The sequence below is a fragment of the Lolium rigidum genome, chromosome 3, assembly GCF_022539505.1.
Source record: "Lolium rigidum isolate FL_2022 chromosome 3, APGP_CSIRO_Lrig_0.1, whole genome shotgun sequence".
NCBI classification, from domain to species: domain Eukaryota; kingdom Viridiplantae; phylum Streptophyta; class Magnoliopsida; order Poales; family Poaceae; genus Lolium; species Lolium rigidum.
The window spans coordinates 59,957,691-60,029,779 of record NC_061510.1 but is presented as its reverse complement, the minus strand read 5'-3'; the positions used below and the strand labels follow the sequence as shown (position 1 = coordinate 60,029,779).

At 44.5% G+C, this 72,089-nt stretch overlaps 1 non-coding gene across 1 annotated transcript; it reads left to right on the top strand.

Moving 5' to 3' along the window:
- Positions 1-28,752: 28,752 nt before the first annotated feature.
- On the top strand, positions 28,753-28,824 carry TRNAR-UCU. The gene has a single exon. It is a non-coding gene; the product is annotated as a tRNA-Arg (tRNA).
- Positions 28,825-72,089: the final 43,265 nt, after the last annotated feature.

The following is a 72,089-nucleotide window of genomic DNA, read 5'->3' as shown; positions in this document are numbered from 1 at the left end:
ATCCCGGTGCTTTTCCGGCAGCTATTTGGCTCTTGATCCCTTCAATACTAGCATTTCCTTTCTGAGCTTCCTTGATCTGGCTAATCAGGGTGGGTTGGAGTTCAATGCTGGCGAGATATCCTTCGCTAACCAGTTCCAATCTAAACTATTCAAACTCTTCAAACAGGCTGGGTTGCTCAATTGCTAACATGGAGTTTAACTGACACGGCAGTCTACTCAGAGCATCCGCTACCACATTGGCCTTGTCGGGGTGATAGTGGATTTCCATTTCGTAATCCTTGATTAACTCTATCCATCTGTGCTGCCTCATATTCAGCTCCTTCTGCGTGAAGATATACTTCAGGCTCTTGTGATCCGAGTAAATCTCGCATCGATTACCCATGAGGTAATGACGCCATACCTTCAGTGCTAAAACCACGGCTGCTAGCTCTAAGTCATGGGTTGGATAGTTCTGTTCATGCTGCTTCAGCTGTCTTGACAGGTAAGATATCACCTTGCCTTCTTGCATCAGCACACATCCAAGACCAATCTTGGAGGCGTCACAGTACACATCAAATGGCTTGGTAATGTCCGGCATAACCAGTATTGGGGCTGATGTCAATCTTAGCTTGAGCTGTTGAAAACTCTCTTCACACTTGTCGGTCCATTCGAACTTCCTATCCTTCTTCAACAATTGAGTCATCGGTCTTGCTATGCTCGAGAATCTTTCAACGAATCGGCGGTAATATCCCGCCAATCCGAGAAAAGCACGGACTTCCGTCTGAGTGGTTGGGGCCTTCCATTCTTCAACAGTCTTGATTTTTGCAGGGTGAACGGCAATTCCTCCGGCTGACAAGATATGACCCAAGAATCCTACTTCTTTCAACCGGAACTCACACTTGCTGAACTTGGCATACAACTGATGCTCCCGAAGGGTATCTAGAACCACTTCCAAATGTTGCTCATGTTCTTCTTCGGACTTGGAGTAGATGAGGATGTCATCGATGAATACAACGACAAACTTGTCCAGGAAGTTCATAAAGATCTTATTCATGAGATTCATGAAGTAAGCGGGGGCATTGGTCAATCCAAATGATATGACATTATACTCGTACAATCCATATCTGGTGGTAAAGGCCGTTTTGGGGATATCGGTGGCACGAATCTTCAGCTGATGGTATCCTGTCCGCAGATCAATCTTTGAGAACACCTGGGCTCCGGTCAGCTGGTCAAACAGATCTTCTATCTTGGGTAACGGGTACTTGTTCTTGATGGTGACATCGTTAAGCTTACGATAGTCCGTAACCAAACGAGTGGCACCGTCCTTCTTATCCACAAACAAAACTAGGGATCTCCATGGTGACGCACTTGGTTGAATCAGACCTTTGAATAGCATATCATCCAGTTGCTTCTTCAGTTCCACTAACTCTGCCGGGTTCATGCTATAGGCTCTCTGGGCTATAGGTCCGGTTCTAGGGATTAACTCTATGATAAACTCGATATCCCGATCTGGGGGCATAGCGGGTAGATCATCTGGAAACACATCAGGATATCGACAAACGACCCTGATCTGATCCAAGGTGGGTTTGGCTAGGCTTTGGTTGCAGGTAAACTTTCTGGGCATCTTTTCAGATATGTGTTCGACTATTATTCCGGTGCTACTAGTCATGGTGATGGCCTTCTTGGCACAATCAATCAGTCCATGATGTTTCGCCATCTAGTCCATTCCCAGGACTACTTCCAAATCTTTGGCTCCCAGAACAATCAAATTTGCATAAAATTCTATTTCATGAATTCTGATAGGCACATCTTTGCAAATTTTTCTAGCTTTAGTTGTTGACCCAGGTATTTGAACTATCATGACATGCTTCAAACTGATGGGTTGAATCTTACTAGTGCATGCAAAATCTTCGGTAACAAACGAATGCGATGCTCCAGAATCAAACAGCACTCTTGCAGGTATTGAGTTAACAGAGAACATACCCAGCACAACATCTGGGGCTTCCTGAGCTTCCTCTGCATTCATGTGGTAGAGGCGGCCATTGCGGTTGTTTGGGTTGTTGGGGGCGAACTTCTTGTTGTTGGTGACACGGCGTTGCTGCTGAGCAGGGCCTGAGGTGTTGGCGGCAGTCTTGGCGAGCTTCTTGGGGCACTCATAGGAGAAGTGCCCCGCCACTCCGCACTCGTAGCAGTTGTAGGTGGACTTGTCCTTGGGGGTGATGGGAACAACATTGCTCCCAGTCCTTGGAGCGGTGTTGGAGTTGTTGTTGGGGGCGCGGGGTGGAGCGCGGTTGAAGTTGTTGTTGTGGTTGTTGTTGTTGTTGTTGTTGTAGTTGTTGTGGCCTCCTGGCCTGGGGTTTCCTCCACTCCGGTTCTGATAACTCGGACGTGGATTCTGCATCGGGGGCTTGTTGTTTCTTGGGGCGAACCCTCCACTTGAGCTGGGGCGATACTTGTGGTTATTGTTGGGCCCACTCTGGTTCATCATGCGGCGCTTGCGGTTCTCATTGGCTTGGTGTATCTTCCCCTCCATTTGAATGGCGGAGTCAACGAGGGCTTCCAAGTCAGCAAAGGGGATATTGATCAGTACAGTCTGCATCTCATCATGCAGTCCATTCAGAAACCTCTCCTTCCTCTTCTCGACCGTGTCCGTCTCATCCGGGGCGTACCTTGACAAAGTGAGGAATTTGTCGCGGTATTCCACCACGGTCATCCGGCCTTGCTTCAGTTCCCTGAACTCATCCCTCATCTTCTTGATCAGACCTGGGGGCACATGATACTTGCTAAACTTGAGTTTGAAATCCTCCCAAGTCATCATTTGCCCCGCATTCAATGCGCGAGCACTCGTCCACCAGGCACGTGCAGGTCCAGCCAGATAGTGGGTGGCGAACAACACTTTCTCGTTATCCTCCACTCCGGCAACCTCGAGGTTGTTCTCCATGGTTTGGAGCCAATCATCAGCATCGAGGGGTTCCTCCGTCTTGCTGAACACCGGTGGGTTGGTGTTTTGGAAGTTCTTCAGCTTCGACCCTGGGTGGTCGTGGTTTCCGTGGCCTTGATTTCCCTGAGCTATCTGTTGAAGTGCAGCTAAGTTGGCTTGCCGGTCAGCTCTCTCGGCTTCTCTCTCTGTCATCATCTGTTGCAGCATTTGCAGCATTGCGGTTTCGCTGCGAGTTGGGGGTGCCATCTGAACAGGGATATGGATCATGAGATGAGAGGGAAATTTCTATGGCTCATTTTGGGATAAAAGTTCACACAATTTTAAAACCTGATTCATAAAATAATAATAATAATATTACACACACACAAACATAGTCATGGAGGTAGCAAATATTACAAGCCAATAGTTCCGGAGGGTTTGAAGAACCCTTTCAACAAACTACGATACATGGGGCGGGTACAAAGGACCGATACATAACACGGGACGCAAGTGCTCGGACGGGACTACTCGCCATCGACGTTGATAGGGTAGACATTGTCTACCCCGGCAGCAAGGTGCTCGTGGCCATCCTCGTAAGGGTGGAACTCCAGGTCGTCGTCTTCCTCCTCCTCGTAGTCATCGTCGTTGCTGACGTAGGAGTAGCCGTCCCCCTGGATGTTCTCCCCTTCTCCTTCGCCCTCCAGCTCCTGGATCTGTTCAGCTTGGGCGGCGATGGTCGCCTTCAGAGTGGCGATCCTGGCCTTGAGGCGGTTGATGGCGTAGTCCTTCTTCTGTTTAGCGCGGCGGAGAGCCCTGCGTTCTCCGGCGATGACCTTGATGGTCTCCGCCTGCTGGGCCAACTGAATGTGAGTGTGGTTGGCATACTCACGGGAGTTGTCCAGGTCGATGCGGGTCTCATTCAACATGAAGTCGAGATGATCCACATGGTGGCGAAGTTGCGGGTGCGACGGCAGGTTCATTGGCACCCCGAGGGAGTTGTGCCTAGCATAGTGCACAAAGCGACTATCCTCGAAGTCCAAGAAGTTTTGCCCGCACAGACGTGCGAGCCCCTCCTGAAGTCCCCGGGCGAGACCATCCGCCCAGTTGTTCTCCCGGAAGGAGAACTGGATCCTCGCGCTCATTGGGAGCGTGAACCTTCCACGGAGGTCCACCATGGTCACCCACTGGAGTTGACCACCGGGCTGGTCATTGATCATCCCACCAAAGACTTCCGGTGGTGGGCGCCCGAGGAATTCCGAGAGGGAGAAGAGGTCCCTCTCGAAAATGATCTCTCCACCATTCCCCAACTGATAGAACTCAGTCTGGAGGAAAGGCTGCGCATCGACGACGTGATCCATCTGTAGAGGGATTAGATGATTAAGTTAGAGAGGTGCAAGTGTTCCAAATTTTAATTCACTCATAAGAAAGAGCATGAATTTAAAGTTTTGCCAAAGACTCTTCAAGATGAGGGGGTGAAATAAAGTTTTCATAACTAGTCAATTCATGGAATTTGAAACTAAGTTTTTGAACGTCCATTCTAACTAGGGTCTCCTAAGGTCAAACAATGGCTCGATACCAACTTGTCAACACCCGGATTTTTAAGTCCGGATGCCTATTATGCCGTACATCGCAATCCCGGGAATAATGTTTTTGCGAGACATAATAGTAAGTAGCATAGAGTCATCATTTATTACAACACATATTGTCTTACAACCATAGATCACATGATCGAATATTACACGAATATATTGTTCAACATCACAAATAGTAGCGGAAGCGAAGTACTAGTGGACTATCTATTCCACAGGCAACGCTTGACGTTAGAAGACGGTCCTAGTTATCGTAGACGTCCTGTTGTCCGTCATCCTGATACTGGTGCTCTCCTTCATAGTCTGGCATTTGAATAGCCAGGGCAAAGCCATGAGTACTTTAAAGTACTCGCAAACTAACACTAGAGTAATTACTTATTAAGTGTAGTAAGGGGGTGCTAAGCTCTAGGTTTATTTGCATAAAGCCAAGTTTTAGTTTGATAAACATTTAGTAAAGCCTTATCATGTGCTAGACTAACTCAAGTGGGAACATTAGTTTCATTCCCACAACTCATTTTGATTCACCTTAATATCACCTTCCAATTCATCATTCCTTTTTAAGATCAAAAATTATGATAACGGAGATAGTATGGCCTTTCCAATCGTCCGTAACCGTGGACACTGCTATTCGAATAGGTTTAACACTCTGCAGAGGTTGTACTCTTGTGCCACAACTTTTGATTACATCCGTCGAGGATAACCCCGAATCATCGTAACACGATGACGCGGATCATCAACCATAACCTTTCACTTATATATGCTAGTATGAGCACCTCTCCCCATGAGCTTGGCCTCCCGGTGAAAACCGCAGCTAACCCGGGAACTGCACAGGGCTTGGGCCGTACATTCACCTCATTTTAACATCATTCCACACTTAACGGAGGCAGCCTCGGCGTAACCCCTATGATGCTTGTTTAGAGGGAACCCATACTAAAATACACAAGTTTCTAGTTAAGCCCTACCCATAATCAGGTATTGTGGGGGTACTTGTATAATTGGAAGGGTATCGCATTCAAACCCAATCATCAGTTTTATCAAAAATCACCATCTTCTCTTGTTCATATCCACCTCCACTTTACATTCTTTCAAAGTCATTTCACTTCACCATGTTCCCATCTAGAGTAGTCAATTTTAATTGATTAGCACTAGCAACTATATGAGGGGTGCTATCTAGCCTTGAGTTGTGCTAATCTAACTTCAAGTATTGTTCTACTCTAGACCAAGTGAATCATAAATCAAAAAGTACTTTGAAATAGATAAGCAAAAGTAAAGGTAAGTAAAAACATGGGATAGGTAATACATAAAGTAAAATGTGATGGTGCCTTTGCTCTTGTAGAGCTAAGCACTTGTGTTTAGCAAGGGTTAGCTTGCCTTGAGATGAGTAGTTATCGAAGTTCTCTTCTTCTTCTTGGGAGTAAGCTTCCTCCTCTTGATAGTCCTCGTTACTAGCGTCTATATACGAATACGAGGTATAAATACTAAACCAAGCTCACATACTAAACTAGAAACACTCAAAAGAATCCACACACTACTCCTATCATCAATCAAACATGACATGGTGGATTATTTGATTAATTCTTATTTAAGAAAAAAATAATTTCCTCTCATAATTCCTATTTCTTTAATTTGGTATTTAGATCCTTAGAGAAATTAATTTCTTCTCATTACATCTTATTAAGATTTAATCTCTTCATATAATAATCAGGTATGAAATATAGGTTGACCAAAGTCAACATTCCATATCTATTATATGTGAGTATAATTTAATTGAAGTGCTACACTTCACATAGTTTTAATACTAACATTTAAATGAATTAAAATCTCTAAGTAATAATTATCAGAGGTTCATTAGCCTAAGTCATTCCCTCAGGTTGTATTACTTAGGATCAAGATTTAAATGAGAGAGTAGCTCTCATACTATTTGTTGAATTTGAATTTCAAGTTTAATTGCTCTAGAATTGACTACATAGCCATTTAATTTGATCTAGTCCATGATCATACAAACAACTTGTCTATGTTATTGCGTAATCAATTAGAGGACATCATTTGTGATTTATTAGAGTTGGAATCAATTCAAAATCTATTATGGTTAAATTTTAAATAAAGTTTGAATGTACAAAAGTCCATGTCTTGTTATTTTTATCAGATTAATTCTACTTTGAATTTTGGGGTGGGACCAGTGTCATTTGTTAGATAATTTCATGGGCTTTCCAACAGTATAAAGTTTGCTAAATTTGGTTTGGCAGATTTCAAACTATTCACAATTTACTAAACCATCTGCAGAACAATTTGAAATATGAAGAAATCCATATTTGAATTCGTGGGCTTAGGCGGGAAGAGTTACTGGGCCGAAACGGAATTTAAATTCACTGCGCAGCCCAACAAGCCACGGGTGCGAGTGGGCTACCCTGACGAGGTGGGGGCCACCTGTCAGTGGCGTTTTAACCAGCGAAGCGGTACGCGCGAGAGGAGCCGTTGGATTAGAAAGGAAATCGACGGCGTGTGAGCGTCGTCGTCTCCGACGAGCGACGAGCTCCCTGGCGGCGAGCCTAGGGGGTGGGAGGGAGTACCAGGCCGTTGCAGGTGGTTGGCAAGGTGCTCGGGGAAGTGGTAGTCGATGAGGAAGCCCCTGGTGCTGCGGCGGAGCTCGGCGAGGCTCCAGGCGAAGCAGAGCTTCCGCGGGCTCCGGCGGACTTGAGCTCGCGATTCGAGCGACTCCGGCGATGAGTGGTGAAATTGACTGGGGGAGAATGCTCAGTGAGGAGAAGGGAGTGAGTTGTGTGAAGAGAGGAGGAGCCGATCGCCTCTATTTATAGTGGGCGGGAGGTGGCCGAGTGTGCTGTGGAGGAGCGGCCATGGCGTGGCTCTTGTGGCAATCCAAAGGGCAAGGCGAGGACGGCTAGGGCTAGCTGGTGTCCTGGCGATGCTCAACGTGTAGCTGGCGAGGCCAAAGCGTGAAGAGACGGCTCGAGCGCATCCAATGTCTGCGGCGCAGCATGCGGCAGAAAAGTGAGGAGGACGACGGCGACGGAGCAGGGGCAGGCCTGGGCGCTTGTCTAGCGTGTAGAGGGCGGGGAGGAGATGCTCGACGCAGTGGTAGGGATGCAGGGGGAGGACGACGTCGCTCGAGTGCGCGACGTACTGGCGCGGCCAGAGCGCTGTGAGCGCGCGTGCTGGCACGTCCTGGCATGCTTTGGGCACGCGCGTTCTGGCCAATGCCGTGGCTCGGCGTTGCTGGGGCGTGTACCATCATCGTCCTTGAGTTGTGTAGATGCTCCAGGACAAGGGGATGCGTCGAGATGGTGGCCAGAGAGAGGGATGCCAAAGGTGGCCGGGTGTGCTTGGCATGGAGACTTTCCTCTCACTTTTCCACTTTAACCAACCCAGGCAAGTACTTGGCTAGGGGCAGGGATCATAGAGAGGCACTTATCATCTCAGTAGCAAAGGGATTTAGGCCAAGAACCAATGGATAATAGCATGAAACACAATTTGGAAACAATGCCTGCCAAGTGTTTGATTAAATGGCCGCATGAACTTTTTGTTTAAATTTTGGTTTTCTTTTTGGTGGATCTCATTTATATAATTAATGTGTTGGATTGGTGGTGGTTTTGTTCAATTTCGAGTTGTTTTGCAAAATGGCAAAAGTGACATGATCTTCTCTTTATTTCAACATCACTACTTGTCACATACATACTGGTCAACCTAGTCAACTCTGGCCATGGTGGTCAACATCAAAGTTACTCACCTTGACATGGTCTTGGATGACATGGCTTTGGTTGACCAAGTTTAGTTTAGGAATAGAGAAAACCAGAGGGGTAAATTAGTGAAGAAAATATTTTGGTGACATATGACCATTATCATATGTGTGAAGAATTTGAGATTTCCTTTGGTTTGATTCTTTTTCCAATGATGCAATTGTGTTAGTTTATCATATTTAAGTATTCTACAAGCAAGAGAGCAAGCAATTATGGCCTAGGGTGAAGATTTGGAATTTGGCATAAGGTGTATGTGAGTGAGAAATAGGTTTTTCTCATTTTCTTCTTTTCTTCTCAATTTAGGGTTTGATGATCTTGGTTTAGGGTTCATTAGCAATTGTTCAACACACTAACACTCATCATGGCAATTGCACAAAAGAATTTCACTCAAATGCATGAAACTATATGTGGCACTATATGCATAGAAAAAGTTTTTGTTTGTTGCAAATTTTGAGTTTGGAAAATTTTCTTTCTTATTTAATATTGTTGAAAACTTGGGATGTTACAGTGTCGGTCTCAGTGAGGCATAGGAAAGCACGCTCGTCAACTTCCTCCGTGAGAATCGGAATATCTTCGCCTGGTCTACTGATGACTTGGTAGGTGTTCCGAGGGAGTTGGTTGAGCACTCTCTGAATGTCCGGAAGGATGCGAAGCCGGTAAGGCAGCCGCTGCGCCGTTTTGCTGAAGACAGGAGAAAGATTATCGGAGAAGAGGTGACAAAATTGTTGGTTGCTGGTTTCATCGTGGAAGTACTGCATACTGAGTGGCTAGCCAATCCAGTGCTGGTCGAGAAGAAAAACGAAGAGAACCTTGAGGCAAAAGCTCCAAAGGTGTGGCGCATGTGCATCGACTACACCAACTTGAACAAGGCTTGTCCAAAAGATCCTTTCCCTTTACCCCGGATCGATCAAGTGATTGATTCCACTGCTTGATGTGAACTGTTGTCGTTCCTGGATGCCTATTCCGGTTTCCACCAAATTCCCTTGAAAAAGTAAGATCAAATAAAAACTGCGTTTATCACCCTGCACGGGGCTTATTGCTATGTTACTATGCCTTTCGGTTTGCGCAATGCTGGTGCAACGTACCAGCGCTGCATGCAAAAGTGTTTGTTTGATCAAATTGGCAAGAATGTGCAAGTCTATGTCGATGACATTGTGATAAAAACTAAGGTCAAGGAAACCTTGATCGATGATTTGAGGCAAACGTTTGATAACCTAAGAAGGTTCCGGATGAAACTCAATCCGGCAAAATGCACCTTCGGTGTACCAGCCGGCAAGTTGCTTGGCTTTCTCGTGTCTAGCCGGGGCATTGAGGTTAATCCGGTAAAGATCCGGGCCATAGAAAGAATGGCAATACCGCAAGAGCTTAAAGATGTGCAAAAGTTTACCGGAAGCTTGGCATCGCTAAGCCGGTTCATAAGCAGGTTGGGGGAGAAGGCCCTGCCGCTCTATGCTTTGATGAAAAAATCCGATACCTTTGTCTGGACCCCTCAGGCAGACGCAGCATTCAAAGAGCTAAAAACAATGCTAGCCACTGCGCCTATATTGGCTTCGCCTCTAGAAAGAGAGCCCATGATGTTGTACATAGCAGCAACAAACCGAGTTATGAGTGTAGTAGTTGTGGTTGAAAGAGAAGAGGAAGGAAAAACCGTGTAGAGACCGGTATACTACCTGAGCGAGGTGCTCTCCCTCTCAAAGCCAAACTATTCTCACTTCCAGAAAATGACTTATGGCGTGTACATGGCCGCCACAAAGCTCAAGAACTACTTTGAAGAGCATCCCATGAAGGTAGTGAGCGAGGCACCAATCTCCGATATCATGGGCAACAAGGACGCTAGCGGCAGGATTGTCAAGTGGGCGATTCAGGTATCACCATATGTACCTGACTACGAAAGAAGGGACGCCATAAAATCACAAACTTTAGCTGATTTCTTGGTTGATTGGGCGGAAATGCAATACAAACCGCCAGAACACAAGGTAGAGTACTGGAAGATGCACTTTGACGGATCCAAGCTCAAGGAGGGTCTGGGCGCCGGTGTGGTGCTCACTTCGCCTAAGGGAGATCATCTCCGGTATGTTTTACAAGTGCACTTCCGAGCATCGAACAATGTTGCTGAGTACGAAGCTTTGATCCATGGGCTCAAGGTCGCAAAAGAAATCGGTGCGCACTGGATCATTTGCTATGGTGATTCAGATCTTGTGGTGCAGCAGTGTTCCGGAGATTGGGACGCAAAAGATGCCAACATGGCCTCATACCGGTTTCACGTGCAAAATATTGCCGGATTCTTCGAAGGTTGTGAGTTTCACCATGTGCCGCGTGATACGTCTCCGACGTATCGATAATTTCTTATGTTCCATGCCACATTATTGATGTTATCTACATGTTTTATGCACACTTTATGTCATATTCGTGCATTTTCTGGAACTAACCTATTAACAAGATGCCGAAGAGCCGATTGTCGTTTTCTCGCTGTTTTTGGTTTCAGAAATCCTAGTAACGAAATATTCTCGGAATTGGACGAAATCAACGCCCAGTGGTCCTATTTTGCCACGAAGCTTCCGAAGTCCGAAGGAGAGACGAAGAGGGGCCACGAGGGGGCCACACCCTAGGGCGGCGCGCCCCCTTGGCCGCGCGGCCCCGTGGTGTGGGGCCCTCGTGCCGCCTCTTGACCTGCCCTTCCGCCTACTTAAAGCCTCCGTGACGAAACCCCCAGCACCGAGAGCCACGATACGGAAAACCTTCCGCAGACGCCGCCAACGCCGATCCCATCTCGGGGATCCAGGAGATCGCCTCCGGCACCCTGCCGGAGAGGGGAATCATCTCCCGGAGGACTCTACGCCGCCATGGTCGCCTCCGGTGTGATGTGTGAGTAGTCTACCCCTGGACTATGGGTCCATAGCAGTAGCTAGATGGTTGTCTTCTCCCCATTGTGCTATCATTGTCGGATCTTGTGAGCTGCCTAACATGATCAAGATCATCTATATGTAATTCTATATGTTGCGTTTGTTGGGATTCGATGAATAGAGAATACTTGTTATGTTGATTATCAAAGTTATATCTATGTGTTATTTATGATCTTGCATGCTCTCCGTTACTAGTAGATGCTCTGGCCAAGTAGATGCTTGTAACTCCAAGAGGGAGTATTTATGCTCGATAGTGGGTTCATGCCTCGCATTGACACTCGGGACAATGGATAGAAAGTTCTAAGGTTGTGTTGTGCTGTTGCCACTAGGGATAAAACATTGATGCTATGTCTAAGGATGTAGTTGTTGATTACATTACGCACCATACTTAATGCAATTGTCTCGTTGCTTTGCAACTTAATACTGGAGGGGGTTCGGATGATAACCTCGAAGGTGGACTTTTTAGGCATAGATGCAGTTGGATGGCGGTCTATGTACTTTGTCGTAATGCCCAATTAAATCTCACTATACTCATCATGATATGTATGTGCATGGTCATGCTCTCTTTATTTGTCAATTGCCCAACTGTAATTTGTTCACCCAACATGCTGTTTATCTTATGGGAGAGACACCTCTAGTGAACTGTGGACCCCGGTCCAATTCTCTTACTGAAATACAATCTACTGCAATACTTGTTCTACTGTTTTCTGCAAACAATCATCTTCCACACAATACGGTTAATCCTTTGTTACAGCAAGCCGGTGAGATTGACAACCTCACTGTTTCGTTGGGGCAAAGTACTTTGGTTGTGTTGTGCAGGTTCCACGTTGGCGCCGGAATCCCCGGTGTTGCGCCGCACTACATCCCGCCACCATCAACCTTCAACGTGCTTCTTGGCTCCTCCTGGTTCGATAAACCTTGGTTTCTTTCTGAGGGAAAACTTGCTGCTGTGCGCATCATACCTTGCTCTTGGGGTTCCCAACGAACGTGTGAGTTACACGCCATCAAGCTCTTTTTCTGGCGCCGTTGCCGGGAGATCAAGACACGCTGCAAGGGGAGTCTCCACTTCTCAATCTCTTTACTTTGTTTTTGTCTTGCTTAGTTTTATTTACTACTTTGTTTGCTGCACTAAATCAAAATACAAAAAAAATAGTTGCTAGTTTTACTTTATTTGCTATCTTGTTTGCTATATCAAAAACACAAAAAAATTAGTTACTTGTATTTACTTTACTTATTTCATAATGTTTCCTCCTAAGTTTGTTCTTAAAGATGTACCGGTAGGACGTGGGTCTATAGTTGGGAGAAATAATATAGAAGAATTCTTCAATCATGTTAGTACCATTGAAAATTTTGAAGATAGACACCTGGTAGACCATGCGCCTACTTATGAAATTGCTGATGCGCATTTAGTTCGCCTGTTGGAAACTAAATTTGTTAATCTTAATCCTATGATCCAACACATGTTTCTCACACTTGGTGATATGGAAGAAGGGGAAAAGAAAGATTTTGTTTTAGAAACCCTTCTTAGAGAATTTGGTGGTCTAGCAAGAGAAGCTAGAAAGGTCTTTGCTAAATTTAATATGCTTGGTTCTCATACTAATTTTGTTAGTCTCCTTGAAAAGATGGACATGGATAGAATAAGATACACTAATAATATTGATGATGGTGGGGAGATCAAAGCACCAATACCATGTAAGCTCCTAGCTATGAATGATGCACTAGAAAATAACTATGCTTGGCTTATTCCTGAAAATCTATTTGATGAGAGTAGCACGCCTAAGACTAATGAAAAGGGAGATGCTAAAACTTATGTATCTAATATACTATGCCTGGTTGAGAAAACTCCGCACCCCGCTGAGAATGCACCACCCTTCGATAATACTTGATACACACTTTCCGCGCCTAGCTGAAAGGCGTTAAAGAAAAGCGCTTATGGGAGACAACCCATGTTTTTACCTACAGTACTTTGTTTTTATTTTGTGTCTTGGAAGTTGTTTACTACTGTAGCAACCTCTCCTTATCTTAGTTTTGTGTTTTGTTGTGCCAAGTTAAGCCGTTGATAGAAAAGTAAGTACTAGATTTGGATTACTGCGCAGTTCCAGATTTCTTTGCTGTCACGAATCTGGGTCCACCTCCCTGTAGGTAGCTCAGAAAATTAAGCCAATTTACGTGCATGATCCTCAGATATGTACGCAACTTTCATTCAATTTGAGCATTTTCATTTGAGCAAGTCTGGTGCCATTTTAAAATTCGTCAATACGAACTGTTCTGTTTTGACAGATTCTGCCTTTTATTTCGCATTGCCTCTTTTGCTATGTTGGATGAATTTCTTTGATCCACTAATGTCCAGTAGCATTATGCAATGTCCAGAAGTGTTAAGAATGATTGTGTTACCTCTGAATATGTTAATTTTTATTGTGCACTAACCCTCTAATGAGTTGTTTCGAGTTTGGTGTGGAGGAAGTTTTCAAGGATCAAGAGAGGAGTATGATGCAACATGATCAAGGAGAGTTAAAGCTCTAAGCTTGGGGATGCCCCGGTGGTTCACCCCTGCATATTCTAAGAAGACTCAAGCGTCTAAGCTTGGGGATGCCCAAGGCATCCCCTTCTTCATCGACAACATTATCAGGTTCCTCCCCTGAAACTATATTTTTATTCCATCACATCTTATGTGCTTTTTTTGGAGCGTCGGTTTGTTTTTGTTTTTTGTTTTGTTTGAATAAAATGGATCCTAGCATTCACTTTATGGGAGAGAGACACGCTCCGCTGTAGCATATGGACAAGTATGTCCTTAGTTTCCACTCATAGTATTCATGGCGAAGTTTCTCCTTCGTTAAATTGTTATATGGTTGGAATTGGAAAATGATACATGTAGTAATTGCTATAAATGTCTTGGGTAATGTGATACTTGGCAATTGTTGTGCTCATGATTAAGCTCTTGCATCATATGCTTTGCACCCATTAATGAAGAAATACATAGAGCATGCTAAAATTTGGTTTGCATATTTGGTTTCTCTAAGGTCTAGATAATTTCTAGTATTGAGTTTGAACAACAAGGAAGACGGTGTAGAGTCTTATAATGTTTTCAATATGTCTTTTATGTGAGTTTTGCTGCACCGGTTCATCCTTGTGTTTGTTTCAAATAAGCCTTGCTAGCCTAAACCTTGTATCGAGAGGGAATACTTCTCATGCATCCCAAATACTTGAGCCAACCACTATGCCATTTGTGTCCACCATACCTACCTACTACATGGTATTTTCCGCCATTCCAAAGTAAATTGCTTGAGTGCTACCTTTAAAATTCCATCATTCACCTTTACAATATATAGCTCATGGGACAAATAGCTTAAAAACTATTGTGGTATTGAATATGTAATTATGCACTTTATCTCTTATTAAGTTGCTTGTTGTGCGATAACCATGTTCACTGGGGACGCCATCAACTATTCATTGTTGAATTTCATGTGAGTTGCTATGCATGTTCGTCTTGTCCGAAGTAAGAGCGATCTACCACCTTATGGTTAAGCATGCATATTGTTAGAGAAGAACATTGGGCCGCTAACTAAAGCCATGATCCATGGTGGAAGTTTCAGTTTTGGACATATATCCTCAATCTCAAATGAGAAAATTATTAGTTGTTGTTACATGCTTATGCATAAAAGAGGAGTCCATTATCTGTTGTCTATGTTGTCCCGGTATGGATGTCTAAGTTGAAGAATAATCAATAGCGAGAAATCCAATGCGAGCTTTCTCCTTAGACCTTTGTACAGGCGGCATAGAGGTACCCCATTGTGACACTTGGTTAAAACATGTGCATTGTGATGATCCGGTAGTCCAAGCTAATTAGGACAAGGTGCGGACACTATTAGTATACTATGCATGAGGCTTGCAACTTATAAGATATAATTTACATGATACATATGCTTTATTACTACCGTTGACAAAATTGTTTCATGTTTTCAAAATCAAAGCTCTAGCACAAATATAGCAATCGATGCTTTTCCTCTATGGAGGACCATTCTTTTACTTTCAATGTTGAGTCAGTCCACCTATTTCTCTCCACCTCAAGAAGCAAACACTTGTGTGAACTGTGCATTGATTCCTACATACTTGCATATTGCACTTATTATATTACTCTATGTTGACAATATCCATGAGATATACATGTTATAAGTTGAAAGCAACCGCTGAAACTTAATCTTATTTTGTGTTGCTTCAATACCTTTACTTTGAATTATTGCTTTATGAGTTAACTCTTATGCAAGACTTATTAATGCTTGTCTTGAAGTGCTATTCATGAAAAGTCTTTGCTATATGATTCACTTGTTTACTCATGTCATATACATTGTTTTGATCGCTGCATTCACTACATATGCTTTACAAATAGTATGATCAAGATTATGATGGCATGTCACTCCAGAAATTATCTCGTGTTATCGTTTTACCCGCTCGGGACGAGCGGAACTAAGCTTGGGGATGCTGATACGTCTCCGACGTATCGATAATTTCTTATGTTCCATGCCACATTATTGATGTTATCTACATGTTTTATGCACACTTTATGTCATATTCGTGCATTTTCCGGAACTAACCTATTAACAAGATGCCGAAGAGCCGATTGTCTGTTTTCTGCTGTTTTTGGTTTCAGAAATCCTAGTAACGAAATATTCTCGGAATTGGACGAAATCAACGCCCGTGGTCCTATTTTGCCATGAAGCTTCCGGAAGTCCGAAGGAGAGACGAAGAGGGGCCACGAGGGGCCACACCCTAGGGCGGCGCGCCCCCCCTTGGCCGCGCGGCCCCGTGGTGTGGGGCCCTCGTGCCGCCTCTTGACCTGCCCTTCCGCCTACTTAAAGCCTCCGTGACGAAACCCCCGGTACCGAGAGCCACGATACGGAAAACCTTCCGGAGACGCCGCCAACGCCGATCCCATCTCGGGGATCCAGGAGATCGCCTCCGGCACCCTGCCGGAGAGGGGAATCATCTCCGGAGGACTCTACGCCGCCATGGTCGCCTCCGGTGTGATGTGTGAGTAGTCTACCCCTGGACTATGGGTCCATAGCAGTAGCTAGATGGTTGTCTTCTCCCCATTGTGCTATCATTGTCGGATCTTGTGAGCTGCCTAACATGATCAAGATCATCTATATGTAATTCTATATGTTGCGTTTGTTGGGATCCGATGAATAGAGAATACTTGTTATGTTGATTATCAAAGTTATATCTATGTGTTATTTATGATCTTGCATGCTCTCCGTTACTAGTAGATGCTCCGGCCAAGTAGATGCTTGTAACTCCAAGAGGGAGTATTTATGCTCGATAGTGGGTTCATGCCTCGCATTGACACTCGGGACATTGACGAGAAAGTTCTAAGGTTGTGTTGTGCTCGTTGCCACTAGGGATAAAACATTGATGCTATGTCTAAGGATGTAGTTGTTGATTACATTACGCACCATACTTAATGCAATTGTCTGTTGCTTTGCAACTTAATACTGGAGGGGGTTCGGATGATAACCTCAAGGTGGACTTTTTAGGCATAGATGCAGTTGGATGGCGGTCTATGTACTTTGTCGTAATGCCCAATTAAATCTCACTATACTCATCATGATATGTATGTGCATGGTCATGCTCTCTTTATTTGTCAATTGCCCAACTCGTAATTTGTTCACCCAACATGCTTGTTTATCTTATGGGAGAGACACCTCTAGTGAACCGTGGACCCCGGTCCAATTCTCTTACTGAAATACAATCTATCTGCAATACTTGTTCTACTGTTTTCTCGCAAACAATCATCTTCCACACAATACGGTTAATCCTTTGTTACGGCAAGCCGGTGAGATTGACAACCTCACTCGTTTCGTTGGGGCAAAGTACTTTGGTTGTGTTGTGCAGGTTCCACGTTGGCGCCGGAATCCCTGGTGTTGCGCCGCACTACATCCCGCCGCCATCAACCTTCAACGTGCTTCTTGGCTCCTCCTGGTTCGATAAACCTTGGTTTCTTTCTGAGGGAAAACTTGCTGCTGTGCGCATCATACCTTGCTCTTGGGGTTCCCAACGAACGTGTGAGTTACACGCCATCGCTCCCTTATTGTTAGTTGCGATGTTTTTGAGATTCTCTTGGTTGAAGTTCATACATATACCATAAGTGAAAATTTGGAGCCATAGGCTATATATGCTTTTAAGCAAACATCCTTTGGTATAATTTATGACTTCATCTTGGATATCGTGTTTTATTTATTTTATTAACCTCTTGTGTATGCATGTTTCTTTATGAATCATTTTGTCCACCTAGAAACTTATATACATGACAGCGTTAATCCATCATCTTGATATCCTTGTTCTTTGCCGACCATCTTCTTATTCTTTTGATTTTAGTGGTGTTGGTAAAGAAGATTTATGAGTGCTTTGTTTATTTTTATCTTCATGCACTCATATCTCATATTGTTGGACTCAGTTGTTCTTGATAAGCATATTCTCATTATCCTGTGTATGTTCGAAATGATATAGAGGGAGTGAGGATTCCATGTTGTGTATATTGTATTCAAATGCAAACATTCTAAATTATGCACGAACCTTGGGGAGCTTCCTTATTTCACTTAAAGCACTATATCTCTCTTATCATGACATCTTTGTTTGTCTGATTTGATCTTTGATTGCTTGATTTATTTGTTAAAGATTTCTTCACCATGTTATCCTTGTGCAATCTTTGATCCTCAATATAGTTTGACTTCCTTCAAGTATTCATCATTGGATATGTGCATTTGATTCCACTCAAATTATGAGAAGTGCACACCTTGGGGAGGAACTGACATTATATTGGCTTTCTAAAATTTTCACCCATTTTGGCACTTGATTCCAATGGGGGAGAAGTTTAGAGGGTGTAAGGGAATGGTTTTATACTTAATTTTGGTTTTTGCTTAAGTGTTTTGCCTCTCATGCATTCCATATTTATATGTCTTGCATGGCTGTATATATATAGTGGAAACTGTCCCGAAGGTTAATCTTGACAATGTACGCAATGAATTCATGCTCATCACACGTGCATACATTGTGGGGGAGTTTGTTATATATATATATATATATATATATATATATATATATATATATATATATATATATATATATATATATATATATGTTGGTTCTACTCATTCATCTCGTGCATTAGTTGTAGTTGTGTGAGTAGAGCTAGTTTTGATATGGACTAGTAGCTTCGTGTTACTTGACCATATCAAATACAACCTCTTGTATACAACTTATTCTCGGATAAGTTGCATACTTGTTTCTAATATTCATTATATAAACCCTCTTATTGTGGTTGTCATCAATTACCAAAATGGGGGAGATTGTAAGGGTATATTGCCCCTATGTGTGGTTTTGGTAATTAGTGAAAACCCCTCTGGACTAATGTTTTCATTGAGTTTATATGAAGGAATATTCCATAGGTACTACTTGAATTCCATGTGTTGGATTCAAGTATGGATGCCATGAAGATAAAGATATACCTTGTGTATTGGCATCAAGATCATCGATTTGAAGATATATATGTGATATGATCAAGAAGAAGAAATGAAGATGGAGTTCTTATGTGAAACTCAATATTAGCCATGCTCTAGCTTATGTGATAAGCAATGAATGATCAAGATCTTGAGTGTTTGATTCCAAGTGAAGAATTCAAGTTATGGCTCGGTGTCATGATAGTCTCATAAGTTGAGCTATGGTTGACTAAGATCTAGAGCATGCAAACAAATGAATAATTCTATATAGTATATACACCTCAAGAAGGTATGATAGAGCATGAGAAGATACAAACACTAAAAGAAAAGTTCAAATAGACAACGTCCCAAAATCGTCCACTAAGGGCCATTTTTTGTCGCCTATGGGCCTAACCCGACGATATGGGTTCTATGGTCGAAACTGCGTCAGGTAAAGTCCTACGACATTTTTTCGGTCCGTCGCGCTCGGGCGCCCTTCCGCCACGGAAAATCGGACCGTTAAGTATGTGGGGTCCACCATATAGCAAGTGGGCTGGCCCAACAAGATAGTGGGCCGACCCAATAAGCAGGTGGGGCCCGCTTTCATGTAACCGGGTCGGCCCAGTTAGTAAGTGGGGTCCACCATAAAGCAAGTGGGCTGGCCCAACAGGTTGGCGGGCCGGCCCAATAAACATGTGGGGCCCAATTTCCTGCTGACGGGCCGGCCCAGTTAGTAAGGGGGTCCACCACAAAAGCAATTGGGCTGGCCCAACACGTTAGTGGGCCAGCCCAATAAGCTTGTGGGGCCCAGTTTCCTGCTAACGGGCCGGCCCAGTTACCAAATGGGCTGGCCCAATAAGCACGTGGGACCACTTTTATGTTACAGGGCCAGCCCAGTTAGTGCGTGGGGTCCACCTTAAAGCAAGTGGGCTGGCCCAATTAGTGGGTGGGCCAGCCCGTTTAGTTGTTGTTTATATGCCGGCATAATAGGCGCTTTAAGATTTTGCGGGCCGACACATATGTGATTTCGCTTAATTGGGCCGTTTAAGGGATGGGAATTTGTGATTTAGATACTGAGAATATTTACGCAACACATGATTTCTGTCGGATAGCCTCACTTACCACAAGCACCATAGAAAAATGCACGAAAGAACTATAATAACTAACTAAATATTACATTAGCCGCAAGGCTTTGAAAAAATATTACAGAACCCAGAGAAATTGAATGGTAATTAAACCTCGCAATACAATGAAGCGATTCGGAAGTCTTTTAAGTTGTCCATGCAGCACCTATATCTGAAACAAAGACATTACAAGTTAAGACAAGTTAAGACAACAACAATGGAAAGGCAAAGACACTACAATATTGTTTGCCAAAGAATTTGGAACTCATCATTTCGTCGTTATAACAAGATCATTGTAATGCGCACAATAAGCAAACAAAGAGTGCATGTCGCATACCAACAACCAATATAACAGAACATGTTAGAATGAAACAACAGACTTAGTACTGTCGAGTCCCATGCAAACCAACATGTTCAGGGAGTACAAAATTGGCATGAACAACATAGTAGCAGGCTATAAATTTTGTAACAACGACTGAGCAAGATGAAGTTATGATGGCTACATCTACATAGCAGGGAATGTAAACCAAAAATAGAAGTTACGATGGCAAAATCTAAAGATGAGGGAATGAACCAACATGTGCCAAGTGCAATTACTTCAAATTGTTCGTGAACTAAATAATACTCCTGAACTTATAGTGAAGGGGATTCAAATCAAGATGTTTCGGGATATAAACTTGTAATGAGCAACACATAGAGGATAGTTAATGCTGGAGCTTAGGATGGACCAGATACAGAATATAGTGGGATCACCTATGAACTTGTATAAGAGGGAATGCAAACCAATATGTTCAGCATTCCATATGTGAGCGTCATGCCAAGTCAGAGAAACAAGCAACTTTTGAAGAACAAGATGGCACACAAAATTATTATCTAGTAGTATGACAAGTTTATTTGTACTACAAGGTAGATAGCAGAGTGATAGCATGCCAAACTAAGTCCTTACTTTGTTAGCTTACAATGAACTTGATACAAAACAATGGTATCACCTGTAGTACAGGGAATGCAAGCCAACATGTTCATGGAGTAAAAATTGGCACAAACAACATAGTAGCAGGCCATAATTTTTGTAACAACGACTGAGAAAGATAAAGTTATGATGGCTAGATCTACAGAGCAGGGAATGTAAACCAAATATAGAAGTTACGATGCCAAAACCTATAGAGCAGGGAATGCGAACCAACATGTGCAATTAATTAAAATTGGCCATGAACTAAATAATAGCAGGATGTTACTATAATAGCTAGGAGTTATAATGGCATCACTCATAAACTTGTAGATAAGGGAAACAAATCAATTTGTTTCGGGATATAAAGTTGTAATGAGCAACACATAGACGATAGTTAATGCTACAGCTTAGGATGGACCAGAAACGGAATATAGTGGGATCACCTGTGAACTTGTGGAAGAGGGAATGCACACCAATATGTTCACCATTCTATATGTGAGCGCCATGCCAATTAAGAGAAACAAGTTAATATTGCAGCTTTTGAAGAATCAGATGGCAGACAAAATTATGATTGAAGTAGCTGCTGTGACTAGTTCAAATAAATTTATACTCGCAGGATGGCGGAGCGATAGCATGCAGGAACTAATAGCGAGCGAGTTACTTTGTTAGCTTACGACGAAGTAGATAGAAATAACAATGGCATCACCTGTAGTACAAGGAATGCAAACCAACATGTTCGGGGAGAACAAGATTGGCATGAACAAAATAGTAGCAACCTATAATTTTTGTAACAACGATCGAGCAAGATAGAAGTTATGATGGCTACATCTACAGAGCAGGGAATGCAAACCAAAATGTTCAATCGCTTAAAGTTAGCAATGAACTAGAAAATAGCAAGGTGTTACGGTCATAGCTAGGAATGAACTAAAAGAGCTTCAGACAAACAAGCATCTAAACCCAGAACATGGCGCTAAAACAAGGGACTTACATTAGGAGAAGCACTCTATGGGAGTCACAGCAGATCTTCCTGGGGTTGATAGATCCGGTGATGAAGTACGCTACATGTGCTACTTGGGGTTGGAGAGACGGCCATTACACTTCATGGTTACTCATCTCATATGCAAAAACGCAACGGCGCGTCATTAGCACAAATAGGTCCTCTCAAGATTAAACAAGTACTTGCAGGCAAGCAATAGAAAAGCGACAGTAGAAGAATTTAGATCATGCACGGCGCCGGTAAAGCAGATCTGGTTCATGCACAGCGGTGTCGGTGAGCAAGATCCGATGTGATGGGCGACGGATCCGGCGGAGTGGCTCCGGTGGGGTGGACGATACCGCAGCTGAAGCGACTGCGGTAGACTGCTGGATGAGCATATGGTTTCGAGGTTCGGCGGGGATGATCCGGTCCGGTTGATGACGGCGTCGATGAAGCGGCTCCGGCAGGCAGCCGGATGACGAGGATCGCGAGGCCTCGGGTAGGCCAGGGAAATCCGGCGGGGATGTTCCGATGCGGTGGTCGTGGAGGTGGTAGAGAGAGGGACTTGAGAAGTTCCGATGGGTGGTCTCAGATGAGAGACTGAAGAAAATGTATTTTTTGGGAGGGTTTCCGGGCTAGGGAGGTGGTGATCGAAAAAATGACGGGCAAACCCCTCAGCAACCGACTTTGCTGTCATCTCCACAGGGGTAAAATGGGAATTTGGAAGCGTGTGAAATATTTGTATTTTGTGGGCGGGAAGTTTTGCCGCTATGAGATTTTAAATTTAGCTACGGTCCAAGTATAATGATAAAAAATTGTGACACCGTACTAGTACCTCTGTTCAAGGCCGAGTGCAAAATCAAATCATCATCACGTTGAATATAGGTCACTACCATGATCATGATCTATCTTCTTAATCCCATTCAAAAATGCGTTTGAAATATTTCAGGAATTGTGGGAGATTTTGCCGCCCGACTGAGATTAAATTAAACCACACGTTCGACAATTCAAACTTGAGACCTTGGCTATGATACCATTTAAGTTCGAACTGATTGAAAAAGGCTAGGCAATTAATTTATATAACATCCACATGAACAACTACCAAGTTGATCCCAACCGCAGATAAATGCATCCACCAACAAAAGTAGGAACGGTGCCTTAATCTAAGGAAACATTTCAGAAGACCAATGTACTCACTATGTTAGTGTTCATCTCCAATTATCTATGTCATTTTCTTAGTCTTTGGGAGATTATAACGAACTTGATTAGCCTCGTGCGGTAGGGCATCACATGCTTCTAATCTCGATCTCAACATGTCAACTTTTGTTCTTAGCATAGCTGTTGCAACTCGTTCTACTTGGAGTTGTTCCTCCAAAACTTGAGCAGAGAAAGACTTGGACTTGGACTTCAAAACCCAGCATTTCGCAGGAAAGAGTTTTTGGTGATATCTTTATCTTTCCCGGGTTCTGTCATCTCGAATTTCATATTAGCCTGACAAGTTTTGAGTTATGTAAAAAGAAAAGTTATTACAGAGAAAAATGCAGATGGTAGATTTAATGTGTACGAACTACTTTTAATCATACAAGTTGGCATGCCTGACTATAATAAGGACCATCTATCTTGTTAGCAGACATAATTATTAAGGTATTATTAATGGGCTACCATGTTCGTAGTCCTTCGAAGAAACAACCTTTATTGCATTACGAGCAGAAAACAGTTCACACGTGCGCTCAGATTCAAATTTTCAGCATGCATCCGATTTATGGTTTAATTGAAGTACGCATAAGGATATTATTTCACACAAAATATAGCAGCCACATGGAACATATCTAATTTTAGTACAACAACAAAAAAATCAATTATTACAGACCACGAAATTTTGAACGAAATTTTGAGTACTAATTAATTACAGCATTGGCATCAGCAGTCCACTTGACTGAACAACATAATCAAAGTTTATTTAGACACCTTCAATTTCCAGACACATCACAACTGGCTTACCATGACAAGTGCATAGGAGATTCTTTAGAACATTTTTTTGTCAAAGTTTCCCTATTTTTCAATTCATGTATCTCTTGGCGTGTGTTGGCAATTATTTCATCAGTATCTTTGTTTTCCCGCCCAAATATATCAACTGCCTCTTGGAGTGCATCCCCCATATCTCTTTGTGCCGGATTAAGTTGACCAATAGATACCATGGGCCTTTGCGAGCAATATGCACTCTCACTGCTGCTTTGTGAAACATCAATACTTGAGGCATTGGCCCTTGCTTCTGGCTTTGTAGCTTTATTTGAAGCCTGAAATTTAGATAAAACAAGTTACAACATCATATGATGCAATAAAAGACCTCCAATTTCAAGAGCATCATTGAGCTGATATAACATAGCAAGCAATCAAAAATAGAGCCTCGTACATCTATTTCTTCTGGAACGGTTGGTGTACTGGACTCAGTGGACCAATGAGAGCACGTGCCACTGTCACTGTTGCTCTGTGAAATGACCGCAACACTTGATAAATGGGTTGTCCCTGCTGAGATTACAGCTTTGTTTGCAGGCTAAAACTAAGACAAAATAAGTTTAAATGCAATACAATACAAGGAAAACAAACATCACTGTTGACATAATTTTGAAAGAACCATGGGCAGATATAACAAAGAAACCAGTTAAGCCACATGCCTATTAGAATAAACCAAACTAGATCATGGCGATGATGTATACAATGAACCGAGCAACTAGACATCATGTGCCCAATAACGTTTCCAGGTCACACAGAAGAAATCTAGCAACTAGCCAAATATATTCAAAAGATGTGCATGTTGGATTGGATACAATTAAGAAAATAATGTATGATTTATTTAAGCATGACACAGATAGTGCCTTCGACATCGTAGAAGGTCAATGCAACATTTAATTGTATGGCTTGTATGAAGTGCCATAACATTTAAATTAAGCATAACGAGGCATTGCTTAATCTGAGAACTGAGTGCTAGCTCAGTGGCAAGGCTTGCGAGTGCGCAGCCAGCCCACCCGTGTTCGAGTCCCAACGGGACCGGATTAAATGGGGTGTTATCTAGCGCGTATAAATTCACTGCTGGAGAGGTCTCATCATCTATCTCACAACGTATAGCCAAGGGAGGGAATCTTCCTACATTGTTCAACGTTTAGGCAATGCTTAATCTTGAATTCATGATCAAACTCAAACAAAAAAGGGCAAATAACCAGTAGCACCACGTGCATCATGTATAATCTCTACTACTATAATGCACCAGTTTTGAAATTTGATTTTCATTCTCACTCCAAACTCCCGCCAGGCAAAGCAGAGTCCTTTTTAACCGTCCACTTCACCTCATCGGACGGTTGTCAGCGGATGGATTCGCTCCTGCTTACTTCCCGCTCAGTCTCCCGCGCATGTATTTCGGCAGCTTCTCGATCGTTCCCGACAACTCCACGAGCTGTAATGCTTATGATGTTTTTAATTTCAAAATAGGGCTTGTTGCCGGTGGCCTGTGCTCCGCACACAATGCCCCTATCCAGTTGTAAACTTGCAATCCTATCACCTGCATCTCTCTCGCCGCTCATACTTCGCAATCTCACTACACCTCTATTTTCTCCGTTGCACCGTCCATTCGTTCTTCGAAGACCTTTTTGTTGTCAGCTCAGAGGGCTTGGTTGAGCTGAAGTGTCACCGCTACATCTCCTATACATCCAGATCGACACCTTTTAGCTCTCTCCGGCGCCATACGCCGGTGTATACGTACGTATACGATCTGTATGTAGGCAAGCCTGCTGCCCTGTTCCGGACACGTTCTGTTGCTGACGGCCAACCCGCGGGAGGAAATCACATGGGAGTCTCTCCTTCTCTTTGTTAATTTTTTAAATGATGGTTGTGAATTTGCACAGTTCATTTACGTGGGATTGTTGCACGTGTGATGCGTCTTGTTAGCACTGACATTAGAATCCGTTGGTTATCCTCTCTTCGGTATGGTGTGTGTCAATTTGCCACTCTAATTTCAATTATAGATCCTTGATGGTTTCGATATGTTTTGCCATAATAATTGTGTGCGGCTACTTCTTAACTTGCATAGTTCTTATATATATTTATGGTTTTCATCAAGAGAAAGATATAGTATATCTGTCAATCTGGGGTTAAGTATTTCTTTTTGCTACACAAGCAATTAACACAGTTTTAAAAAAAGTAATTAACACAGTTGCTTCTTTTTTCTTTCTTTCTTGTGTGTCCCCAGTGTCGACATTGCAGAGTGAAATAATCGTCATTTAGGTCAACTAAGTTGAGAAATATCAATGGATCCTTCTCAATGTAAATGTGACTGTGACCAGTTATGTACATACATGCAGATGACACCACATCAAACAGAGATTTATTTGCAAAGGAATGGCGAGTACAAACGAATGAAGCGAGATGCCAGTACAAGTAGTGGCAATAGAAATGCAAAATCCATAACAGGGCCAATGACAACATTCACTTGCCAACAAAATCTAAGGCTTTAGCTTTCATATACCCTCAAAAATTAAAACAGTGTAATCCCCCGAAAGGGTATCATGGTATCGTTTAATCTCAGCCATCTCACCCCTAATACCAAACATGTATCATTTAATCTCAGCTGTTCTTTTGTTTTACTCAAAAAAACATTTTTGTTTTGGGAGTTTATAGAAGCACATGCCATCGTCTACATTGGCACTGTGTTATGAAAAATATCATCTTCATCGTACATGGTTATGTGAAGATATTGATATATAATTCTATGCTAGGAAAACAAATAGCAATTACTATGTTACAAGAACCATCTTCAAGCTCGAAGATACGAAGTTCATTGGTCCACCAACCAAGGCTGATAAAATATTATATATTAATTTAGTACTAATATTTCGTATTTACTCATATTAAGGTCTAACTTTTTTCCCCATGACAAACCAGTTTTGATATAAAATCTAACGGTGGCCATGTGTGGGTCACATAAAAAGTATTGAGGTAGTAAATTTATACATAGATATTGAATAATGTATTTTAAATTTTGAAAAATATGGTAGAAATATATAAATTAGATAGTCTTGCCGTGCAATATGCATGCCGCAAAAGGTAAGATAGATCCTTAAAAATTCTCGACATATAATCATGAAATATACATAATCCTAATGGAGTGTCCATGAAAAAGTTGTGTCACTTTCGTATTAGGGTATACTTCTATCACTACAAAAAAAGTTCAAATAGACAACGTCCCAAAATCGTCCACTAAGGGCCATTTTTCATCGCCTATGGGCCTAACCCGACGATATGGGTTATGTGGTCCAAACTGCTTCAAGCAAAGTCCTACCACGTTTTTGTCGGTCCGTCGCGTTCGGGCGCCCTTCCGCCACGGAAAATAGGACCGTTGCAGATGTGTTTTCGGTAGCCCGTTGACTACTGACGTCATGCAAACTGACACGTGGCAGACGCCGTTAACTGGCAGTTAACGGCGTTAACCGGCAGAAACCCCGTGGTAGATGGTAGGCCCACACGAGGCCTTCCACGCCTTAAGCGGGCCGACCCATTTAGTTTGCGGGCCGGGCCAGCTGACTTAGTTTGACCGGTCAACTATATAGCTGGGCTGGTCCATTAGTTACGTGGGCCAGGCCTAACCTCTAAGGTTGACTAGTCAAAATTTATATGGGCCGGCCCACTAAGCCCGCGGGCCGGGCCGAATGCACTCGTTTGACCGGTCAACAGGCAAACGGGCCGGCCCACTAGACATGTGGGACCCACTTTCCTGTTATAGGGCCGGCCGATTTAACATGTGGGGACCACCACGAAGCAATTGGGCCGGCTAATCTTGATGGGCCAGGCCGGATCCGACTTATAGAGTAGGTCGGTGGATCCGGCTCCTTGCTCCTGGGCTGGGCTTCCTCCATCTTGATCAACATCAACTAGGCCGCCCGATAGGCCATATGCCACCATTACCATCTATGGGCCACCCGAGCTTGCCGGATCTAGCCACTATCGATGGTACACCTTGAAGTATACCCACAACACCAACCTCCCTTTGGCTTCTTCCTCCTCACGATTCTGGATGTTGGCTTCATGCATGTGCACTTGATGGTTGGGGAGCTGAGTGACGTGTAGGGTCCAGGAGAAATCTTCGGCCTTCTAACCACAATGGCGGTGATGCCTTTTGTGCGTCGTTATCCTTGTGAGGTGCCACTAAGGTCCCATCCCCCACCCTCTGCCCCGTCCCAGGTGAAATAACTAGTAGGAAAAGCCATATAGGTGAGATCTTAGTTATGTGGCGCACCACCCAAAAATGCGCCACAGAAAGTTGTTTTGTGGCGCACCAGGCACGGTGCGCCACAGAAATAGCTTAGTTTTGTGGCGCACCAAGAATCCATGCGCCATAGAAACTTGGTGGGGCCCACACCCTGCCACCCCAATCATTGGTTTCACTATTTCTATGGCGCACTGCGCTTGGTGCGCCACGGAAATAAGTTATTCTGTGGCGCACCACCGCGGTGCGCCACAAAAATAAGCTATTCTGTGGCGCACTGGCTCCGCTGCGCCACAGAAATAAGGTATTCTGTGGCGTACTTTGTCAGGTGCGCCACAGAATTAGCAAACCAGATATACAAAAGTAGAGCCAACCTCCCACCTACCACACTACCCAAGCCATTCTTCTTCCTCCATCTAGCTCGTCCCCCCTTCTCTCTCAAACCATTTTGGCCATACTTTTCACTTTCTTGGGTATTTATTGCACTTACTTTGGTTGATACATAATTGGAGTTGAGGAGAAGGCTCTCCATACTCTCTCGTCCTCTCCAACTAATCGATCGCGGTCTCGTCTCGGTATCGAATATACCACTTGTTTCCCCTCTTTAGTTTAAGAGGATAAAGCAGCTTGGTAGCTCACAAAGCTCATAACCTCGGGGTTGCGGGTTCGATTCCCACTAGCGGCTCCATACTCCTCTTTATGATATATGCATGATATATACATCATCCATTTGTATATCGATTTTTTGATTTCCTAAAAGAGTTTCGGTCTAAGATTTTATTCTCAGAACAAGAAAAGGGTAAAAGAAACAATAAAATATAAAGACAAAGCGTCCATTGTCTAATGGATAGGACAGAGGTCTTCTAAACCTTTGGTATAGGTTCAAATCCTATTGGACGCAATCTTATTTCTATCACATATGCTTGGAGGAGACATGCATATGCTTGTAGATCTTGTGTGGCCATCGTGTGTATGGATGCTTGTTGCAGGTGAAGCGCTTGTGTGTGTGCCGGTGTGGTGCATGTATGTTTGCCGAAATGTTGATTCATTTCCGTTTCGGCAAATTTTTGCACTACCCATATGTCCTACCTTGAGGAGAGGTCATGCCGAATTTTTCCGCTCCATGTAATACCTTGAGGAGAGGTACGGCCCATGCATGTGTGTGCATGTGTTGCGGATCTAATTTCATGTTCTATTTATACCATTTGTAGGCAAGCATGGTCGTCTCGATGAGTTCCGCTCGAATCTCTAGATACAAGATAGACGCGAAGGAGGACATGATTCGGAACAATAGGCGCCAGATAAGATGTCTGTGTCGATCATGCAAACTCGAGCGCTGGATCAACCCTGATTCCGGACAACTAGTGGAGCACCTGCTCAGGCGCGGTTTCATGCAAGACAACCAGGCGCAGCCGGCCCCATCAAATGGTGCGCATGAAGACCATGTCGACCGAGACGACTATCATCATGAAGAAGACTATCATCATGACGACGGAGACTATCATCATGAAGAAGAAGTCGGCGGAGAAGATCGCCATGAAGAAGAAGATGCCGGCGGAGAAGATCATCATGATGAAGAAGAAGATTCCGGCGCGACCCCGCTAATTTCGGCCTTGCGGGACTCTCATGTTCAAGATCTGCTCCTCCAGGAGACGAGCAACGATAGAGCTGCAACCAGAGAGAGAGCCAAGCTGTCGCAAATGGAGAAAGACGGGATGACTCCGAGCTTTCCTGGGTGCCGTCCGCAGGATACGCGCTTGCATGTAACGCTTGATTATCTGCAGATCAAGACGCAGAATAAGTGGACCGACTCCAGCTTCAGCAAGAACTTGAAATTCTGGCACGATCGTCTCCCAGAGGGGAAAACATTGCCAAGTAGTACCGAGGAGGCCAAGAAAGTTGTGTGCCCTCTTGACCTACCGCACGAAAAATACCACGCCTGCATCAATGATTTCGTGATTTATCGGGTCGAGTACAAGGATAGAACCACATGTCCGGTGTGCGGCCATGGATGGTACAAGGTTGGGAACAAGAAGGTACCTCGAAAAGTGGTATGGTAATTTCCTATCACTCCCCGTCTGAAGCGGTATTTCGTGGACCCTAAGGAAGCAAAGCTCATGCAATGGCACGCGGAAAGGGAGAAGCCCGAAGAAGATCCGGAGATGGGCTATATGCTGAAACACCCTTCATACGCTGGCCAATGGGAAGAATTGGACATCGCCTTCCCTAGGTTCGGGGGTGACGCAAGGAACATCAGGCTGGATATGAGCACAAAATGACTCAATCCGTTCGGCAACCAGAGTAGCACGCATAGCACCTGGCCTGTGTTTGTATGGCCTTACAACCTACCCCCGTGGCTGTGCCCCAAACAAAGGTACATACAGCTGAGTATTCTCATTCAGGGGCCAAAAGAACCAGGTGTCGACATGCATTTGTATCTCGGGCTGCTGAAAGAGGAGTTAAACACGTTGTGGAAGACGTCACCCCGTACGTGGGACGCCTACACTAGAACTTATTTCGATATGAAAGCCGCGTTGATCACGACAGTCATGGACTATCCTGGTTACGCATATCTATCTGCCCAGGTCGGCCACGGATTCTACGCCTAAACAAGGGATTAACTTATCAATGCCTACAAGTTGTAAACTAGGGTTTTAGTCGGAAGTAGAGGGCAAGTAGATCTCGAAGGTTTCAGCCGAAAAGTGCTCGACGATATGAAAACTAGGGTTTCGTGTGACAATGAATCAATGCTTTCTTTGTCCCTCGACTCCCCCTTATATAGGAGGCGGAGCCGAGGGATTCGTAATACACAAGTTACGGAGTCCGGGAGGGTTTCCAACCCATCCCGCTAGATTGCAAGTATTATTTCCTAATACAACTCTAGCTTTCCTTAACAATAACTTGGGCTTCCGATTCTTCTTATTCTTCGAGTCGTGGGCCTCCAGTAAACCCCGGGTACCATCTTCGGCAGGCCCATTCGGGATGCCTATGTTAGTAGCCCCCGAGATTTTGCTTGAATCGCATAATCAGGGAAAATCTCCAACTTTATATTCAATAACTCTGCCGAATTTTATCACATATCTTTAGATACATAATTATATATTGTACAGGGATAATGGTAGTTGGGGCTAGTTCATCTGACGGATCAGGTACTAGTTAACTGCTCTAGTGGAAATCCGCAAAAACCTACTTCAAGATCACGTCCCTGGACATGATCCCGGGATACTGGTGTAAACTTCGACGAGTGCCGCTGAAGGTCTTACCATTCCGTCGAGTCCCAGTCATATTTTATCAGGTACCTAACGCGTCCGTTGGGATTTTTCTTCGTTTATGTTGATACGGAAAAAAGTAGCAAACCGACGTCAGAGACGGCGCCACGCCACGCAAAATGGATCTGGGGTCTTACCTTCGCAAAGTTTTGCGGCATTCAGAGATTGTTCGCAACTTTGGCGCTCTGAGAATATTTTGTCGAGTGCTTTTTCGGGTGTTGGAATAGCACATTTGATTGAGTCAACGGATGACTTATATTGCCCTCCCGATGGGAGTATATGTAGAGTTATTTTCATAACTCGAAATATGCTCACTTTTTCTTCTTCCCTCTCTCTTCTCTTTTTTTTATAATTTCATCGGGCACGCGAACAGCGTTCCCGATGGGAGTAGCCCCCGAGGCTACAGCCAAGGAATTGTGCTTGGGTGTAGGCTCAGCGCCTTATGTTTCTATATTTTCCTTCTTTCTCGAAATTTTCATATCTATCGGGTGCGCGACCAGCGCTCCCGATGGGAGTAGCCCCCGAGGCTATGAACAAATGCTTGTATTTGATCATAGGTTCTCGCCATTTCTATTTTGTCATTCTCGAGTTTTTCATTGTTCCAAAGTAGCCCCCGAGCATTTGATCAAAAACTTGTATTTGACCAAAGGCTCTCGAAATAATCAACAATCTTCTGCTGTCGCCATTCTTATGAAGCTTCATAGCCGAATTTTTCTCTTGCCAAGGTGACATCATTGCTGATGATAGCCACGATCACTGTATTGGGAAAACGCGAGAACTGCGCTCTCTCTGCCTTGCGGGCCCAAATTTCTCATCAAGTTGACACGTCGTGCAAGTACGCACTGTAGCGCCTGTTCTTTCTCTTCTTAGTGAAATTACTTTTTTACCCCTTGTCCACGTGTACACCATCTATCTCACAATTTCTTCTTCCAAAGGTGCGTCGATTCACCGCACCTCTATTTAAGGTCATCGTCTTCCTCCTTCCACACTTTCGCTCGCGCCGCACCTCTGCTTTTCCTCTGCAAAAAATCCTCCATTGCGCCCATTGCCTCTTGCGCTCAACCACGCTCGCACCTTTTTCCTCCACTTTCATTGATGCCACCACGCGCGCGTCTCACCAGGCACAGCACTCCCGAGTCCAAGATGGCCACTGAAGATCTGGAGTGGGAGAGATCCAAGATCTCCAATCAAGATATGAACCTGCTGAAGAAGCTTGCTTTTTCCGCGTGAAGTACACGTCCGTTGGGACCCCAAGAGGAAGGTGTGATGCGTACATCAGCAAGTTTTCCCTCAGAAACAACCCAAATGTTATCGAACCAGTAGGAGCCAAGAAGCATGTGAAGGTCGTTGGTGACGGAGAGTAGTGCGGCGCAACACCAGTGTTTCCGGCGCCAACGTGGAACCTGCACAACACAATCAAAGTACTTTGCCCCAACGTAGCAGTGAGGTTGTCAATCTCACCGGCTTGTTGTAACAAAGGATTAGATGTATAGTGTATTAGTGTGGAAGGTGATGTTTGCGAAGAACAGTAAGAACAATGTTTGCAGTAGATTGTATTCGATGTAAAAGAATGGACCGGGGTCCACAGTTCACTAGTGGTGTCTCTCCAATAAGAAATAGCATGTTGGGTGAACAAATTACAGTTGGGCAATTGACAAATAAAGAGGGCATAACAATGCACATACATATCATGATAAGTAGTGTGAAATTCAATTGGGCATTACGACAAAGTACATAGACCGCTATCCAGCATGCATCTATGCCTAAAAAGTCCACCTTCGGGTTAGCATCCGCGCCCCTTCCAGTATTAAGTTGCAAACAACAGACAATTGCATTAAGTATGGTGCGTAACGTAATCAACACAAATATCCTTAGACAAAGCATCGATGTTTTATCCCTAGTGGCAACAGCACATCCACAACCTTAGAACTTTCTGTCACTATCCCAGATTAAATGGAGGCATGAACCCACTATCGAGCATAAATACTCCCTCTTGGAGTTACAAGTATCAACTTGGCCAGAGCCTCTACTAGCAACGGAGAGCATGCAAGATCTTAAACAACACATATATGATAGATTGATAATCAACATAACATAGTATTCCATATTCATCGGATCCCAACAAACACAACATGTAGCATTACAAATAGATGATCTTGATGATGTTAGGCAGCTCACAAGATCGAACAATGATAGAACATGAGGAGAAGACGACCATCTAGCTACTACTATGGACCCATAGTCCAGGGGTGAACTACTCACACATCAATCCGGAGGCGATCATGGTGATGAAGAGTCCTCTGGGAGATGATTCCCCTCTCCGGCAGGGTGCCAGAGGCGATCTCTTGAATCCCCCGAGATGGGATTGGCGGCGGCGGCGTCTCTGGAAGGTTTTCCGTATCGTGGCTCTCGGTACTGGGGTTTTCTCGACGAAGGCTTATTATAGGCGGAAGGGCAGGTTTGGGGGCGACATGAGGGCCCCACACAACAGGGCGGCGCGGCCCCACCTGACATAGGCATCTTCATTGGGCCTGCCGAAGATAGTACCCGGGGTTTACTGAAGGCCCACGACTCGAAGAATAAGAAGAATTGGAAGCCCAAATTGCTATTAAGGAAAGCTAGAGTTGTATTAGGAGATAATATTTGTAATCTTGCGGGATGAGTTGGAAACCTTCCCGGACTCTGTAACTTGTACATTACGAATCCCTCGGCTCCACCTCCTATATAAGGGGGAGACGAGGGACAAAGAAAGTATCGAATCATTGTCTCACAAACCTTAGTTTTCATATCGTCGAGTACTTTTCGGCTGAAACCTTCGAGATCTACTTGCCCTCTACTTCCAACTAAACCCTAGTCTACAATCAGTAGGCATTGATAAGTTAATCCCTTGTCACCACCCTTGGCCGCGCGTCCCTGGCGTGGCGGCGCCTCGTCGCCCCACTTCGTACCCCCCTCGGTCTTCTGGAAGCTTCGTGGAAAAATAAGACCCTGGGCGTTGATTTCGTCCAATTCCGAGAATATTTCCTTTGTAGGATTTCTGAAACCATAAACAGCAGAAAAAAACAACTGGCTCTTCGGCATCTTGTCAATAGGTTAGTGCCGGAAAATGCATAAATATGACATAAAGTGTGTATAAAACATGTGAGTATCATCAATAAAGTAGCATGGAACATAAGAAATTATAGATACGTTTGAGACGTATCAAGCATCCCCAAGCTTAGTTCCTACTCGTCCTCGAGTAGGTAAACGATAACAAAGATAATTTCTGAAGTGACATGCTATCATAATCTTGATCAATACTATTGTAAAGCGCATGAGATGAATGCAGCGATTCGAAGCAATGGTAAAGACATTGATTAAACAATTGAATCATATGGCAAAGAATTTTCATGAATAGTACTTTCAAGACAAGCATCAATAAGACTTGCATAAGAGTTAACTCATGAAGCAATAAATTCATAGTATAAAGCTTTGAAGCAACACAAAGGAAGATATAAGTTTCAGCGGTTGCTTTCAACTTCAACATGTATATCTCATGGATAATTGTCAACATAAAGCAATATGATGAATGCAAATAAGCAAGTATGTAAGAATCAATGCACATAGTTGACACAAGTGTTTGCTTCTAAAATAGAAAGAAGTAGGTAAACTGACTCAACATAAAGTAGAAGAATGGCCCTTTGTAGAGGGAAGCATGGATTACTATATTTGTGCTAGAGCTTTTATTTTGAAAACATAGAAACAATTTTGTCAACGGTAGTAATAAAGCATATGTGTTATGTATAAGACATCTTATAAGTTGCAAACCTCATGCATAGATTATCAATAGTGCTCGCACCTTGTCCTAATTAGCTTGGATTTACATGGATTATCATTGCATAGCATATGTTTCAACCAAGTGTCACAAAGGGGTACCTCTATGCCGCCTGTACAAAGGTCTAAGGAGAAAGTTCGCATTGGATTTCTCGCTTTTGATTATTCTCAACTTAGACATCCATACCGGGACAACATAGACAACAGATAATGGGCTCCTCTTTAATGCATAAGCATTCAACAACAAATAATATTCTCATAAGAGATTGAGGATTAGTGTCCAAACTGAAACTTCCACCATGGTTCATGGCTTTAGTTAGCGGCCCAATGTTCTTCTCTAATAATATGCATACTCAAACCATTGATCATGATAAATCACCCTTACTTCAGACAAGACGAACATGCATAGCAACTCACATGATATTCAACAAAGGTAAAAGTTGATGGCGTCCCCAGAAACATGGTTACCGCTCAACAAGCAACTTATTAAGAAATAAGATACATAAGTACATATTCAATACCACAATAGTTTTTAAGCTATTTTCCCATGAGCTATATATTGCAAAGATGAAGAATGAAAGTTTAAAGGTAGCACTCAAGTAATTTACTTTGGAATTGCGGAGAAATACCATGTAGTAGGTAGGTATGGTGGACACAAATGGCATAGTTTTTGGCTCAAGGATTTTGGATGCACGAGAAGTATTCCCTCTCAGTACAAGGCTTAGGCTAGCAAGGTTGTTTGAAGCAAACACAAGTATGAACCGGTACAGCAAAACTTACATAAGAACATATTGCAAGCATTATAAGACTCTACATTGTCTTCCTTGTTGTTCAAACACCTCACCAGAAAATATCTAGACTCTAGAGAGACCAATCATGCAAACCAAATTTTAACAAGCTCTATTGTCAACACCCGGATTTTTAAGTCCAGATGCCTATTATGCCATACATCGCAATCCCAGGAATATTGTTGTTGCGAGACATAATAGTTGAATATCATAGAGTCATCACTTATTACAACACATAATCGTCTTACAAAGGTAGATCACATGATCCAAAATTACAATAGTAGTTGATCTATCGATCAACGAACATCACAAATAGCGGAAGCGAAGTAGTAGTGGCTATCTAATCCACAGGCCAACGCTTGACGTCAGGAGCGGTCCTAGTTGTCGTAGACGTCCTGCTGTCCATCTTCCTCGTACTGCTTGTTCACCTTCATAGTCCGGCCATTTGAATAGCCAGGGACAAAGCCATGAGTACTTTTAAAGTACTCGCAAACTAATACTAGTGTAAGCACTATTAATTCTAGTAAGGGGATACTAAGCTCTAGGTTTATTTGCATAAAGCCAAGTTTATTTCATAAACATTTAGAAAAGACTCTTCATTTGCTAAACTAACTCAAGTGGGAACATTAGTGTCATTCCCACAACTCTGTTGTGATTCAATTTAAAGTCACCATTCACCTTTCAAATTCAAGTCCCAAGTCATATGTCACATTTTTGAAAATGGTCTGATGACGGAACAAGTATGGCCTTTCCAACCGTCCATAACCGTGGACGCGGCTATTCGAATAGTTCTACACTCTGCAGAGGTCGTACACTTGTGCCACAATATTTGCAATAATCCGTCGGGGTTAATCGGCCCTGATTTACCATACTCCGTATGCGGACTACCAACCATAACCTTTCACTTACTTACTCTAGTATAGGCACCTCTCCCCATGAGCTTGGCCTCCCAGGTGAAAACCGCAGATCAACCCGGGAACCGCACGGGGCTTGGGCCGGACATTCACCTCATTCCACGTCATATCGCATCGTTTTGTTTGTTGTGGAGGCAGCTTTCGGCCTAACCCCGATGACGCTTGTTTAGAGGGAACCCATACTAAAGCACATAAATTTCTAGTTAAGCCCTTACCCATATCGGGTATTGTGGGGGTACTTTCAAATTGGAATGGTATCGCATCCGAACCCAACCATCAGCTTTTGTAAAATTCACCAAGTCATTCACCAGTCATATTCACCTTCAAAATCTTTCAATAGAATGAATCATCATTCCAAGGTTTTCAAAGTCATTTCATTTCACATGATCCCATCTAGAGTAGTCAATTCTATTTGTTTAGCACTAGCAACTAGTCATGAGGGGTGCTAACTAGCTTGTCTTGCTCTAGGCTAACTTTGATGCTCTTGTTCTACTCTATATCTAAACCAAGTGAATCATGAATCAAAAAGGTAAACTTTGATAAACAAAATTTAGAAAAGCTTGTAAAGTAAAAACTTGGGATAGGAGCATTAAGCATAAAGTAAAAATATTGGTGCCTTGCTCTTGTAGAGCTTTGCACAAGGGAACCTTGCAAGAGTGTTAGCTTGCCTTGATTGGTGTATTGATCAAAGTTTTCTGGCTCTTCCTCCTGGTAGAATACCTCCTCCTCTTGATAGTCTCCGGTACTAGCGTCTAAAAACGAATACGAGGATACAATCACCAAACAATACTTAAGTATTCTTAATTAGCCTCAATGGCTCACTCAAATGATCTAGCATCACTACTTAACATTTATTTACACATTAAGCTAGGGTTTCCTTATTTAATAATAGGAAAATAATTTCCTCTCATTGAAAATTGAAATTAGGGTTTCTCTTGGTTTGGAGAAATAATTTCCTCTCATTGAATCTTCTTAAGATTTAATCTTCTCAAATAACCAGGGATGATCCCATGTTGACCAAGGTCAACACTTCACACTTAGTATTTGAGAAAAAGTGATTTAAATGAGATTCATCATCTCATGTGATTTAAATAACTAGTGCAATTTAAAAACTAGGTTGATTTAAATTCTACAAGTGAACAAGTATGAGCCTAAGCATTTAAAGGTCAACACATTACTTCATATCACTTGTGAGAATGCTTTAAATGAGGTGCTACACCTCATAGATTTAAATGCTAAAATTTGGATATAGTTTAAAGGGGCTAGTATTGACTACATAGCCAATATTTTGATTCTAGCCCATGATCATGTACAGAACACCTATCATATTTTTACATAGTAAATTAGGGTTTGCTAAATGTGAATTATTGCAATTGAATTCACTTCAAAATTCAAAATGGTTGATTTTTAAGATTTATTTGAATACTGAAAAGTATCTGGTTTGTTATTTTTGCTATTCAAAAACTACACAATATATGAGTTTGAATCCAGTGGGGTTAGTTAGAGCCATTCATAAGCTTTCCAGAACATTTTGACTTGCTAAATTTGAGTTTGTAGAATTTGAACTATTCAATTTATAGGACAGACCAGTATTGATTTTCAAACTAACAAAATTAATTGAATTCAAATAAAAGGGCCAGCGCGGGAAACTTGACGGGCCAGAGAGAGGGAGGGGAGTTGGGCTGGCCCAGCTATGCGTCTGGCGCTAGCGGGCCGCCTGACCAGATGGGGCCCAGTGCGTCGGTGGTTTAATTCTCCGAAACGGTATGCTTTGTTGTGGACCGTAGGATCAAATGAGGATCTAACGACGCAGAGTCGTCGTCGACGTCGACGAGCGGCGGCACGGGCACGGCAAGGGTTTGGTGTCGGCGGCTTACCGGAGCTCCGGCGAGGCACGGCGAGGGTTCGCGGTGGCGTTGTCGAGGACGAGGAGGCAGCAGGGTGGTCGCGGCGGAGCTTGGGGTGGAGGAAATCAACGGCGGCGCTGAGTTTCTGTGGCGGCGGACTCCGTCCAAATTCCGGCGATGGTGGGCGTAATTGAGGTGGAGAAGGGGTCGAGGAGAGCGAGTGAGAAGAGGGGAGGCCGATGGTGTGCTCGGTTAGCTCGGGGAGGGGCTCTATTTATATGAACGCGAGGTGACCGAGGGGTGCGGAAGAAGTCGATCATGGCGACGGCGTTCTGCGGCGCGAAGAGGCAAGCTACGATGCGCGGCGTGTAGGCGACTGCTAGGCGGTGCTAGCGCGCTTGATCGCAAGCCTAATGATGGTCTGTGGCGGGCTGGCGACGTTGGAGTACTTGCAGTACGGGTGCGGCATAGGTTTTGATCATGGCGTCGTCTACGGCGCGGCGACGGCCAATGGCGGTGTCCGGCGAGGTACGGGAAGGGTGTGGAGTGTGCACGCTCAAGTGGAGGGGAAAGGGAAGGACGAGAGCGTGCTGGAGAGTGGTGTACTGCGGCGTCCAGGGTTGTGCCAGGGCGTGGTCACCGCGTGGCCTGGCACGTTCCTGGCGCGTCTGGGCACGCGCGTTCCGGCCAAGTGCTGGTGTCTCTTTGCGTAGGGAAGGTACTAGCATGCTCGGTGGAGTGCAGAGAGGCTAGTTGGCAAGGTGAGATGGGTAGGGGAGGACCAGAGAGAAAGTGAGGAGAGTGGCCGGCATGGGACTTGGCATGGATAGTTTAGGGTTTTCTTCTCCCTCTCTCTCACTTTAATCGACCAGTGCAGGTACTGTGGTGATGCAGGGGTCCTAGAAATAGCTAATGATCACAAGATTAAAGTGGTTTAGGGAAGAAACCGAGTGGACAATTGAGTGTAACTAAATTTGGAAATGGTGCTCGCCAAGTGTTTGTTGAAATGGCCGCAAGAGAAAAATTATTTCAAATTTCGAAAATCTTTTTGGTGCAATTCAATTATATAAATAAAGTGATGGAATGGTGGTGTTGGTGTCCATTTTGATGAAGGTTTGTAACATTTCAAATTTGGGGGTTATCTTCTCATTACTTCAAAGTCTCCACTTGTCACCTCCCTACTGGTCAACCTGGTCAACATTAGAACTTATGGTCAACATGAAAGTTGTTCAACATCACTTGGTCTTGGATGACATGGCTTTGGTTGACCAAAGTTGGTTGAGGAAACAGAAGATAAATGGGTGCAAAGTGGTGAAGAAAATAAAATGGGGACATATGACCATTATCACATGTTATTGAGATTTGATTTTTCTTTTGGTTTGATTCTGGTTTCTTTGTGTCAATTGTGTTTGTTTTTGATATATAAGAGTTTCACAATCAATGGCACAAGCCAAAGTGGCCTTGGTTGAGGTTTTGCAAAAAGGGCTAAGTGTGTGTGAGTGAAAAAATGATATTTTCTCATATTCTCATTTCTCTCCATTTGATTTTGGTTTCATTGATGCAATTGTGTTAGTTTATCATATTTAGGTATTCTACAATCAAGAGGGCAAGCAATTATGGCCTAGAGTGAAGATTTGTAAAATTGCCCTTAGTGTATGTGAGTGAAAATTGGAATTATCTCACCATTTGAATTCTCTCCATTTGATTTGACCTTTGTTGACTCTAATGTGGTTCTTATGAGTTTAGAAACATTTTAAGAGCATTGAAACCAATTCAAATGGTCTTGTTCAAAGATTTGCAAAAATGTCCATAACACATAAGAGGTGATGTGTCAATATTTCATTAAACTTGTAAATTGTTGATCTTGCTTTACTTGGACATGGGTTAGGGTCAATTTAGTGTTATATTAGGTTGAGAGATGGTTTCCCAACATTTGGTCAAGGTTTAAAGTCATAGGGCAAGAATTGGGTATTATGGCTATGTGTCACATATGCCTCTATGCATATGTTGCATTTGATTTTAGATTTGACTTGGCTTGACCCAATTGGTGTGGTTGAGTGTTGAAATGGTATATAGGAGTGATCCCTCCATTCATAACATGTATTAGGGTCAAGATTCTTAAATCACAATTGCATTTTGCTTCATATGCCTCTGGCATTTTTAGTTCTTTTATTTTGCTAAACACTTGAATTTGATGTACTAAGGTTATGAGGTTTTCCAACTCTACAAGTGAAAGTCTAGGTAAAGATTTATAATATAGCATAGCACATATGCTTTTCTTATTTAATTTCATTTATTTTAACTAGTATGGTGATAGGAGGGGTGAGGTTTAGGGTTTAAGATCATTTCAAATACTAATAACAAGCAATCATAGCAATAACACAAGAATTAAGCAAGATCACTATGTATCATACTCTATTTAATAAAAGTTTTTGTTGGTTCCAAAATTTGGAACTAGTGAAATTCATTTGTTTTATTTTGAAATTCTTGGGATGTTACAAACCCTTCCCTTAAACAAATCTCGTCCCGAGATTTTAAGAAAAGTTAGGTTCCTAAGAGAGATTGAGCATTTTATTAACAGGAAGACATACTTGTCATGGTCCGGGGTGCTTCCGGGCTTCAAGTGCGATCATGTGGTAGAGGCGGCCGTTGTTGTTGTTCGGGTTCCTTCTACCGGCGAAGCGACGCTGTTGCTGGGCAGGTGCAACGGTGTTGGCGGCAATCTTGGCAAGCTTCTTGGGGCACTCATTGGAGTAGTGGCCCACAACTCCACATTCATAGCAGTTGATCGTGGATTTGTCCTTGGGGTTGATGGGAGCAGTGTTGCTTCCAGTCCTTGGGGCAGTATTGGTGTTGTTGTTGTTTCCATTGTTGTTGCTGTTGTTGGGGTGGTTGTTGTTGTTGTTGTGATGGTGGTTGTTGTTGTTACCTCCGGGCTTCGGGGGTCCTCCGTTGTTGTTGGTGTAGTTGGGGCGATAATTCTGGGCAGGGGGCTTGTTGTATCTTGGGGTAAATCCTCCAGAGTGGTTGTTGCGGTGCTTCTGGGTAGGGTGGGGTCCACTTTGGTTCATCATCCTTCGCTTGCGGTTCTCATTGGCCTGATGCAGCTTTCCTTCCATCTGGATGGCTGAGTCCACGAGGGCTTCCAAGTCAGCGAACGGAATGTTCACTAACACAGTTTGCATCTCGTCATGCAGTCCGTTCAGAAATCTTTCCTTCCTCTTCTCGTTGGTGTCGGTCTCATCCGGGGCGTACCTTGACAGAGTGAGAAACCTGTCGCGGTATTCCACCACGGACATCCTTCCTTGTTTGAGTTAACGGAACTCGTCTCTCATCTTCTTGATCAGTCCTTGGGGCACATGGTATTTGCTAAACTTCAGCTTGAAGTCTTCCCATGTCATCATTTGTCCCGCATTCATTGCACGGGCACTTGTCCACCAGGCTCTGGCAGGTCCTGACAGGTAGTGGGTGGCAAACAGTACTTTTTCTGCGGCTTCAACTCCCGCAACTTCGAGGTTGTTCTCCATGGTCTGGAGCCAGTCATCGGCATCAAGGGGCTCTTCGGCCTTGTTGAACATCGGAGGGTTGGTGTGCTGAAAGTTCTTCAGCTTTGATCCGGGGTGATCATTGTTTCCGTGGCCTTGATTGTTCCGAGCTATCTGCTGTGCAGGCAGCAAGGTTTGCTTGGCGTTCAGCTCTTTCGGCTTCTCGGTCCGTCATCATCGTCTGCAGCAGTTGCATCATGGCATCCTGGGTGGTGTTGCGGGTTGGTGGGGCCATCTGAACATTGAGGTAGATGATAAGATAAGAGGGAAATTTCTATGGTTTGTTTTGTTAAAGTTTAAGAAGTTCATAAATTGAAAACTTGAGTAGTGTTGCGGGGGTAAAAACCAACAACACTTTTTCATTCATACCAAACATCACATATTACAAAGCTAACACACCGTTGGTTTGAAGAACCATTCATTCGCTCTACGATACAAGGGGATCCTGATACAAACTCTTGCGTAGGTGTGAGTTCTACTAAAGTGATCAAGTGTGCAAAATTTTAGGTATAATTTCAAGGAAAAGTAGAGCATGGAATTCTCCTTTTGAAAAGATTTCAAGGATAAGAGTGAGAATAAGTTTTCATAAATATTCACTTCATTGGTTTTTTTGAAACTAGGTTTTTCAGACGTCCATTCTAACTAGGGTCTCCTAAGGTCAAACAATGGCTCTGATACCAACTTGTCAACACCCGGATTTTTAAGTCCAGATGCCTATTATGCCATACATCGCAATCCCAGGAATATTGTTGTTGCGAGACATAATAGTTGAATATCATAGAGTCATCATTTATTACAACACATAATCGTCTTACAAAGGTAGATCACATGATCCAAAATTACAATAGTAGTTGATCTATCGATCAACGAACATCACAAATAGCGGAAGCGAAGTAGTAGTGGCTATCTAATCCACAGGCCAACGCTTGACGTCGGGAGCGGTCCTAGTTGTCGTAGACGTCCCGCTGTCCATCTTCCTCGTACCGTCGTTCACCTTCATAGTCCGGCCATTTGAATAGCCAGTGGACAAAGCCATGAGTACTTTTAAAGTACTCGCAAACTAATACTAGTGTAAGCACTATTAATTCTAGTAAGGGGATACTAAGCTCTAGGTTTATTTGCATAAAGCCAAGTTTATTTCATAAACATTTAGAAAAGACTCTTCATTTGCTAAACTAACTCAAGTGGGAACATTAGTGTCATTCCCACAACTCTGTTGTGATTCAATTTAAAGTCACCATTCACCTTTCAAATTCAAGTCCCAAGTCATATGTCACATTTTTGAAAATGGTCTGATGACGGAACAAGTATGGCCTTTCCAACCGTCCATAACCGTGGACGCGGCTATTCGAATAGTTCTACACTCTGCAGAGGTCGTACACTTGTGCCACAATATTTGCAATAATCCGTCGTGGTTAATCGGCCCTGATTTACCATACTCCGTATGCGGACTACCAACCATAACCTTTCACTTACTTACTCTAGTATAGGCACCTCTCCCCATGAGCTTGGCCTCCCGAGTGAAAACCGCAATCAACCCGGGAACTGCACAGGGCTTGGGCCAGACATTCACCTCATTCCACGTCATATCGCATCGTTTTGTTTGTTGTGGAGGTAGCTTTTTGGCCTAACCCCGATGACGCTTGTTTAGAGGGAACCCATACTAAAGCACATAAATTTCTAGTTAAGCCCTTACCCATATCGGGTATTGTGGGGGTACTTTCAAATTGGAATGGTATCGCATCCGAACCCAACCATCAGTTTTTGTAAAATTCACCAAGACATTCACCATTCATATTCACCTTCAAAATCTTTCAATAGAATGAATCATCATTCCAAGGTTTTCAAAGTCATTTCATTTCACATGATCCCATCTAGAGTAGTCAATTCTATTTGTTTAGCACTAGCAACTAGTCATGAGGGGTGCTAACTAGCTTGTCTTGCTCTAGGCTAACTTTGATGCTCTTGTTCTACTCTATATCTAAACCAAGTGAATCATGAATCAAAAAGGTAAACTTTGATAAACAAAATTTAGAAAAGCTTGTAAAGTAAAAACTTGGGATAGGAGCATTAAGCATAAAGTAAAAATATTGGTGCCTTGCTCTTGTAGAGCTTTGCACAAGGGAACCTTGCAAGAGTGTTATCTTGCCTTGATTGGTGTATTGATCAAAGTTTTACGGCTCTTCCTCCTGGTAGAATACCTCCTCCTCTTGATAGTCTCCGGTACTAGCGTCTAAAAACGAATACGAGGATACAATCACCAAACAATACTTAAGTATTCTTAATTAGCCTCAATGGCTCACTCAAATGATCTAGCATCACTACTTAACATTTATTTACACATTAAGCTAGGGTTTCCTTATTTAATAATAGGAAAATAATTTCCTCTCATTGAAAGGGTTTCTCTTGGTTTGGAGAAATAATTTCCTCTCATTGAATCTTCTTAAGATTTAATCTTCTCAAATAACCAGGGATGATCCCATGTTGACCAAGGTCAACACTTCACACTTAGTATTTGAGAAAAGTGATTTAAATGAGATTCATCATCTCATGTGATTTAAATAACTAGTGCAATTTAAAAACTAGGTTGATTTAAATTCTACAAGTGAACAAGTATGAGCCTAAGCATTTAAAGGTCAACACATTACTTCATATCACTTGTGAGAATGCTTTAAATGAGGTGCTACACCTCATAGATTTAAATGCTAAAATTTGGATATAGTTTAAAGGGGCTAGTATTGACTACATAGCCAATATTTTGATTCTAGCCCATGATCATGTACAGAACACCTATCATATTTTTACATAGTAAATTAGGGTTTGCTAAATGTGAATTATTGCAATTGAATTCACTTCAAAATTAAAAATGGTTGATTTTTAAGATTTATTTGAATACTGAAAAGTATCTGGTTTGTTATTTTTGCTATTCAAAAACTACACAATATATGAGTTTGAATCCAGTGGGGTTAGTTAGAGCCATTCATAAGCTTTCCAGAACATTTTGACTTGCTAAATTTGAGTTTGTAGAATTTGAACTATTCAATTTATAGGACAGACCAGTATTGATTTTCAAACTAACAGAATTAATTGAATTCAAATAAAAGGGCCAGCGCGGGAAACTTGACGGCCCAGAGAGAGGGAGGGGAGTTGGGCTGGCCCAGCTATGCGTCTGGCGCTAGCGGGCCGCCTGACCAGATGGGGCCCAGGCGTCAGTGGTTTAATTCTCCGAAACGGTATGCTTTGTTGTGGACCGTAGGATCAAATGAGGATCTAACGACGCAGAGTCGTCGTCTACGTCGACGAGCGGCGGCACGAGGCACGGCAAGGGTTTGGTGCCGGCGGCTTACCGGAGCTCCGGCGAGGCACGAGCGAGGGTTCGCGGTGGCGTTGTCGAGGACGAGGAGGCGCGAGGGTGGTCGCGGCGAGCTTGGGGTGGAGGAAATCAACGGCGGCGCCGAGCTTCCGTGGCGGCGGACTCCGTCCAAATTCCGGCGATGGTGGGCGTAATTGAGGTGGAGAAGGGGTCGAGGAGAGCGAGTGAGAAGAGGGGAGGCCGATGGTGTGCTCGGTTAGCTCGGGGAGGGGCTCTATTTATATGAACGCGAGGTGACCGAGGGGTGCGGAAGAAGTCGATCATGGCGACGGCGTTCTGCGGCGCGAAGAGGCAAGCTACGATGCGCGGCGTGTAGGCGACTGCTAGGCGGTGCTAGCGCGCTTGATCGCAAGCCTAATGATGGTCTGTGGCGGGCTGGCGACGTTGGAGTACTTGCAGTACGGGTGCGGCATAGGTTTTGATCATGGCGTCGTCTACGGCGCGGCGATGGCCAATGGCGGTGTCCGGCGAGGTACGGGAAGGGTGTGGAGTGTGCACGCTCAAGTGGAGGGGAAAGGGAAGGACGAGAGCGTGCTGGCGAGTGGTGTACTCGCGGCGTCCGTGGTTGTGCCAGGGCGTGGTCACCGCGTGGCCTGGCACGTTCCTGGCGCGTCTGGGCACGCGCGTTCCGGCCAAGTGCTGGTGTCTCTTTGCGTAGGGAAGGTACTAGCATGCTCGGTGGAGTGCAGAGAGGCTAGTTGGCAAGGTGAGATGGGTAGGGGAGGACCAGAGAGAAAGTGAGGAGAGTGGCCGGCATGGGACTTGGCATGGATAGTTTAGGGTTTTCTTCTCCCTCTCTCTCACTTTAATCGACCAGGGCAGGTACTGTGGTGATGCAGGGGTCCTAGAAATAGCTAATGATCACAAGATTAAAGTGGTTTAGGGAAGAAACCAGTGGACAATTGAGTGTAACTAAATTTGGAAATGGTGCCTGCCAAGTGTTTGTTGAAATGGCCGCAAGAGAAAAATTATTTAAATTTCGAAAATCTTTTTGGTGCAATTCAATTATATAAATAAAGTGATGGAATGGTGGTGTTGGTGTCCATTTTGATGAAGGTTTGTAACATTTCAAATTTGGGGGTTATCTTCTCATTACTTCAAAGTCTCCACTTGTCACCTCCCTACTGGTCAACCTGGTCAACATTAGAACTTATGGTCAACATGAAAGTTGTTCAACATCACTTGGTCTTGGATGACATGGCTTTGGTTGACCAAAGTTGGTTGAGGAAACAGAAGATAAATGGGTGCAAAGTGGTGAAGAAAATAAAATGGGGACATATGACCATTATCACATGTTATTGAGATTTGATTTTTCTTTTGGTTTGATTCTGGTTTCTTTGTGTCAATTGTGTTTGTTTTTGATATATAAGAGTTTCACAATCAATGGCACAAGCCAAAGTGGCCTTGGTTGAGGTTTTGCAAAAAGGGCTAAGTGTGTGTGAGTGAAAAAATGATATTTTCTCATATTCTCATTTCTCTCCATTTGATTTTGGTTTCATTGATGCAATTGTGTTAGTTTATCATATTTAGGTATTCTACAATCAAGAGGGCAAGCAATTATGGCCTAGAGTGAAGATTTGTAAAATTGCCCTTAGTGTATGTGAGTAAAAATTGGAATTATCTCACCATTTGAATTCTCTCCATTTGATTTGACCTTTGTTGACTCTAATGTGGTTCTTATGAGTTTAGAAACATTTTAAGAGCATTGAAACCAATTCAAATGGTCTTGTTCAAAGATTTGCAAAAAATGTCCATAACACATAAGAGGTGATGTGTCATATTTCATTAAACTTGTAAATTGTTGATCTTGCTTTACTTGGACATGGGTTAGGGTCAATTTAGTGTTATATTAGGTTGAGAGATGGTTTCCCAACATTTGGTCAAGGTTTAAAGTCATAGGGCAAGAATTGGGTATTATGGCTATGTGTCACATATGCCTCTATGCATATGTTGCATTTGATTTTAGATTTGACTTGGCTTGACCCAATTGGTGTGGTTGAGTGTTGAAATGGTATATAGGAGTGATCCCTCCATTCATAACATGTATTAGGGTCAAGATTCTTAAAATCACAATTTGCTATTTTGCTCTCATATGCCTCTATGGCATTTTTAGATTCTTTTTATTTTATTTTAACTAGTATGGTGATAGGAGAGGTGAGGTTTAGGGTTTAAGATCATTTCAAATACTAATAACAAGCAATCATAGCAATAACACAAGAATTAAGCAAGATCACTATGTATCATACTCTATTTAATAAAAGTTTTTGTTGGTTCCAAAATTTGGAACTAGTGAAATTCATTTGTTTTATTTTGAAATTCTTGGGATGTTACATCTATGTAGTTCTTCATTAATGGGTGCAAAGTATATGATGCAAGAGCTTAAACATGATCTATATGAGCACAAAAATTGCCAAGTATCAAATTATTCAAGACATTATACCATTTACCACATGTAGCATTTTCTGTTTCCAACCATTGATGAACGAAGTAGTTTCAACCTTCGCCATGAACATTAAGAATAAAGCTAAGAACACATGTGTTCATATGCAACGGCGGAGCGTGTCTCTCTCCCACACAATGAATGCTAGGATCCAATTTTATTCAAACAAAACAAAAACAAAAACAAACAGACGCTCCAAGTAAAGCACATAAGATGTGATGGAATAAAAATATAGTTTCACTAGAGGTGACCTGATAATTTGTCGATGAAGAAGGGGATGCCTTGGGCATCCCCAAGCTTAGATGCTTGAGTCTTCTTGAAATATGCAGGGATGAACCACGGGGGCATCCCCAAGCTTAGAGCTTTCACTCTCCTTGATCATATTGTATCATCCTCCTCTCTTGACCCTTGAAAACTTCCTCCACACCAAACTCGAAACAAACTCATTAGAGGGTTAGTGCATAATCAAAATTCACATGTTCAGAGGTGACATAATCATTCTTAACACTTCTGGACATTGCACAAAGCTACTGAAAGTTAATGGAATAAATAAATCCATCAAACATAGCAAAACAGGCAATGCGAAATAAAAGGCGGAATCTGTCAAAACAGAATAGTCCAAAAAGAAGTATTTTTCTGGGGCACTTAACTTGCTCAGATGAAAATGCTGAAATTGAATGAAAGTTGCGTACATATCTGAGGATCACGCAAGTAAATTGGCAGATTTTTCTGAGTTACCTACAGACGGGGCGGCCCAATTTTGTGACAGTAAGAAATCTGTTTCCGTGCAGTAATCCAAATCTAGTATCATCTTTACTATCAAAGACTTTACTTGGCACAACAATGCAATAAAATAAAGATAAGGAGAGGTTGCTACAGTAGTAAGAACTTCCAAGACACAACAAAATAGTAGCAAAATAAACACATGGGTTATCTCCCAAGAAGTGCTTTCTTTATAGCCATTAAGATGGGCTCAGTAATTTTAATGATGCTCTCGCAAGAAATAAGAGTTGAAGCAAGTGAGAGCATCAAAAGCAAATAAGAAACACTTTTAAGTCTAACCCACTTCCTATGAAAAGTAATCTTGTAAATAAACAAGTCATGTAAGCATAATGCAATAAGCATAGGAAAACTAGACAAACGCAACTTCAAGATTTTCAGCAAAAAGAGAGGTGTTTTAGTAACATGGAAATCCCTACAACCATATTGTCCTCTCTCATAAAGATTTTCAGTAGCATCATGAACAAACTCAACAATATAACTATCACATGAATCATTCTTATCATGAGCTACATGCATAAAATTATTACTCTCCACAGAAGCATAGTCATTACTATTAATTGTAGTGGGAGCAAATTCAATAAAATAGCTATCATTATTATTCTCATCACCAAAATCATCATATATAGGAGGTAAAGTATCATCAAAGTAAGTTTTCTCCTCCATGCTTGGGGGACTTGAAATATCATGCTCATCAAAACCAGCTTCCCCAAGCTTAGAATTTTCCATAGCATTAGCAACAATGGTGTTCAAAGCATTCATACTAATAACATTGCCATTAGCACGCATATAAAGTTCCATAGGTTTTTAATTTTCTCTTCAAACACCTCATGCCATAACTCAAGATAAATACTATAAAGATCTCTAATATTTTTGTTGTTTTCCATTAAGCCTAACTAGTGAAATAAAAACATGCATGGAATTAAGTAAAGTAAAACAAGTAACTAAATTTTTTTTGGGTTTTTATATAGAGAACGCAAACAAGATAGTAAATAAAGTAAAGAAAGTAACTAATTTTTTTTTGTATTTTTAATATGAAGAAAGCAAAGAAGTAAATAAAGTAAAGTAAAGCAAGATAAAAACAAAGTAAAGAGATTGGAAGTGGAGACTCCCCTTGCAGCGTGTCTTGATCTCCCCGGCAACGGCGCCAGAAAAAGTGCTGCTTGTTCCGAGTGAAGTACACGTCCGTTGGGAACCCCAAGAGGAAGGTGTGATGCGTACAGCAGCAAGTTTTCCCTCAGAAAGAAACCAAGGTTATCGAACCAGTAGGAGCCACGAAGCACGTGAAGGTTGTTGGTGACGGAGTGTAGTGCGGCGCAACACCAGGGATTCCGGCGCCAACGTGGAACCTGCACAACACAATCAAAGTACTTTGCCCCAACGTAACAGTGAGGTTGTCAATCTCACCGGCTTGCTGTAACAAAGGATTAGATGTATAGTGTGGAAGGTGATGTTTGCGAAGAACAGTAAGAACAATGTTTGCAGTAGATTGTATTCGATGTAAAAGAATGGACCGGGGTTCACAGTTCACTAGTGGTGTCTCTCCAATAAGAAGTAGCATGTTGGGTGAACAAATTACAGTTGGGCAATTGACAAATAAAAAGGGCATAACAATGCACATACATATCATGATGAGTAGTGTGAAATTCAATTGGGCATTACAACAAAGTACATAGACCGCTATCCAGCATGCATCTATGCCTAAAAAGTCCACCTTCGGGTTAGCATCCGCACCCCTTCCAGTATTAAGTTGCAAACAACGAGACAATTGCATTAAGTATGGTGCGTAATGTAATCAACACAAATATCCTTAGACAAAGCATCGATGTTTTATCCCTAGTGGCAACAACACATCCACAACCTTAGAACTTTCTCATCATCGTCCCGGATTAAATGGAGGCATGAACCCACTATCGAGCATAAATACTCCCTCTTGGAGTTACAAGTATCAACTTGGCCAGAGCCTCTACTAGCAACGGAGAGCATGCAAGATCTTAAACAACACATATATGATAGATTGATAATCAACATAACATAGTATTCCATATTCATCGGATCCCAACAAACTTAACATGTAGCATTACAAATAGATGATCTTGATCATGTTAGGCAGCTCACAAGATCGAACAATGATAGCACATGAGGAGAAGACGACCATCTAGCTACTGCTATGGACCCATAGTCCAGGGGTGAACTACTCACACATCAATCCGGAGGCGATCATGGTGATGAAGAGTCCTCCGGGAGATGATTCCCCTCTCCGGCAGGGTGCCGGAGGCGATCTCCTGAATCCCCCGAGATGGGATTGGCGGCGGCGGCGTCTCTGGAAGGTTTTCCGTACCGTGGCTCTCGGTACTGGGGTTTTCTCGACGAAGGCTTCTTATAGGCGGAAGGGCGGGTTTGGGGGCGACACGAGGGCCCCACCCTTGGCCGCGCGGCCCTGGCGTGGCGGCGCCTCGTCGCCCCACTTCGTATCCCCCTCGGTCTTCTGGAAGCTTCATGGAAAAATAAGACCCTGGGCGTTGATTTCGTCCAATTCCGAGAATATTTCCTTTGTAGGATTTCTGAAACCAAAAATAGCAGAAAACAGCAATTGGCTCTTCGGCAACTTGTCAATAGGTTAGTGCCAAAAAATGCATAAATATGACATAAAGTGTGTATAAAACATGTGAGCATCATCAATAAAGTTGCATGGAATATAAGAAATTATAGATACGTTTGAGATGTATCAAAGCTTGGGTTCACGAAGAAGGAGAACGCGCTGCACTTCCCCAAGGAAGAAAGCTATCCATCGCCTCCAATCGAATACCGGATCAGTTTTGTTGACCACCTCATCCGCTTTCTTTCTCCCCCTATCCACGTGTTTCTTCGTGGTCTCCTCTTTGTCTATGGGCTTCAGCTGCATCAACTGACGCCCAACTCCATCCTTCACGTGTCGATTTTTATCACACTTTGTGAATGCTTCCTCGGAGTCCAACCTAATTGGGCTCTGTGGAAGCGCATCTTCTGCCTCCGCCGCAATGGCTCCCACAACGTCGCCTACAACATTGGCGGCGTTGTCATTTGCGTTCACTCTGATGTCGAGTACTTCGACGTCAAATTCCCCGACTCCATCCAAGGGTGGCGCAAGAGATGGCTCTATGTGCACGAAGAAAGCTCCGACTCAGTGGAGTACAATATTGCTCCTTTCGACGGAGGAGCCAAGATCCTTCGCCGACGTTCCTGGGATGCTGAAGCCACCGAAGAAGAGAAATCGGCGACAGAGGCGCTGATGACTCGCATCCATGAGCTCCAGAACACCCGTGGCAAGGAACTGTCGGGTATCCAGATCACAGCCTACTTCCTTAGGATTAGAGTGCAGCCTCTCCAAGCTCGCAAAAATCTCCTTTGGATGTATGCTGGTGAAGAAGACGTCGACAGGCTCTCCAAAGACCTTCCTGTGAAGGATTTGGAGAAACCGATCCGAAGAATCTCGTCGCTCAACAAGAAGGATACTATTCCATCCTTTTGCCGCATTAAGCCATATAGTGGTGCCAATGCCCTTCCCGAGGTAATTTTTTCTCTTGACTACTATCTTGTCTTCTCGATTTTTTAGTATTTGTCGACTACTATCTTGCTAGCATCTTTTATATAACTTTTAGTCGACACTCCTTGTTTTTCGCAGAACCATCCTGTTCTAGCTTCTCTTCCTCCTCTTCCTGAAGGTGGAGAAGTCGGAGAACGTACTGTTCTCACCGATGACAACCAGGGTACTTCTCGTCCTGAGAGTGAAATCGCGGGTTCTCAAAAATCCGCGGCTTCCTCTGAAAAAGAAGCCGAGTCTGAAGCTACTGCCTCGACACGCTCCCTTCCTTCCGCTGTTTCTCCAAGGGACAAGAGGAAAAGGGATGAAGTTGCTGATTCCGACGCCTCCAAAGCCGAAGAAGTTGGTCCTTCTAAAAGGAAGACAACTTTCAATCATTACGAGGATTCCCTTGTGTGCTCGTAAGTTCTTATTGCTCTTTGTTGTTTTGCTCTCGATATTTTTGCCTATATGTTGCTTTTTATATTGTCGCCTTTTTATTGCAGTGGTGACGGGATGAAGATCAACCTATTGACGCGACTGCTCGAACGAGTACGTCGCGTACGTTAGTTGTTTCTGAAGCTCAGCCTGATGGAGATGAAACTTCGCCTCCTCAGCAAAACATCGAGCATCCAACTCCACCTGCAAGCCCCCGTGACCCTTCGCCAAAGAGGGCTAGGGTCGAGCCAGCCAAGGAGCCTGCCTTACTACTTGGTAGCTCCACGACGCCTTCCTTGGATGATGTAAGTTGTCCACTTCTTCTCTTATGTGCCGAATATTTCAATGCTGACGACTCTTCTTTGTTGTTCGCTTCTCTTTTAGTTTTTGTTGTCGAACTTTTTACCTTATTGATGTTTCTTTCTCTCTTTTCTTTGCAGCCTTTGATGAAGGAGTTTATCCGTCTCGGTACCCAATTCGTCGGGTACCGCGATCATGCTAAAAAGGCCGAAGGTACTATTTTTCCACTTCGTCTGGTAAATGACCTCTCCACCATTTCTTGTCATGATATTTACTGCTGTCGACTATTTTGCCACAAAATCTTGTAGAAGCCAACAAGCGTGCTGATTCTCTTGCTCGTAAACTGGAGCAAAGTGAAAAGGCTCGTAAGAAAGCTGAAACAGATGTTGATGCTGTCAAAAACTTCATGTCGCGGAAACTTCTTTGAGCGACAATATAGCTGAGCAAGCTGCTCGTGAAGAAGAAATCCTCAGTCGCTTGTAGACGCAAAGTCGACGTTTTGTTAGTAAGTTCTCAAATCTCTACTACTTCTTCGAGCTGTCAATTTTATCTTTGCGCAATTTTTGACGAGCTTTCTTTTGCTTCTTTGTAGGGAAAACACACCAAGATTTTGACTTGGAATGTCCTGAAGGTGATCAGCTTCTTGACGAGCTTTCTCTTCTTGAATTCCATGGAGAGGAAGCACGCGAAGGCCTTGTTGAAGCCAGAGCAGGTCTGTCGCGTCTTTTTCCTTATTTCTTCCCGAAGAAAGAAGAACCCAAGATTTTCACAACTCTCGCCAAGTGCTTCAACTCTCAAGAAGATCTTGGGCTCAAACTTCACCAAGAAGGCCTGAAGATTGGCGTCGAAGGCACCATTCCTCTGGTTGCTGACAGCCAACAAGACGTCGACTGGGCTAAGGTTGGCGATATAAAGGAGATGGAGACGAAAAAATGGCAATCTTTGATTAAGGCTGCCAAGCCCAACTCAAAGCCGATCCTTGCCTTCCTTGGCTGCAAGCCAACTCCTACTCCCAGCTTATCCAAGCCGGAGGTCAAGTAGACCACCTTGTCTTTCTTATTTTTTCTTTTTTCCTTTTGATGCTGTCGCTAGAGTAGCTTTGGCGACACCTATCTCATTAGTAATGCCTTGTAAATACTTTGAGAATCAATGGAAATCTATTTTGCTTGATGATTGATGTCGAAACTTTTGTTTTCAATTGATATTTGATAACTACACTTCAACTCCTCGTCCCTCTGATGTTTTTCCTGCTTCCTCCCACTCGAAGAAAACGCCTATTGATAATGAATTTGGTGAAGACTCTTCGAGTAAGGGTTCAGCACAGGACTTGGAGGAACTTCGTCAACAGCTTCAGTATATGAAGAAGCAAACACTTATAATAATGGACCAGTCTCGAAAATCATCCGAAAAGGAAAAAGTTGCACTGCAGCAGGCTCAAGAGGCCATTGCTGCCAAAGAAGCCGCCGTTACTGAAGCTGCAAAGGCTGCCACCCGAGAGAATTTTATGCTCGAGTTATTGACTGAAGCAAGCTTGGATATGACAGGTATGCTTTGCAAACCAAAACTTCATCTGTGTTTTCCCTGTTTCTTTCTTTGAAATTCTTGTGCTGCCACCAAATAGGTTCTTTTCTAGACACTGCTGCCGAGGACCAACGGGTGGACACAAGGACAAATCTCCTTGTTAATCTTTCACTTGACCATGGTTCTATTTTCTGGGCTACTCCAGAACGCACCCGACAAATTGTCAGATTCCAGGACCGCGCTTGTCAAGTTCATGAGTTTCTTGATTTCTGTACAAGAACCTTGTCTCTAGTTTATAGCACCATGTTTCCTCAGAACAAAATACCAGACACTCTTCCTGCTCTGATGGAGAAGTTTCGGGATGCCCCTCGTATCCACAATTTTGTGCGGGCGCAACTATCTGCTGGGGCAAGGTTCGCCATTATTATGATACAGATCTGCTACCCGAAATTAGATCTTTCGAAGATTGTCGCCAAGTGTCTGGCCAAGCAGTCGAAACGAAAGAGGAACATTTATAAAATCAACGACATTGTAACTCCTGTAACCGAAGAAATGATGGACGAACTTCTTCGGATGGACTCAGAGTTCTTTGTAAAAGGTAGCTGTGCTGAACATACGACTGGTGCTGCAAACAACAAAGGTGTAACCATAGATGATATATTAGGTAGCAACTGAGTTGTACTATATTGCGGGAATTCATATATTTTTTCTGTGTCGAATTTATATTGATGATGAAGTTGTCTATATTGTAAAGTCTAATCTATATTGTGAAGCCCCCGAGCCTTTGGCCGGAGCTCAAGCTATTTTTGCATCTCGATGAATTTACTATTTTGCGACAGTATATATATATATATATATGTTGCCACGGGTTATGAGCCCCCGAGCCTGTCGACGAAAAAAGATGTATGTAACCAATATCTTTTACTATATTGCAGCACCGCGAGCCTGCCTCATTAAAAACCTTTCAGCCCCATGATACGTCTCCGACGTATCGATAATTTCTTATGTTCCATGCCACATTATTGATGATATCTACATGTTTTATGCATACTTTATGTCATATTTATGCATTTTCCAGCACTAACCTATTAACGAGATGCCGAAGAGCCAGTTGTTGTTTTATGCTGTTTTTGGTTTCAGAAATCCTAGTAAGGAAATATTCTCGGAATTGGACAAAATCAATGCCCAGGGGCCTATTTTCACACGAAGCTTCCAGAAGACCGAAGAGAAGACGAAGTGGGGCCACGAGGCGGCGCCACACTAGGGCGGCGCGGCCCAAGCCCTGGCCGCGCCGGCCTAGCGTGTGGGCCCCTCGTGACTCTCCCGACTCTGCCCTTCCGCCTACAAATAGCCTTCGTTGCGAAACCCCCAGTACCGAGAGCCACAATACGGATAACCTTCCAGAGACGCCGCCGCCGCCAATCCCATCTCGGGGGATTCAGGAGATCGCCTCCGGCACCCTGCCGGAGAGGGGATTCATCTCCCGGAGGACTCTACACCGCCATGGTCGCCTCCGGAGTGATGAGTGAGTAGTTCAACCCTGGACTATGGGTCCATAGCAGTAGCTAGATGGTTGTCTTCTCCTCATTATGCTTCATTGTCGGATCTTGTGAGCTGCCTAACATGATCAAGATCATCTATCTGTAATGCTATATGTTGTGTTTGTTGGGATCCGATGAATAGTGAATACTATGTTATGTTGATTATCAATCTATGTGTTGTTTATGATCTTGCATGCTCTCCGTTACTAGTAGATGCTTTGGCCAATTTGATGCTTGTAACTCCAAGAGGGAGTACTTATGCTCGATAGTGGGTTCATGTCTCCGTGAATCCGGGGAGTGACATAAGCCCCTAAGGTTATGGATGTGCTGTTGCCACTAGGGATAAAACATTGATGCTATGTCCGAGGATGTAGTTATTGATTACATTACGCACCATACTTAATGCAATTGTCTGTTGTTTGCAACTTAATACTGGAAGGGGTTCGGATGATAACCTGAAGGTGGACTTTTTGGCATAGATGCATGCTGGATAGCGGTCTATGTACTTTGTTGTAATGCCCAATTAAATCTCACAATACTCATCATATCATGTATGTGCATGGTCATGCCCTCTCTATTTGTCAATTGCCCAACTGTAATTTGTTCACCCAACATGCTATTTATCTTATGGGAGAGACACCACTAGTGAACTGTGGACCCCGGTCCATTCTTTTAATCGAATACAATCCACTGCAATACTTGTTCTACCGTTCTCTGCAAACAATCATCATCCACACCATACATCTAATCCTTTGTTACAGCAAGCCGGTGAGATTGACAACCTCACTGTTTCGTTGGGGCAAAGTACTTTGGTTGTGTTGTGCAGGTTCCACGTTGGCGCTGGAATCCCTGGTGTTGCGCCGCACTATATCTCGCCGCCATCAACCTTCAACGTGCTTCTTGGCTCCTACTGGTTCGATAAACCTTGGTTTCTTTCTGAGGGAAAACTTGCCGCTGTACGCATCACACCTTCCTCTTGGGGTTCCCAACGGACGCGTGTTGTACGCGTGTCAAGAAGATTTTCTGGCGCCGTTGCCGGGGAGATCAAGACACGCTGCAAGGGGAGTCTCCACAATCCAATCTCTTTACTTTGTTTTTGTCTTGCTTTACTTTATTTACTACTTTGTTTGCTGCAGTATATCAAAACACAAAAAAAATTAGTTGCTAGCTTTACTTTATTTTACTGTTTTGTTTGCACTCTATATTAAAAATACAAAAAAATTAGTTACTTGCATTTACTTAATCTAGTTTGCTTTATTTACTGTTGCTAAAACGGGTACTCCTGAAAATACTAAGTTGTGTGACTTCACAACCACAAATAATAATGATTTCTTATGCACACCTATTGCTCCACCTGCTACTACAGCAGAATTCTTTGAAATTAAACCTGCTTTACTGAATCTTGTTATGCAAGAGCAATTTTCTGGTGTTAGTTCTGATGATGCTGCTGCCCATCTCAATAATTTGTTGAATTATGTGAAATGTAAAAGTATAAAGATGTAGATGGTGACATTATAAAATTAAAGTTGTTTCCTTTCTCATTAAGAGGAAGAGCTAAAGATTGGTTGCTATCTCTGCCTAAGAATAGTATTGATTCGTGGACTAAATGCAAGGATGCTTTTATCGGTAGATATTATCCCCCTACTAAAATTATATCTTTGAGGAGTAGCATAATGAATTTTAAACAATTGGATAATGAGCATGTTGCACAAACATGGGAAAGAATGAAATCTTTGGTTAAAAACTGCCCAACCCATGGACTGACTACTTGGATGATCATCCAAACCTTTTATGCAGGACTGAATTTTTCTTCGTGGAACCTATTGGATTCAGCTGCTGGAGGTACCTTTATGTCCATCACTCTTGGTGAAGCAACAAAGCTTCTTGATAATATGATGATTAATTACTCGGAATGGCACACGGAAAGAGCTCCACAAGGTAAGAAGGTAAATTATGTCGAAGAAACCTCTTCCTTGAGTGATAAGATTGATGCTATTATGTCTATGCTTGTGAATGATAGGACTAATGTTGATCCTAATAATGTTCCGTTAGCCTCATTGGTTGCTCAAGAAGAACATGTTGATGTAAACTACATTAAAAATAATAATTTCAACAACAATGCTTACCGGAACAATTCTAGTAACAACTATAGGCCATATACTTATAATAATGGCAACGGATATGGTAATTCTTACAACAATAATAGGAACACACCCCCTGGACTTGAAGCCATGCTTAAGGAATTTATTAGTACACAAACTGCCTTTAACAAATCTGTTGAAGAAAAGCTTGGGAAAATTGATATACTTGCTTCTAAAGTCGATAGTCTTGCTGCTGATGTTGATCTTTTGAAATCGAAAGTTATGCCTAATGAAAATCATAATAATAAAATTGTTACTACAGCAAATTCCATCCAAGTTAGAATTAATGAGAATATAAGATTGATGGCCGAATTGCGTGCTAGGTGGGAGAAAGAAGAAAATGAAAAAGAAGATAATATAGCTAAAGTTTGGACTATTACCACCACTAGAAATGCTAATGCTACACATGTTGCTGCACCTCCTACTAATAATGGTAAAAGAATTGGTGTTAGCAATGTTTCCACTTCAAATGCAAAGCGCGAAAAACTACCTGAAACTGCTAAAACTGCTGAAATTGCCTGTGATAAAACTGCTGAAATTTTTTCCAACATTGGGGATGATGATCCCATTGCTTTAGATTATAATGGTTTGGATTTTGATGATTGCCACATCTCTGAAGTTATAAAGTTCTTACAAAAACTTTCTAAGAGTCCTAATGCTAGTGCTATAAACTTGGCTTTCACAAAACATATTACAAATGCTCTCATAAAAGCTAGAGAAGAGAAACTAGAACGCGAAGCTTCTATTCCTAGGAAGCTCGAGGATGGTTGGGAGCCCATCATTAAGATGAAGGTCAATAACTTTGATTGTAATGCTTTATGTGATCTTGGTTCAAGTATTTCCATTATGCCTAAGAAAATCTATAATATGCTTGACTTGCCACCATTGAAAAATTGTTATTTGGATGTTAATCTTGCTGATAACTCTACAAAGAAACCTTTGGGGAGAGTTGATAATGTTCGCATTACCGTTAACAATAACCTTGTCCCCGTTGATTTTGTTGTCTTGGATATTGAATGCAATGCATCTTGTCCCACTATATTGGGAAGACCTTTTCTTCGAACTGTTGGTGCTATCATTGATATGAAGGAAGGTAATATTAAATATCAATTTCCTCTCAAGAAAGGTATGGAACACTTCCCTAGAAAGAGAATTAAGCTACCTTTTGATTCTATTATTAGAACAAATTATGATGTGTTGGCGTCCGAAACCCACCGGCGAGCAACGGCTGGCAACACGAAGAGCCGGGAACAACCTAGGGCTGCGGCTGACCCTGGTCCCTCCGAGCAACGGCCCGCAAAGCTCCTGGTACGCACGTCCCGATGCTGGTGCAAGGGCGTGCCACCTGATCTATACCTGATCAGGAAGGTGATGGATTTGCTTCGCTTAGTTTCCTGCATGGCATACACGTAAACATTAAATACGAGCCTCGATCGGCTCTCAGGTTGTCCCGTGAATCGGCTCAAGGAGCCAATCCACCCATGACTCGTATGGGGTTTACGATTGCATGGTGGTCCTGCTTGATCAAAACAAAGCTAAAACGACCTACGACGATCTAGGGTTTTCACCGCATAATCGGAACATCCTACTCGTGATTGAGCCTGGCAGCCACGCACGGTGATCATAAACCGACCCTAGACAAGGCCTAAAAACCAACATTAAGTTGATCCCGGAACATCTTGTCTAGGGTTAACAAACTACACCCTACGTGCTACTCTGGATCATTCAACCCGTTTGTAAGGCCTAACTATGCGAGATATTAAACTAATCCTTGAAGAATCAAGGAGCGATCATAACGGATCGGATCTACTAAACAATGATCAAGCAAGGTGCCGCCCTTACACCTAAGAAAGGTGTAAGGACGGCTAGACGTCTAAGGGTTGCATGGACGAAAACATGTAGTACGGTAAAGCAATGCTAACCCTAACACATCTATGATAACTACGTTGCTCGCCATCAACAAGGCTTCAGTACGAGCAACGCATGGATAACGAATAAACGTAATTCCTAGATCGCAAGATGCGATCTAGGCAGCATGATGCTTACCCGGAAGAAACCCTCGAAACAAGGGGTCGGCGATGCGCCAAGATTGGTTTGTGATAAACGTGATTGTTGTTTTCCTTGATAACCCTAGATACATATTTATAGTCCGTAGACTTTCTAACGTGGGAATAATCCCAACCATGCACGAGCCAAACTCTAACTAACCGACACGTATCCTACTATATTTACAGATACAAGAGCAAATTAGCCCAAACTTCGTGTACAAGGCCGGTTCACGTATTTCTTCCATGTATATTCTTCAAGCCCAATCTTGATCGCGGCCCACCTCTGATCCGGTCAAATTCTGGTGATAACACATGCCCCCCTGGTTTTGGAATTAATAATTCTAAAATCACTCTGCTTTTTCTTCGTCGGGTCATGTCGTGGCAGAGCAGAACCGTCGCAGTATTCTTCATCATGATGCCTTGCCTTCTCAACTTCTCTGCAAGATTTGATAGCTTTAGCATCACTTCCTCGGAAACTGTAATGGCATTAAATTTCCACTATGCTCCCCTTATTTAACCGTGCCGAACGATTCGCCTCTTCATCCCCCTGCTCTGTTCTAGCCATCGGCACCAAAAAACCCTCTTTCCCTGTAGCAATGTCTTCCTCTTCCTCCGTCTCATCAGGCCTTTCTTTCCAATCTTCTTCCTCGAGTGAGCAAGAGTGGGACTTCGACTTTGTGCCAGATGGCCCACCCGAGGCCCTCGTCGGGTCAGATGGTGACCTGCCCCTAACCGATGGGGAGGACGACCTCTAGTTCCTCATCGAAGGGGAGCTGGAGAGCGAGAGCGAGGACGACCTCCACTCCTGGGCGAACCCCACCTCCTCCGACAAGGCGGAGGAAGAAGAAGAAGAGGAAGAAGAGGAGGAACAGGAGGAAGAGGAGAAGGATGACTCCTCCTCCTCCATTGGGTATCCGCCGGCGAAGCGCTTCCGTGCTTGCGCGGACAGCGAGGACGATGATGATGACGAGGAGGAAGAAGCTCCGGCCGAGGGCTGGGGTAGCAGCGATGAGGAACTCTCCGGAAGCAGCGCCGACGGCAGCTACGATGCCGACGACGAAGCCAGCGAGGATTAGTAGTGTAGGATTAGTAGTTCCTGAGCAATCGGCTCTTCTTTTGTTCCTCCTTTCTTGAGCAATCGGCTCTTCATTGTAAGAATCCCCTTTTATTAATGAAGAAGTGTTCCCAATCAATTTTTTGCCGATAGTCAAAGTCAAACAACCCCCCGAAAGAGCCGATGGCATCGCATCGGCCTCTACCATAAAACGCGAGCAAGGCTAACCCAGCTGCCCCTCCAAACAGTAACCTGCGACCTCCGTCTGAGAAAGCAAACTCAGATCCCCAAATCGCCGCCCGAACAGTTCCAACTCACGGCCACCCGCATCTCAGATCTCGACCACGCCGCCCCAACTCCATAGCGCGTCCAATGGCGGAATCATCCAATACCAACGCCATGGTCTCCGGTCTGAAGGTAATCCTTAATCGCCTCTCGCCATTCGAATCAACGTTAGGATTAACAGCAAACACCTGAATTAATGTTCGGTTCCGTTATTAATTTTAGGTTTCAGACATCTTGCTGCCACATCCTTCTCTCGCAAATTCTATGTGTCTCGGTCCCCGTTCTTCCGAGAGTCCCGCTCTCTTAATTTCATGCGAGGCTAACAGAATCCCTTTCGTGAACCAGAACTTAGATCTGTCTTCCTGGGCCGACTGCCTGCGAGCCTGGCCTAATCCTCCTGAGGGTTGGGTGGCATGGTACAATAGAGTGTCCAAAACCCACTATGCCACCTGGGAAACCATAGGGATAGCCGATGCCTTGTCATTATCATTGTCTCCCCTTGAAAAGAATGAAAATATTCTGAAAACCATCGGCTATTTCTGGTCTGATGCACTGAACTGCTTCATGTTTGGCCACGGCCCTATGACACCAACTCTGCTGGATGTGGCTATGATCACAGGCCTAGACATTGCATCTCCAAGCCCCTCTGCGTTTAAGCTGCCAAAAGTTCCTTTCACCCTTTCCTCTAAAAAAGAGTGTACCAGCTGGGGTGCCTACCTCAATCGTTATATGAAAACCAAAGGCCCTGTGACAGAGAGAGAGAACACACAGCCTTCCTGAACTTCTGGTTGGAGCATTTCATATTCTGTGGCCCATCACTCGCCCCAACCAAGAATTACCTTTCCCTGGCCTATGAACTTGCCAAAGGCACCCAACTTGGCCTTGGAAAACTGTTTCTTGGAGAGGTCTATCGATCTCTTCAACTGATGTCTGTCAAACTGTTCTCTCAAAAGACAGTTAAAACTGGAGGCCCCTGGTGGTTTATTCAGTTATGGGCTCAGCTGTACTTTCAGAACCAGATCCCAGACTTCCCACCCTTAGCCACCTGCACCTTTCCAGATGCTAATGGAAAGGAGATCCGATGCACCAGCTATGGCCAAGCTTTGTATGGTCTCCCAGGCAGCAGGCTGATCCCTAAGGAAGCAGCAGGGTGGTTCAAGATTTTCTTCCAAGGCTTGGACAACCCCCTGTTCTATCCTTATAATGAATCGGAGAACTTTGAGAACCCAGTCTCCTTCCGATTGGACAACTTTGCCGATGACGCTAGCACCCGGCGCTTGTACTCTATCATGATTCGTCCTTGCTTTCTCCCAGTTGGCATGAGTACCTCAAACCGGATCATCAAGCCTGGTTATGAGTCTTACCAACCGGTAGTAGTAGCCCGGCAGCTTGGTCTTGGGCAGGTGCCCCCACACTTCTTTCTCCACCACCGACGACAAGCGGAGCTGAGCCGCTCGACATCCTTACCGGCCAAAGGTGCTATACCTTTTTTGACGCTCTGGCCATTCCAATTCCCCACAACCTCCGTTTCACCACCACTACCGATGGTTTCGAGACTTGGTGGTCCATGTGGAAGACCCGTGCATTCAGAAGAGCTCTAGGACCGTTGCTGAGACAACTTGATGCCGAATATGACGTTCCTGCAGACCAGGTACCATTACTTATAAATTTCTTGCAATGGCTCATGATAATTGTTTGTAACCTGACTCTATCTCTTGGCAGCAACAAGATGGCCCGGAGCCTATGCAAGCCGATGGCTCCCCCTTCAAATTCCTTCCACCAGCCCCGGTGGTTCTCTTCTGTCAGAGCTCGCCACCCCTGAAGAAGGTCATAATGGAGAGCCAGCCGATTTCACCGAAATCGGCTCCCAAGAGTAAAGCATCCTCGGGGCCAGTTGCCCCCCGAGCCTCAATCCAGGCGAGGAAGGCAATGAGGAAAGTAGCTGCCAGAAAGACCCTGAAGCGCAAAGCTCCCGCCCAAGAAAGCTTGCACCTAAGCTGACTCGTGCCTTGGCTAAATTTATCTGTCCTCCGAGTCTTTTGCAACATGCTTGTCCTTCTTTTTACAGACTTCCACCGAAGAAAACTCCAGCGGGGAGGCACAGTCCAGCCAAAGGGACTCGAACCCGGACGACTCCGGGAGATCCACCACACAGAGCCAAACGGACTCGCTAGCGTCGGCTTCCAAGAAAAGGTCAACCCCCGAGCCTGCTGCCCTTCAAGCTCCGATCAGAACAGGGTCACGCATGAAGCGTCGATGTGTCAAGAGGGCTCGCAAAGACCCACGAGCTTCTCCATCAAGCCAGGAGGTTTCAAATGTAATTATCTCCCTGGTTTATATTTTATGCTAACCCATTGCCACTCGGATCGGCTAATTACTCCCTTTGGCTGACCAATGATATATCTAGCGGAGACGTCGAGGAGGTACTGATGCCGTCCGCCACGCTGGACCAAGCCAAGTCTACGGAAAAGCCGATTATCCCAACATCAGCTGCTCCTCCTACCTTGGGAGAGGTACACTCCACTCCCTTGGCTCTATCCCTTTCTTTGTTGTATATTAATACCACTTTTATTCGTCTTGTCAGGGTTGTGATCTTTCAAGCTTGCTGACGTTCGATCCTGAATCCATCGAACCAGCTACTTCCAAGGCAGGTGAAGAGCCAAGTCCTAGCACGGTCCATGGTCCACTCCAGCGTCTCAAGACTCTGCTCTCTTCCTCAGTTGAGACCCTAGTTGAAAATCCCGAGGAAGTCAAGGGTATCCTCGAAGATATCCAGCCCAATCTCCCTGTGACACTGCAGGTGAAGCTTTGGCCAGCTGTGACTCTGTCGGTTTTCAAGTCAAGGGTGCAGTTGGCTCGTCAAAGAATTAATCTTCGCCACGCCCAGCTTCCATTGAGAGCCGATATTGCAGACAAGTGTCAACGGCTCAACGAGAAAAAGGCTGCTTTAGACGCCAAAACTGACACTTCTGCCAATAGTGTCGAACTCGAGACCCTGCGTAAGGAACTGGAGGACCTTGAAGAGAGGGTCAGGGTGACCAAGCAGCTTATCCAAGACAAGGAAGCCCTCATTGTCCGCTCTCAAGAGGAAGCAAAGGGCCTTACAGCCGATCTGAAGATCGACATGGCTGAAATCCGTGCCCTGAGCAGTCAGTTGGTGACGGGCAAAGACGAGGACGACGAGGCTGAGATCGCAGAGGTGGATCGTATCCGTGCTGACGCCCTTCACGCCCTCAACGCGTTTCTTCAGTAGAGCCTTTCTGTGTAAACTGTCAAATGTTTTGCTGAACTTGTACCTCTAAAGTCGATGACTGCGCATCGGCTTTTTATTCTGAAGTCGATGTCTTTGCATCGGCTGATATACATGCAAGATTGAGCCAATATATATTTATTTTTACTGGCCAATTTTTCTATCGGCCCCTCACCTTTCACTGCCCATGTGTCGCACATGTTCCTCTGATTATGTGCCCCCCCCCCGAGCCGAATCTGTCAGGTTACTGCAGATATCGGCTCTGCAGTTATCCAAAGAACTAAACCTGAACATCAGCTCAGCGGACATGGCCAATGCCGATTTCTTCGAGCTCACAAGCCGATGTAAACCCATACCCTACACTGAACACAGGGAAAACGTGTGGTAAGGATAATATGGGCCGATTGCTGGGATCGGCCCCCATCTTGATTGCATTGCTCAAAAGAGGTTTACATCTTGTTCGTGCTTCACTATGACTACGTGACATGCTTGAGACAAGATCATTACTTTTTATTTTTTGGGGCCGATCACAAGGATTGGCCTTCCCATGTACGTTCATAGACTTTGCTCTTGTTACACGGTCAGGCCAGTGGATAAGACCAGCCTCACCCCGTTTTTTGACACGTCGATGTATTCGCAGTCGTCCAAAGTGATGCCTGAGAGTGGCTCTTGGCCTTCCGTCTCCCAAACGTTCATGCCAGCCGTTGAAATTTTGGCTGTATCGTCCGCCTGGACGACCTCTACTTCATCTCCATCCCACTGTATTAGGCATTGGTGCATCGTAGACGGAATGCAACAGTTGGCGTGGATCCAATCTCTCCCTAGCAGGACAGCGTAAGTGCTCTTGCCATCGACAATGAAGAACGTCGTAGGGATGGTTTTCCACCCTACTGTTAGATCCACGTTCAGAACACCTTGTGCATCAGATGCTTGGCCGTTGAAATCGCTCAGTGTAACGTTGGTCTTGATCAGATCCGAGCTAGAGCGTCCCAACCGACGTAGCATGGAGTATGGCATGATGTTGACTGCCGCTCCGGTGTCCACCGGCATCCTATTGACGAGGCTGCCCATTGATATAACCTCGTAAGTACGGGGCCTTCAGGTGTACGCAGCTTCTTTCACGTGGCTTCTCAAAGATAACCGGCCGTGGGCCGCAGATCAAGTTGTGCCACAGGTGCTTCGTCTAATCCTGGAGCACAAAACTCCGCTGGAAGGATGAACACCATGTTTGTACTAGCCGATGTCTCATCATCGGCTTTCCTTTGCTTGGGGCGCCACTCCATCTTTTGTGGTCGACCCTCTTCGTCCAGGGTTCGTTGAATTTTCGCGGCCAGATCAGGCCGCGCCTTCCTTAGCGTGTGCAGGTATAACCTTTCGGCTTCCTCCAAGCCACGCAGTCGTTGAACCCTACGCTTTTGGGAACGGCTGAGTCAATCAGGGCACCACCTTGGCCGGTGGTACTTGTCCTCTTCTTCTTCGTAGTCATCTTCTAACTCCTCGAGGTCTTCTTCCCGAGAGGACTCAGTTTGCTTGTTCCTAGATGGGAGAGGCCCTAGACGTTTGAACACTGACACGTCTGTTGCACCCTTCTTCTTCTGTCTACATTCTGGGTAGTTGCCGATTGTGGGCAATCGGCTCATTCCTGAATCCCAGCAGTGTTTGAAGAAAGGACAGTCCCAGTGCTTGTCCACGTCGTCTTGTTCTCTTGACCTTTCCTTGGCACGGCGCTCGTATCTCTCCTCATCGCGATCATGCCGACGATGTCTCCTGGCGTCCCTGCTAGCTAGACGATCCCTTTCATCGTCGTTGTTGTACCGCCGGCGCTGGTCGTACTGACTTACATATTTATTGAGGAGATGATCAGAGAGAGGTCGTTGATATCGCACATTCTTCACTTCTCCCTCTGTGATGTAGCGTTTGCCATCGTGCCGGAGCCGATCGCGTGGAGCGGCTTCCTCTTTGTCCTTGCTACGAGAGCGGCTGCCCTCGCCTTTGTTCTTACCAGAGTGGTGCCCAGGCTCAACCATGTTAATGCTTAACGAGAAACCTGGTTGGCACCCCTCGGGGTAAGCGTATTCCACCGTGTTAACGGCGGGGAAGGGGTGTGTGTCGACTTTCATGGCGTACTGGTTGAAAATTAGACGTCCTTGTTCTATCGCCATTTGGATCTGCCGACGCCACACCCTGCGGTCGTTGGTGGTATGGGAGAATGTGTTATGCCATTTGCAGTATGGCTTTCCGTTCAGCTCCTGTACCGTGGGGATTTTGAGGCCTTCGGGTAACTTCAGCTGCTTCTCCTTAAGTAAGAGGTAGAAAATTTGCTCAGCTTTAGTCACGTCGAAATCAAACCCTCTGGGCGGACCTTGTGGCTTAACCCACCTGCAGGACACGGGGGTTGCCCCCCGAGTCCATTCAGCCACAGCTACCTCTTGATCTCCCGCAGACCCTTCATCTTCCTCTGTTTCCACCAGGACCACTGCACGCTTGAATTTGTCCTGGTACAGCTCTGGGTGGCGCTGTTCATATAATGACAGTTTCTGAACCATATGCGCCAGTGAAGGGTAGTCTTCTTGGGAAGCCATATCCTTGATCGGTGATGCGAGACCCACCACCGCCAACTCGACTGCTTCTTTTTCAGTCAAACGAGCCGAATAGCATCGGTTCCTAACGGTCCTGAAGCGCTGGATGTATTCTGACACTGTTTCCCCGCGCTTCTGATGTACTTGTGCTAGATCAGCAATGCCAGCCTCGGAAGCTTCTGAGTGATACTGCATGTGGAATTGTTCCTCCAACTGCTTCCAAGTCCGGATTGAATCTGGTGGCAGTGACGTGTACCACCCAAAAGCCGATCCTGTGAGGGACTGTGCGAAGAACCTCACGCGTAGTGCATCTGCAGCGGAGATCGTGCCCAGCTGCGCCAAATATCGGCTTACATGCTCGATAGAGCTGGAGCCATCTGACCCACTAAACTTGGAGAATTCAGGGAGCCGATATTTGGGTGGTAGTGGGATCAAATCGTAGTCGTTGGGGTACGGCTTGGAATAGCCGATTGCCCTCCTTTTCGGCACCATGCCGAATTGGTCTCTCAAGATCGTGCTCGATCCGATCCGCGGTGCTAGGCTGCAGGAGTGGAGCTACGGAGATTCGGCTGGCGTGGCATACTTAGCTAGCCACGCTTGCTTCTCAAGATCTGAGCTAGCTACAGGAGTTGAGCTCTGGAGGTTCGTCGGAGTGGCATACTTGGCTAGCCACGTCTGCTTCTCAAGATCTGATCCAGAAGCTCCTCCTGCTGTTCCGGAAGTCCCTGCTGTTGCAGCCTGGTTCGTGAGTGCCCAGTTACTGCTGTCTGGCACGTATGTGCACGTGTATCCGTGAGGGATCTCCTTAGGCGCCTCATACAAGAACTGGTAATCGCTAGGATCGCCACCGATCTTGTAGACCACGAATGCCGGTGTACTCGGCACCTGCGAGTGCTGCCGGCGCGAACGGCGGCGGTGGTCGGCTCCGGAGTGGTAGCTCTCCTTGGTGAGTCCCTAGAGCAGGTCCTGACGGAGAGTATTGATGCCTCAAGATTTCATGGAGCACCCGAAGGGCGACACGCTCCAAAGTGTTCACCAAGCTCTCAGAGTGGCGGTGTAGCGAATGAGCTACCATGAAATTGATCTCCTGACGCAAGGACCTGGTGCGTTCTTCTGAAGGGGTGGACAGGTCCACTCCATCGAGCGCGCCTTCAGGTGTGAACCCTCTCCACCTGATGCCGTGTGAGCGGGTCCTGTGGAAAGAGCCGATGAGGTCGGCTTCGAGGATAGCTTTGACGTCGTCATACTTCTTCTTGAGCTCCTCGGGCAGATCCTCGTACGTGACTGGAGTACCTTCCGCCATCTCAGATGTAGATGGCGATGCAGTTGATGTCGAAGACTGTCCCACCGGGCGTGCCAGAATGTGTTGGCGTCCGAAACCCACCGGCGAGCAACGGCTGGCAACACGAAGAGCCGGGAACAACCTAGGGCTGCGGCTGGCCCTGGTCCCTCCGAGCGACGGCCCGCAAAGCTCCTGGTACGCACGTCCCGATGCTTGGTGCAAGGGCGTGCCACCTGATCTATACCGATCAGGAAGGTGATGGATTTGCTTCGCTTAGTTTCCTGCATGGCAAACACGTAAACATTAAATACGAGCCTCGATCGGCTCTCAGGTTGTCCCGTGAATCGGCTCAAGGAGCCGATCCACCCATGACTCGTATGGGGTTTACGATTGCATGGTGGTCCTGCTTGATCAAAACAAAGCTAAAACGACCTACGACGATCTAGGGTTTTCACCGCATAATCGGAACATCCTACTCGTGATTGAGCCTGACAGCCACGCAAGGTGATCATAAACCGACCCTAGACAAGGCCTAAAAACCAACATTAAGTTGATCCCCGGAACATCTTGTCTATGGTTAGCAAACTACACCCTACGTGCTACTGGATCATTCAACCCGTTTGTAAGGCCTAACTATGCAGGGCATTTGCAGATAATAATAAAACGGTGTCCAAGTACTAAGCAATCCATAGGCATGTGTTCCGTATATAGTCGTACGTGCTCGCAATGAGAAACTTGCACAACATCTTTTGTCCTACCAGCCGGTGGCAGCCGGGCCTCTAGGGAATCTACTGGAAATTAAGGTACTCCTTTTAATAGAGCACCGGAGCAAAGCATTAACACTCCGTGAACACATGTGATCCTCACATCACCGCCTTCCCCTCCGGTTGTCCCAATTTCTGTCACTTCGGGGCCTTGGGTTCCGGACAGCGACATGTGTATACAACTTGCAGGTAAGATCATAAAACAATGCATATCATCATGAAACAATAACATGTTCAGATCTGAGATCATGGCACTCGGGCCCTAGTGACAAGCATTAAGCATAACAAGTTGCAACAATATCATCAAAGTACCAATTACGGACACTAGGCACTATGCCCTAACAATCTTATGCTATTACATGACCAATCTCATCCAATCCCTACCATCCCCTTCAGCCTACAGCGGAGGAATTACTCACACATGGATGGGGGAAGCATTGCTGGTCGGTGGAGAAGCGTCGGTGGTGATGATGGCGATGATCTCCTCCAATTCCCCGTCCCGGCGGAGTGCCAGAACGGAGTTTCTGGTCCCGAGACGGAATTTCGCGATGGTGGCGGCGTACTGGATGGTTTCTGGCGACTTCGACTTCCCGTCTCGCGTTTTTAGATCGAAATCCTTAAGTAGTCCAGAGGGGGCGTCAGAGGCTGGCCGAGGCGGCCACACGCTAGGGCGGCGCGCCCCCCTACAGGCCGCGCCGGCCTAGTGTCTGGGGGGCCTGGGCCTCCCCCAGGCCTGCCCTTCTGGCTCCGTGAATCTTCTAGAAAAATAATCCCTTCGACATAAATTCCGATAATTTTCCTAAAAGTTGGATTTCTGCACAAAAACGAGACACCAGAGCAATTCTGCTGAAAACAGTGTTAGTCCGTGTTAGTTGTATCCAAAATACACAAATTAGAGGCAAAACAATAGCAAAAGTGTTCGGGAAAGTAGATACGTTTTGGACGTATCAGGTACCATCTTCGGCAGGCCCATTGGGGATGCCTATGTCAATGGCTGTGTGAAGTGCATGGACGAGACCCCGCACCTACAGCTACCAAGGGATCCTGGGTCCTCGAAAACCGTGTACCCAGGTGCTCGAAGGTGGCTTCGCTTGGATCACCCGTGGAGAAAACGCGGTAATCTTTTCGATGGTAAAGATGAGCACGATGGACCCCCGCGCCCGAGGAGCGGCGCAAAAATCGACGATCTTCTGAAAAATTGGAAGGAGTGCCCAGCGCCGGGAAAGAAACACCGAAGCCAGAGCCGATGCTCGGTGTATGGAAAGCAAGGTATGTTTTCCACGACTTGGAGTACTGGAAGGTCCTCCACACGCCCCACAACCTCTATGTCATGCACATTACGAAGAACGTTACCGAGAGTCTTCTTGGCACTCTTTGCAACTCAGAAAAGTCCAAGGATGGACCAAAAGCAAGATGCGATCTGAAACATTTTGGCATCAGGAAAGATCTTCAAGCCCCTGATACTAATGATGACAACGACGGCGATGATGATGATGATCAGACGAAAGGGACTCAACGTCTCCGCAAAAGGGCTAAGAATAACGCAGTGCTGCTTCCCGATGCCTGCTTCACAACGAGACCGGAGGAGCTCGAGCAGTTTTTCAGGTGCCTCCTAGGAGTGAAAGTTCCTCACGGTTACTCGGGGAATATAAGCAGATATCTGGACGTAGCGAAGAAGAGCTTCACCGGGATGAAGTCTCACGATTGCCACGTGCTCATGACGCAGATACTTCCTGTTGCGATCCGAGGGATAATGCACGAGCACGTCCATGATACGCTGTTTGTCCTTTCCAACTTTTTTGACGTTATCACCAGGAAGTCGATCGGCGTGAGGCAGCTCAAGATGCTACAGGATGAGATCGTGGTGATACTATGTGAGCTCGAGATTTACTTCCCGTATTCTATGATATATGCGTCCATCTCCTTCTCCATGTCGTTGATGATATCAGGCAGCTCGGCTCGACATTCCGCCACAACATGATGCCTTTCGAAAGGCAGAACGGTGTCATGAAAGGATACGTTCGCAATAGGGCCCGTCCAGATGCAAGCATGGCCAAGGGGTTTCTAACCTACGAGTGCATCTCCTTCTGCCACAATTATCTAAGCACCGAGGACGACGAGGATCATGTTTGTCTACCCCCCAGGACGCACCTCGGCAGGCTCACTGGAGTCGGTCACCGCGAGGGTTACCGCTCAGTCCATGTCGGCCTTGTCAATCGACGCGGCGACTTTGACAGGGCTCACCGGGTTGCGCTACAACACTTAAAACTGATCGAACCTTTGGTGCAAAAGCACAAAAGCATGATCGAGCAGAATTACATCGATATGGGCCGGCCGAGGAAGATGGAAGACATAACCAAAGAGCACAACTCCAGCTTCACACGTTGGTTCAAGCAAACTCAACTGCTTGAAGCACAGAGAAAAAGGCCTTCTACCAAAGATGAAAAACTCATATACACCTTATCACAGGGCCTCGGGTATAACGTAAGGACCTATCAGGGGTACGACATCAACGGTTACAGATTCTACACCGAGGAAAAGGACAGCAATAGTGAAAATCGAAACTCATGAGTAACTATACTGTTATACGCCGATGACGAGACTAATGTCAAGGAAAGATTTTTTGGAAGGA